Source organism: Spea bombifrons, chromosome 5, assembly GCF_027358695.1.
Source record: "Spea bombifrons isolate aSpeBom1 chromosome 5, aSpeBom1.2.pri, whole genome shotgun sequence".
Classification (NCBI taxonomy): domain Eukaryota; kingdom Metazoa; phylum Chordata; class Amphibia; order Anura; family Pelobatidae; genus Spea; species Spea bombifrons.
In genome coordinates, this window is record NC_071091.1 from 88,880,611 (window position 1) to 88,952,699 (window position 72,089).

Consider the following 72,089-nt stretch of genomic DNA (forward strand, 5'->3'; position numbering starts at 1 on the left):
TTTGTAATATAATAAAGTAAACATATACTTATATGATGTCTCATGGTTTTATTTTGTTGGATATGATGTCTGAAACAGCATTAAACATGTAGGATGTTGCGTTCTAGTGTATAATTATAATTACTATTTATTTATTGTTTTATATAGCCCCATCAAATTCCGTAGCGCTGTACAATGGGTAGACAGGACATAACAAGTAGCATGTAACATAACAAATTGACTTACAGAGACAACAGGTGAGGGGGGGCCTGGCTCAAATGAGCTTACCATCTAGAGGTGGGGCCATCTTTATAGTGGTGGAGTGGTTATGAACAGTGTGGGAGTGGATTTACACAATTAGGGAATGGAGAATGAATGTATTTGTGTATCTGTGTGATAATGTGAGTGTGTTTGGATAGAGGCCTGTGTAGATCTTTGATAAGAATGATATTCAGGAAGCAGTAAAGAGTGACTGAATATAAAGTGAAAAAAGGTATAAAAGATGGGAAGACATAAACCAAAGTTTTTACAGCTGGCTATCTATAACCCAGTGGTTGTCTCAAGGTACGCTAACAGCAGGATTTAGTGATTACCATATAGTATTTCAATTGGGCGATCCTTAAAATCTTGTAAGTTTGCAAGAGCAGGGCCCATTGTACTGACTGTTGTAACAGCGCTATGGAATCTGCTATATAAATAAGTGTATGGTTGTGTTTTTATCGTATAGTCATGACATGAAGATATTCTATGTGCTGATATTGTTATCTCTATAATGAAAGGAAACGAAGCAGGAGGGGGTTAAGTGGGGCCTAAGACTATGATGATAAGGAGCGTTTGGTACCAGTATGTTTGTCATAACATGAGGGGCGTGATCACCCCAGAGTCATAAACGAACAGGGTACCACAACAACAAAATATGAACTAATAAAATATCAGGCCAAAGTTTGCTGCCAAGTTTTACAACTAAGCTCATTAGGAGTGTAGGCAACTCCCCTCCGCACGTGACACCAAATGGGCATTTCCTAGAGACAAAGTAGGAAGATTTGTTATCAGTAGCTTGCTTTGAGTTAAATGGGCTAAAACAGCATTTCAAATCCAGAAAGAAACAACAGCTGCAGTTTGTAGGGTGGGTAGAAATAAAATCTACACAAATCCAGGTCATAAAACTATACTATCTATGAAGGACATAGATATAGGGTACACCTATTTTTAGCCAATAGCTGACTCTTTTCTTCCAGGACATCAATACAATATGCAGCTGTGCAATGTATGCAGTATGAAGGACCTAGCCTAGTGAACGTTTGTATTAGGTAGGGGCCAGATTGGCCCTTCTTGTAAGAAAAGCTTGCTAGGATTAGAAACAATAATGTTAGAGAAGAACCATTCAATAACTGTATAAAGTATAGTTTAAATTATATACTGTATAAAGTAAAGCTGCTCAAAGTTGGAACTGCAACTATTCTGCACATTTCTTATTTAATGAATATGCTGCTGGCTAGAGGAATGCACTAAAACCCCTATAGTCCTTATGCTCATGTAAGTGATGATAATTTTAATTAGAATATGGAAAATAAAAAGTCTGCTGCTATGTTTTACTTTTTGCAGTCAACACATTTGTCACATGGCAGGTTCTTAGTGGAGCGACAACATGCCTCCAGACATTGAGAATTGTATGCGTAACAGTATCAACTCTCTGGTTAATAGGGAGGTCTTGCGTTACAATGTACTTTTAAATTAATCTGCTGGGATTTTTGATTTTCCTTTTCACAAAGATTGTTCATCCAAGTCATTGCCAGGTGTAGGTGAAACATAGTAAATGGGATTTGTTACCATCATAAAAGCGGTAAGGTCCAATCCACAGAAGCATGTTTTTGTTGCTATGGAGATAAGACCACATTTCTACCTTTAAAACAGAAATTATATTTAACATACAAAATCCCTGTAATTGTTAACATTCGAATTGTATTTATAAATGGGAGAGCTATAGTGACACAATGTTATGCTCTTCAATAATCCCAAGTACCAAAAGTAACATGTTATACATTTAAGAACTTTGATCTTTTAACCCCCATAAGGACAAAGCTGTTTTTTTTTTTGTTTTGTTTTTGTACCCTTCATGAACCTGCCTGTTCTGAAATTTTTTCAGTGTTGCTGCTTAGCTGCAATTTTCCAGGACAAGAAGGGTTTTTGTTTATTTTGATCATATCTAATTTACTATATAAAGAGATACATATCTAGATATATACGGTATATAGTGAAAAAGTCACTATTTTTCTGGACTTTTATTGTTTAAATCTATTACTCATCTACAAACGCTAATGAACTGCTAAATGGATTCTAATCTTCATCCTGACTTCAGATGTACAAGTAGCATATTGCTATTTCAAAACCATTTTTTCCCCACACTGGTCATACAGCGCCCATATCCTATTTGGGACATCTTTGAACCAGGCCAATTTAATATACCCCTCAAACCATGCATTTTGGAAAACTAGATGCCCCATGGGTATTTTAAATGCTAGCATTTTAACTCTTTCAAATACCAGGATTTTTGGGAAGATACAGTGCTTATTTTAGAACTTGCTTGTAAAAATTAACTTTTTCTCAATAATAGCTTAAGCATTTTTAAAACAGGTGGCTGCTGCTATATTTTATATGGCACATGTTGCTCCAAGGGTGGTCACACAGGGTCCCTGCTGCAGTTTTCGATGTTGCTAAATGCTTTGATATCAAAGATGTCTTACTAAGCCAGACACATCAATTCCCGTTAAAGGACATGCATTTCCAGGACGTGCCTGGTCATCAAGAGGTTAAACATACAGTATTTCCAAAAGGGACTCCAACTCTGAGAACAAAAGCTCTTTACTTGTTTAAAAAAAAAAATGAACATTTACAGACTGGTCTGGAAACAAGATATCCAAGACAACATGTAAACCAAATCATTGCAGACAATGGTAACATCATAATCCCACCAGCTGTGGCATGTGTTTAAGGCTTCCATTAGTAAATATAAAAATTGTATATAAATTTTATTTGTATCCAAAAATATAAATGCTGTGTACAGTGAAACATATATCCAGGCTTCACAAACAGAATGAACATAAAAAGTATTCGTGATTAATGCCTAAATTCATTATTCAACTAAGCTTGGCCTATAGCACAATATCGTGATTTTTCTGCAAATCCATGTTATTTCAGGCAGATGTTTTCAAATGCTTTTATCCACTGGATTCCAGAAAAGTCAGTCTTCTTAAATACATGCACTTAAAATGAGAATTTAATATGTTAGGAACACTCTGTTGGCACTATGTGAATGAAACATTATACATGTCGCTGGCACTTTGAGGCTATTTGGAACAAATCTTAACCCTTTCCAGTGCCTCAGAGGCATACAATGTACTCGCACTAGCATAGAAAACGGTGGGTCTTTCTGGCAGGGGCGACAAAATATCCCTAGTCTGGCCTAATCCTATACGCACAGATTAGGTTTTATGCCATAATCTCAGTATTTAAGGCATGATCGATAAAGGCATGTCAAAATAGAACAGGGTTAAAAAATAAACTAAAAAAAAAACACGGTTGTTACACATGTGAAAATTGATTTTTTGTTTTATTATTTTGAATCAAATAAGAAAAAAAGTTGGCTTATAAAAACTGAAGTGAAAATACATTTATCACAGCATTTACATCTTTTAAACATTTGTTGTTGGCATACCAAAAGAGGAGGATGTTGGAACTGTACAACGGGATAGGGAGAATTACCAATACTTTAATGAAACTTAGCAAGTTGTTAAAGGACTTGACTTCTGCACTTATTTCATATAAACTCAATGAGATTACTGTAGAATGTTTCTATTAATGCATTTGGCTTTGGATCCATTGCTGTTGGGAGGCTTAGAAATATTTCAAAAGCCTATTTGGAAGTGATTTTTATTTTGTTTGTTTTTTTCCTCTCACCAGTGCATAAGCAGTATGAGTCCAGGACGTTACCTATGGTATGATCCTCCATTAGAACAGATAAACCAATGTGTTTTACTTTTAAATAAGATCCAGGTCTTTTTTGCATTTTGGTGAAGTCAGTCCTAGCATTAAACAAATGCTAAAAGTAATGAAAGAAGAAGGAAGGAAAAAAAAAACAAAAAAAAAAAACACACCCTGTACTGTTTAAAGGTTCGTGACATACTGTCAGATAGAAACACATTGCATTATTTGTTGTAACAGTAAGAAATCTAGTGCTGTGGGGCTCTGTACAGCAAAAGGCAACTTCTCTTTGGGGAAAAAGTACATTGGATGCAAAATGCTTTTTCTTCTCTTTCCTTTTTTTCTTTAAGATGATTTCTCTTTACGGTTTCGGGGGGAATCTGCTCCGTTAGATGTCAATGTTCCATTGACTCCATTCTCTGGAATTAGAAGTAAATACATTGAAAATATTCTCTAGATTAGAACTCCAGGGACTTTAGGAGTAAAAACTTTACTAGAGAAAAATAATCCTCCCTCCCCCAAAAGTCATCTTAAGAAATAAAAAAGTGATTTAATATGGGGGAATGAAATGGACAAAATGTCCAAAATAACCGTTTCCTTAATTCTGTAATTAAAGTGCAGTTGTCAGAGTACTGGATCAGTACTCATGCCAAAGAGTATCATGTTTATAATTCTCAGTTTAACACCAGGTTACAAATGGTATTCATTTAATGGCATAATCATCGTATTTTAATGATGTGCATGATGTTTTTATTGAACCAAGCCAAATGTAAAGTGTAACAAAGCTCACAATCGGTTATATTAAAGCAGGAACGTTAAACAAGGCATTGAACAGACACTCACCTTTCTCCTTTCGGGAGGATTTGGCTTTAGCGGAGACAGTTTTTCTCTTATGAGAGGAAGGCTTGGGGGATGAATGCTCTCTCCACCTTCTGAGTTGGAAATTAATGAACTTCCACATCATAAACGCCTGAGTTATGCAAATAGATGCCAGCACACTGATTCTGGCAAAGCAAATGAGAATGAAATTACACAATAAATTAGAATAGACTCTCATCAAGAGCTCATTTAAATTCATGAAACAAGGTTACATTCTAAAAGAAAAAAAAAGTAGCAAGATTTAAATTGCTAGAGTACAAAACCAAGTCTTATTTTAAGAACATCCATTTGGAAACCTAATTAGACTTACACTCGCAGTCTCAACTTTATTTGCCTTATTATCTTACTTAAAGGACTAAATAAACATGGGCGTACCTACAGTATTTGGCACCTGGGGCGGATCCTGTATGTGGCACCCCCCCAGTTTAAAATCTAAAGACATCCACAAATTAATGTTGGCAAGAATATTTATTTCAAAATTTGTAAACTGTATGCCAACTGGAAAAAAATCTGAAAAACCCAAACATTTAAATAAATAACATTTACTGAACAGATATAGTGCAGCGTAACCCCCATCACTATAAGCTGAGCCGGATATTGGCGTGGTAGGTCTCTGCCACCAAGCCAGCCAGCGCCTGTGCTACCTCTGCATAGACAACAGCGTGGGCCCTACTGCTGCTCGGCCGGCCCCCAGCCCACCAGGAAATCTCCCAGTTTCCACGTAGGCCAGTCCTTTTTAACCCCTTAACGACAATCCACGTACATGTACGGGGTTGCCGTGCAACGAGATAACGACAATGCCCGTACATGTATGGGCTGCCGTTAAATAGCTGCATCGCCGAGAATGCAGCATCCACGGAACCCTCACAACTGAGGCTGACCGTGGATCCGGGGAGGAAATCGATATCGAGGCATGTCAGTAACACTACCCCCCCTACCCCGATCGCCTTGTGATTGCTCCGAAGAGCAACCACAAGTGCCATCCTGTAAATGACGTTGCCGTCATTCACAGGATGGCATTAACAATAGATCTGAGTTCACAGAGGGTCTATCCAGCAGGTTGAATGTAGGTACTGCAACCTCCTGCAGGTTGAATGTAGGTACTGCATCCAACCATGCAAGGTCAATGGAGCCCAGCTCACTAATGAGTATAAAAAAAAAAAAATGTTCAAAAATGTTTAAAAAAAAAATAAAATAAATATGGTAACATGTAAAAAGCCCCACTGTCACCAAAAAAAAAAAATAAAATAAAAAATTTATAAGTCCTAAAATTCTTTATCTTTACAAAAATTCCAGCATGAAAAGAGTTAAAATATTGGCATTACAAATGCCCATAGAGTGTCTCGTATTAAAAAATGCATGAGTGGATGGGGTAAATTGAATTGGCCGGGTTCAAAGATGTCCCAAATATGGGACATGGGGGCAGTAGGACCAGTTGTCTAAATGCCATAAAATTACCTCCCAAATAACCCAACAAACCCATGCATCTGGGGCATCACTGCGCTCAGGAGATGTTACTGAACACATATTGGGGTGTTTGACACGGACATATACCAGGAGCGATAAATGTATACCTGAAGTACAACATGTGTGGAAAAAAATACAAAACAAATGTACTACCATAAAGTTTCACAAAGGCTGGTGGTAAAATTAGTGCATGGAAAGGGTGAAAATACCAGCACAAATACCTTGGGGTGTCTAGTTTTTAAAAATACATGACTTGATGGGGTAAATTGCATTGGCCGGCTTCAAAGATACCCGAAATGGCACATGGGGGGAAGAATTACCAGATTTGGAAAAAAAGGTTTTGAAATAGCAAAACGCTACCTGTACTTATTGCCCCATAACGTGCAGAAAAAAGCAAAAAAACATTGGGTATTTCTAAACTCAGGACAAATAGTAGAATCTATTTAGCAGGTTTTTTTAATTCGTTTTTGCAGATGAGTACAAGTTTTTTGTTTAAAAAGTGAGAAAAAGTAATTTTTTAACAAAAAATCCACATATTTTATCTTTTTTTTATAGTAAATTAGATATGATAAAATTAATGGTATCTAAAGAAAGCCCTGTTTGTCCTGAAAAAAACAATATATAATATGTGTGGGAGCACGAAATGAGAGAAGAAAATCACAGCTAAACAGCAACACTGAAAAACGTTAAAAGAGCCATTGTCCCCCAATATACTACGAGTAATAACCCCTATTGTCCTTAAGGGGTTAAACAGTTATGTTTGTTTGTTTTTACAAATTCCTTTCCCTAAAATACAGGTGTAATCTGGCAGTAGAAGTCAAGCTGGGTGGATAAAGGTCAGATCTGTAAGCGTAGTTTAAATTACACAAGAAAGGACGTACAGCTGAAGATTTTAAAGAATACCTGATGGCTAAAATGTTGAAATTCCCAGAACTTAAGTCTAAAGCCTGATTCTCTGCTCTTGCAAGGCCAAATCCAACCGTGAGCACAGACAGGATGAGAGTGAGAAGACGGCCCAGAACAAAAAGGACAGCCCACAGCGTGAACCTGCAAATAGAAAAGAAAAGTGTCAATAACCAGTACAAATATCAAACGCAAAGCTGCCACACGTTCGAAGTGCAGGCCAGATACACCACACAAAACAATGCTGGCACGCAAAATCTCAACCAGCATCAATCCATTTTAACCATGAGAAATATTATTTGTAATTATCTAATGCCCAAATAAGAACACACATGTAGCCTAAAATTACCAGATATGAGTAGGAAAAAAAAAAAAAAAAAAAAAAAAAAAAAAAAAAAAAATCACCATTTGCAACAAATATGTCTCCCTAACTTGACAGGTCTCGAATTAACTGCCGGTAAAGTACAAGGAGCGTCTGAGCACAGTAAAAAAAAAAAAAAAAAAAAAAAAAAAAAAAAACCCACTTACCCTTTCTGGTATCTTTCATTACTGAAGTAGAAAAGGCGTGACATGTGGAAAAGGAACTCCACGAAGTAATGGAGAACGAGCAACACAAGGCCCAACCGACTTAGACTGCAAGAGAATACGGGAAAAAGAAATTAACTGCAAAGCAAGTTAACTTAAAGCATACTTGAGCCATCACAGCCACTTTAACGCACATCATAGCAGGGTAGAACCGTTAAGCTTTTCTCCAGACTTCGCTCTAGGTTCTCACACCTCCTGGCTTACAGTAGATGTGTTCGGCCAAATGCGTTGCATTGGACACAAGTAAAGTTCTCCAACAAGTACAGAATAAATACAAAGTACTTTAATGTGCATTATTCATTGATGGGCTGTGTGGGACATTCTACTTTAAAAGGTGTTTTTGATCTATATCAAGGTACAAAACTGTCACACTGATAATTTTAGTGGTTTATTCAAAACGTTTTTTTTTGGTGGAGATGCACGATAAACAAATCCAAAAACAAATGTATTTTCTAAAATACTCACTTTAACACATAGGCACCCAAGATGTGAAAGAGGTAAAGGCCGATGTACACCAGCTGACGAGGAATATCTTCCTGCAGGAGAAAAATGTAATCTGTTAATAGCAATTTGTTTCAGGTCTGCCTAAGGGAGCAGACATTTGGCATAGACAGAGTTAATTGGACACACAAGATGTCACTCTTGTAAATCGCATACCCAAATTCACATGGACATTTATTTCCACGTGCCACCTGCATTATGCACGGCTTTTAGGAGGTCTAGGCGGAGGAACCCAGCGAACCAGAAAATGATATTATGGTTTTTAAGGAAATATTGTATTGTTCTACTGTTGCAGGTTTGTAAATTTTTTTAATCTGAGTCACTGTGCTATGGAGACACCTTTCAACACGAATCACCAATGTTGTAAGAATGTTGTGGGGGGGTCGCAAAGCTGTAACAAGTAGTTTGGCACAACTATGAAAGTAAAGAGTTTGAACGGGTATTTTGGTTCCTCTAATGTGTTATAGGATCTAACTAGCGAACAAGGCAATAGCACATGAAACATTTACCAATCCACAGTAAGATATTTGCCGAGCCTGGGAAAAGAAATCATATTTACTTTTTTGGTTTTCTGGAAATACAACTCTGGAAAAGCATGGAACCAATACGCCAGTTGGGAAATGTAGAAGAATTTCATCTGGAATCTGCAAAGGGATACAAAGATGTAGATATATGTAAAGTGAAGCACTTTAAGCTGTTTAATACACGTTTCCAAATGTATAGCTTGTAAAAAGAAAAGAAAAAAAGGTTTGTTGATTGCAACATGCTAGTAATAACCCTTATCCAATACAAATATTCCTTCCTTACCAAATACAGTTCTGGGTAGTGAAAGACATTTCTTACGGACAGAACTACATTAGCGGTACAGTAAAACATCCAGCAGAAAGTGAGGAAACTAACTTATACATCAAGTCAATCAAATTGAAAGCACGTGTTATTCTGTAAAGGAAAGCCCACCTGCCATTGAAAAATCCGGATGACCATTAGCCATACTGGACAGGGCACGGCACCAAATATATATATATATATATATATATATATATATATATATATATAAATATATACACACACACACTATTGATTTTGTTAGCATTGTATGCGTATATAGCCTCATACATACATGGAGAGGACCAGGTCATCCAGTTTGTGGATGGCAGGTCGACTACACTAATCCAACTACAGCGTGGATGTGAAGTAGAGTAACAGATTAATGAGGCATGATCAAAAACTCCTGGCAATCAACTGTCCTTTTAAACATACAAAGTTTGTAAGTGGGGACAGAACCAACAACAAAAAGTGGAAAACAATTACAATTCAAGGAAGGACAAATGATAGGAAAGAATTTGCAGACTTTGGGAGAAAGTTAACCGTTTAAATACTCACGGGAAATAAGTATGGGGATATCCTTTCCATAAGCTTGTAGGATCTGCAAAATAATTCTCCTGAAATAGAAATAAAGATATAGAGCTGTGATAAAGTACTAGTCACGGGAGCACCTGGAATGCCCAACGCACATTACACATGTTTACAAACAGTAAATTCGGTTTGTCATTTGAGGCATTTTAGAAGGATGTCAGTTGTTTTCTTTAATCATTGAATCAGAATCAAAACACTCTAATTAGTGATTGTGCAGGTAGTTATTTGCCTGAAAAAACCCATTAGAGTGCAGAGATGGTTGCTATAGCAACTCTTTACCAAAAAGGCCTTATTAAAGTAACAGAGTGGCCGATTTGGTACTTATAACTCTAGAGAGACAATCAACAATGTTTTCCTGCACATCAATTAGCTGTACAAAAAAAAAAGTGCATCTCAAAATACATAAAGAGGGTTAAGTGGAGAGTCCAACGTTAAAGAAACTGTTTTTATCAGGCTGGTTGACAGTAATAAAAACATTTAGTTGCCCATCTGCAGCACAGAAAGGACGTCAGGGAGAGGGGGCAAGCCGGTATACAGAATGCAGTGCTTAATCAGACGGGACAAACGCTGGCGGCAACTCCCATCAGCCAGCCTGCAGGTTGCCATATGTAGCCCCTTACTGGTCTAGCCCCCCCCCCAAGTTAAAATCAATTGCGATTGATTCTAATTTTGTACCCTACATAAAATAAAATCTGATAAGTAAAATAGTAAATTATTCACAGCAGTGCGACATATAAAGGATGCATGCGTTTAAAGGACACAGCCGCCATAATGTGCGATTTAACCCCTTCGTGACAAAGGCTGATTTTACTTTTTGTACCCTTCGTGACAATGGGCGGTTTAACATTTCTGCGCTGCTCGTGTTTAGCTGTAATTTTCTTCTTTCCCGTTTACTGAACCCACACAAGATATATTTTTTTTTCAGGACAACGGCTTTTTTTTAGATGACATTGTTTTGATTGTATCATATTATTTACTATTAAAAAAAAGTATAAAATATGGTGAAAAATTTAGAAAAAAAAAACTTAGTTAAAAAATCTTTTACTCAGCTATAAAAGGTAATGAAAAAACCTGCTAAATAGATTCTACTATTTGTCCTGAGTTTAGAAATACCAAATGTTTTTATGTTTTTTTGCTTTTTTCTACACGTTATGGGGCAATAAGTACAGGTAGCGTTTTGCTATTTCAAAGCCATTTTTCCAAATCTGGTAATTCTTCCTCCCATGTGCCATTTCAGGTATCTTTGAAGCCGGCCAATGCAATTTACCCCATCAAACCATGTATTTTTGAAAACGAGACACCCCAGGGTATTTCAAATGCTAGTATTTTAACTCTTTCCATGCACCATATCTACCACCAGTCTTTGTCAAACTTTGTGGTAGTTTTTTTTTTTTGCATTTGTTTTTTCACACACATTTTACTTCAGGTATGAATTAAAAGGTTCCGTTGTATGTCAAAACACCCCAATATTTGTTCAGCAACATCTCCTGAGTACAGCGATACCTCACATGAATGATTTTTCCTGGCTGTTTGGGGGCAAAAGGGCCACATTTGGGGCATGCGCATTTTTCAATGTTGAACTTTGGCATTTGGGGATCCACTGCCCATGCCCTATTTGGCACATCTTTGAGCCAAGCCATTTCAGTGTGCCCAATAAAACCATATATTTTTGAAAACTAGACACCCCAGGGTATTCCCCCCCCCCCACACCTACTTTATGTATGAATTTACAGCTCCTGGTGTATGCCGCTGTCACACGACACCCCAATATGTGTTCAGCAACATCTCCTGAGTACAGTGATACCCCACATGCATCGGTTTGTTATTTTGGGGGGAACTAAAAGGCCACATTTGGGACATGTGGAAATTAGATGTGTGGCCATCCTTCCCCCCCGTGTTAATTGGGACGTTGTTGAACCCTGCCATTCAATTTACCCCATCAAATCATACATTTTTTTTTTTTTTTTTTAAGTAGACACCCCATGGGCATTTAATATGCCAGTATTTTAACTCTTTCCATGCGAGAATTGTTTTAAGCTAATGTGCTAATTTTAGGACTTGCTCACAAAGATATTTTTTATACATTTTTTTTTATTTTTTATTTACATTTTCTTCAACTGATAGTGACATCAGTGGGAAATTATTTTTACATTTTACTTATTTATTTATTTTTAAATTTATTTTTACTAATCACACTGATTAGAAAGCTGGGCTCTATTGACTTGCATGGTTGGAGCCAGAGTTCTCTAGAGAGTCTAGCGAACTCTCATCTTTATTTATTTTTATTTTTTTACCGGGCAGCCGCCATCTTGCGGATGGCGAAGATCACAGCCCGCCCTGGGGTAAGTATTTGGTGTCGCTGAATGCCTCCTGATCGAGGCATTCCAGCGACACCATTTAAGTTTAGGAGGTGATCGTTGATCGCCTCCTAAACGCTTTTAAAACGGCGTCCGCCACCATACAATGTATGGCGGATGTTGACGCCCCAGGGAGGGCAACACCGTTTGGGTGCAGAAAGCGAACGTAGATCGCTTTCTGCACCCATTTCAAGTCATGACGGTCCTGACACATCAATTGTCACTAACCTGATGTTGGTGCATGACGTGCCAGAACCGGCAATTGTCATTAAGGGGTTAATGCATATGGCAGCTGAGTTTTCCTGTTTGCCTTACAGGCAAATGGAACTCTTGCTTAGGAATTTGCACGCGCGAGGTAGCTCCAGTGCTACCCACAGATTGCATCAGGATATTTTCCTGCCAGTGACCGGCTGCATCGAGCAGCTAAAACCGGTAGGAAACAATGTGCTAGTGTATTTATCGGGTCTTAATATATTTTTCTCATACTCCAAAACAAATATGCAATTAGACACAAGAAAGCTACGCACACTTGTCTTGCCCACGTCTGAATAGATCACTGCTTGAAAAGGATGGACAGCAGGATTTGAAGATCAAAATGAATCCTACAGCCAAGGAATTCTAAAAGGACTCCACACTTTACTTTCACCAAAAGCACACTTACCGACACAATGATACTGGCTCCCCATATGCAAGAGAAAAGGTAGAAAGCACTCAGCTGCCCAGACTCATTAAACTTGCTGTGCTTGGTCTTTGAAAAATGCATCCGCCTGTTAATTTTCTGTCGGGGAAAAAAAACCGGGATAAATGTAAAGAACACATGAACTTCAAGGAGCAGACCCTATCTACAGGCAATAATTGTACATTAATATAATGTAAGAACTAGATAAAGGTAGGGCAGCTCAATGTTTTAGGAGTGGACAGACTCATTGGGTTCTTTTAATGCAATCAGAGCAGGCCTTGTTATGTAAACCGGATAAGAACGAGCGTTTACACCTTTTAACATTGTTTAAAGGTTTGCTTAAAACAGCATTGTTATTAAAACGTGGTCTGCAGATAGCCCCGCTGCTGAGGGGTTGGCAGATGCTCTCATAGAATGCAGGGTCCCGGCACACGGAATACCCAGCAGCCATGACCGGCAATGGAGCCTTTACACACATGCGGTTTTCATTACGCTCTTCTTCCAAACTGTCTTAGACACAAGTGGGACCGCAAGAAGAATGAACTTGTCTGCAATTTACTGATTGTGATCATATGTAATGGAGAAAGTACGGTGCAGAGGGAATTTACACCTGTACGTAGAGATGACTTCACGTTTACAGATAATCAGCCTCAAATGCGACAAAATCAGATATTTTGTAGAAATGTTACCAGTGCAATTTACAGACAAAAAAAAGCTCTTCAAAATCCATCCTCTGACACATAATCCGAATTACAAAGTACCTGTACAGAGATTAATCTCAAGAGCAGACGTAGCGAATTACCAGAGATGAGATTACAAAACCCAATTTGCTAAAGCAATCTCGTGACGTAAATCAATGTAATGTTGATCAGAAGTCACTGTGCGTTATATATCAAGACTAAAGAGCAATTTGGTTGAAAATTAATAAAAGCGGTAACCACCATAACAGCAAATAAGATACTTCTGCTTTACTTTCAACAAACCTTATAAGTAATGGAGATCGGACAATAACGTCCGGTCTACTTACATCTAAGATGTATTCCTGGATAACTGCGTGCAGTATTATTGCTACAAGCATGTAAAAGAACACAGTTGCCAAGTCTTTCATGCCGTAGTGATACAAAGAAACGGGTTCCGCAAGTACACCTGAAAGATGGAGAGAATGAAATTACTTAAAAAGAATTAAAGAAAAGGGCAACACATCAGGATGTTGATATGACAATTCAACTGGATCTCTATCAAATATTCAATAAATAGTTGAATTTAACTGTTTGCTTCTGCTGGGGTCCACAAGCCCAAGTCCTTCAATGTGGACCAAGTCCTTCAATTTTGTAACAAACGTGAACACAAGTGACCATCACACCTGTGCGAACGTGTAAAAAGCAATCCTATCATTATTAATATGGGCAATCAGAACACAGAGGAGGGCAACAGGAGCAGCAAGGCTGCTGGTTTTGTGTCAAGTAAGTGCTTTTTTATTTTATATATATATATTCAGACTCCGCTGACTAAATGAGAAGAAGCGCTTGTTCTGCGGTAAACACAAGCTGCATCCTTAAATAGAACCAGGACAGCTGGTAAATCTTCTATTTGTGAGTTTTCCCTACATTATCAGACAATATGTTCAGCTTACAACTTGTTAGGTAAATGTCTTTCTATTATCAGTTAACCAACAAGTAATTACCAGCTGGGAACGTTTTGAACGCAGCTAGCCAGTCCCCAGCTGGATGTTTAACAAGCTATGTTCAAACGCTCTGGGGAACAGCGAGGAGAGGTGGTTGTTTGCCCAAACTCCTTTCAAGGTGACAGAACGCAAAAATGTGCAACTAAGTGATGGCAGTTCCCAAAAGCTAGCTAGACATCATGGAAGCTGCAGTAAAGAGCTGAAGAGACACAGCGCAGCATAAAACCCAATAAAAAAAAAAAGTAAAATAAAGTAAAAAATTCCAAACACCTGAGAGTTAGGTTAGACAGTAGCCCTTGTAACTAAAATGCAGTATTTAAAGGAAGCACTCAGTTATCGTATGCATGCGATGGCCCAGAGTGCCCCTGGAAACAGACATTTTGTAACAGCAAATACTATGATGGCTTTTAACCAAGAAAGTGCACATGATCCAGGGATGATCGACTGCCCCTGGAGTCATGAAGAGGTTTTTTCTCTCTTTAGAGGAAAATTAATCAGGGGTATCCTGGATTGTACGTGTCTTATTTTACCCTTACTACATATCTATGTGATCATTACACAGGTTTATCAGAGTACTATTTGAGGAACTACTTTTCAACAGAACCAAGGTATTAGAGGTCAATGTCTGTTTCAAATGCCACAAGGGATATGTTAGAAGAGATACACTACTTAAGCCAGATGATGATACTTACCCTCAACTGGAATGGTGACATTATACTGTAGAGTGACAAACATGACAGCTACTTTGGCCGTGATCTGCAAAAAAAAAAGAATGTTAGAATTATTATTGCTAATTTTAACGTGTAGAGTCTGATCTTCCCGTGGTTTATAACTAGGCTGAATATAAAGTTACACACGGTAACGCCTTGCGCAGAATATTCAGTCTCCCTTTATTTCATGATGCTTAGGAAGGTGTAATCTATACATACACTGCATAAAGAGTTTTTGCACAGATTTACTATTAAAGTAGCCAAAAGCGAGTGCATATTATAGCCGGAATTATATGAAGTTTACACAGCAACCGGCATGGATTGTCCTGCTCCTAGTAGCTTGCAATCTACAGTCATCACCTTATAGGGAAAATCCTATGAAGTCAAATTCATCAATGATCACCTCTTGAAAATGAAGCTACAGGTAGAGCCAAGTCACACTCAGACGTAGCCATGATTTAACCCTCGATTCAGTCTATCAGATCTGCGAGTGAAGGCCCTCAATCACAATTGGACTGCGTGAACTATAATAGAAATTTGAACCTGCGTTCATTTCTGCATATGGCCGCATTAACCTGGTCTTTCTTGGCCATATATTCCTGAAAGACCACTAGCGTGCTATTTTGCAGGAAAGTAGTTAATAAACCATATAACCTTTATGCTTGTATCCTATACAATGTGTGTAATCTTAAAGAAAGTAAATCAGCATAATAAAATAAAACACAGCGCTACAGACCGTTTCAGAGAGGGAAAAAAAAAAAAAAAAACTCCCGTTGAGTATGAGATGCTTGTGCTGAACTGAGCGCGGCTGCCACGTTAACATCACTCTGCAGCTCCAGGCAGACAGCCAGCACAGAGCGGCCCGCTGCAGCAGCTGTTACACGTATAATAGCGTGTTGCCGCAGGCCACCCAGTACTTCTGCGTGTAGTCAAAAGTCACACGGCTGCAGCTAGCCTAATACAACCGTATGCATGCCATTCCAAAGCCCCACGTGTGCGTACAAACACTTTATTAAATGGTGCACGCTGCCAGACACGGCGTACTACGAGGTAAGAGAAAACCACCCGACGGTACCTGGTAGTGTACATTCACAGCTTACCGGACACTTAACTGTGTCAGATGTGCCACTCCTCAAAATAACGCAATAAAGCCAAGAAAAGAGTTATACTGGATGGGAGTGATATGGCCAGAAGTTAAGTGATCCTAACATTAAAGCCTCGCTACATATCAATTTCTTGCATAAAAAGGCAAAAGGTGCAATACAGGTATCATCCATCACATATTCAGATTTATTCCTTTAACACTGGTTTGGATATGAACTGCAAAAACCAGAACCTCCCAGCAACCGAAAAAGCATTAGGAAGGCAAAGAGCCTTATTGCGTAACATTGTATAAAATAATATTAATAGCATAGCATTTGTAGCAATCACATTCGACTAAATTGGATCATTTTGTTGCCTTGCAGGTTGTAAAAACATTAAGAATAAAGCCTCCCTAGTGCCATGTAGGCTTCAGTGTAAATATAGTGAATAACTCTTTGCAAACAGGACGACTACGCTTAAGATTTGGTCAGATTTACTTTGGCATAATGTATCTAATGCCGGACCCGTTCAAAGCAAGCTGATACATATACATTATTGCTCCAGAGTCTTTGGGATATACTTCCATATACAAGAGGCATAAACAATATCACAGCCCCTGTACGTACTACTTAGTGGATTTTGAGAGCTGTCCCCAACACGCAGCCTTCAAGAAGAAAACCACAGGCGCAACAAGCCTGATTCCAACCTTTCCGAGCTGCCCAAGAGTACAACAGCCTTAGAAAGCTACTCAGAATTTATACTCGAGGAAAGTCCCCCAAAGATGAGCCACACCAAGAGTATACCCAAAGTTACCAGAGGACGCGGATGGTGTACAGAAAAAAGTTCCCTATTATTACTTGATTCATCTAATTGAGGAAGTCTGACAATGAACGTCCCAGACATTTGTGTAGCACATCTCACACACACACACATACATATATATATATATATACACACACACACACACAGAGGACATATGGTTACAGATGACTTCTTATGATCGCTTGGAATCATTGGAGTTTCGCTGTAAAGTATGTGTAATAACAGCCTGTCAGTCCCACCGATCACCCATTAATAAACAGAATACATTCACAGCACATATGGCTAACATACAGAAAAGGGGTGTGTGGCCTGCGATGGGCTGACTGCTGTGTTTGGAGTAACACGTAAGCACTAACTGTGCATGTGCTTCGGGATAACACATCATGAGTGAGGCTCCAGCTGATCCACACATGTAAACATTAGCACATACATGTCCTGCACGAACACATCACATGCGTGTCAGGGACCGGGGACACGGGAACAGTCGCATATCATGCTCTACCTCACACCCGCGACTTGTGGCCCCCTGGCCGGGTTTAAAACAAAAACCCTCGTGATCCTCGGCCTGTCTCCGGAAGCTAAAGCTCGGGAAACAGCCGGAGGATGTGGGCTTCCCGGCTACACAGGCAGAGTGCGGTACCGTATGGGTACAGGACAGGCCCCGCTCACCTCAAACATCAGCCCCAGCAGGAAAAGCATTGCCAGGCAGGAGACGATGTCCGCATGGTTCTGGATGATGAATTCATGGCTAAGCACCGGCGGGGTCTTGCTGCTTTTCTTGCGGATGCCCATGGTGACAGATGGCGCAGGCAGGGCCGCTTCTCTCTCGTACACACACACCAGGGACACTGGGGCTGTAACACACCGGGCTCTCTGCCTCCTCCTCCAGCCTGGGTGACGCTATACACTACCCCTGCTTACACCACGTCAGCACTACCAGGAGGAGCCTCGCGCACCCTTTACACGTGACCAGGAACGCGACTGCATAAGCCGCCATCTTTGCTGCTGTCAGAAGGTTGCCCGAACTCCGCTATAATATGCATTCATTCTGGTTGGCTGTTCCCTGCTTGAAACGCGCATGAGGGAACACGACGCTGCACTGGACCTGCTTTTTTGCCAGCGCTATTATCGTTCGTTACATATATTGCCAAAACCAAAGATGACTGCACGTAACGCATACGTCATCATCCAGTTCTAGTTCGATCCCTAGGCAGCACTCCTACCATAGACGCCTTATGCTACGTCATCAGGCAGTGTACGTGCCAACCACACTGGTCCAGTAAGGATGTGGGAAACAGTGGTTGGCTACGGTGGAGGTCACGTGACAGCTACGAACTGTTTTGCAGCTTGTATGGCACGGATAGGGCGGGGAATTAAATAAAGATGTTAGACGCGGTGCCACGGAGCGGCATTTATCTGCTTATAGTGAGATGTATGCAGAGCTATAGAAAACGTGCAGTATCTCCTTATATATCTATTATGAATAGGTGTATGCAAAGAAACACATTGTTTTCTCGAAACATAATGACGAGAATTCACTATAAAAGCCAAAAACCATTGTAACTGAAGGCCAAATATATACAAAAAAGATGGTAACCACTTAAATAGTCGTTAAAATCAAACTTAACTTTTAAAGTGACCACATAAAAAGTGGTGAAAATGCTTTGACTCTGGGAAGGCACACTCAGGATTCTCCAATTATTATCTTTCTTATTATTATCTTTCATTTAAAAAGCGCCAACAAGTTCTGCAGTGCTGTACAATTTAAACGGGGCAGTTAACACGCACATACGAAATATGGGATCATCCAGACACATCAGGAGTTGGGAATCAAGCCTTATGGTACTTTTATACAAAGTTTCTGGCAGGAATGGTGGGCATTTGAGGGCTGTGCTCATGAGCTTACAATCTAAGGGGGAACTAACGAAGACTAAAGGTAAGTACTCGGACTCATTGAAAATGTCTACTCAGCCTCTTTCTAAGTACAGAAAGAACTGGCTGGTGGTGTGCATACTGCACATGTGTAATGGCATATCATATCGTTAAAGCGCATATGATGGCCACACCTGGCAACCTCTGGGCTCCGGCTACCCTGAGCCTTCCCTTGGGGGATGCGGCCAGGACAGCAGCGGGAAACACCTCCACGACCTGGAGGATTCGGGTCTTGAATCGGAGAAGAGGTGTTCACCCAGCAATCTCCGGGTCAAACCCGGAGAGTTCCCAGGTATGATGATGGCATATGTTAATAGATGATCGTCAGTAGGTCTGTGCTGGTAACAGGTGAGAGAGGAACATGAGGAACAAGCTCACCAATGTGTAGGATTAGAAGATTGTGCTGCACATCGTGTAGTTACGAGCAGTTATCTGGTCTGAAGTTTCCATAAATCAAACAAATTATTGGCTACTGTAGATTTGATAGATTAAAAATACTTTTATCACATAGAATTTTGCAGCAGATAAGAACCATTCGTCCCGTCTAGTCGGCTTGTTCTTCCTGATGAGAACACTCAGACCTTAATCAGTCCTTGGTCTGGTCTTGGATTTTTTTTTTATTTTAAAATGCGATATAAAACATTCTGGCATATTTGGTGAAACCAAACATCCAACTTTCATTTTATTTTAAATAAATCCTTGGGGAGAAAAGCTGATATTTAACTTGGTCATATGAAAAAAAGACCTTCATTATCCTGCCAAAAATAACAGCGATGGAAGCCTGACTCAATAGTTATATTCTCGCAACTCCCAAGATAAACAGAATAATTAAACATTTGAATGCCTGATCGCTGCCCTGAAATAGTCATTGCTAATAAAACATAGTAATATCTTTTACATTATTTTATATATAATATATAGTAATAAAATATCATTTTTATTAAGAACGTCAAATCCTGGTATGGCAAAAAAGGAATTTTCACCTTGTGAACGCAACGGGAACAGTGAATTATTACACTAATGTATTGTAAAAATAAAGATGAGGCTGGTTCTCTTGCCACGTGGAGTACTTTGTGAGAAATACTCTGTAACGCTACCTGGTCCTCCTGTTTCCATGATCCATGGGTTTGTATGGCAACCCAACCACAAGGGCATTTAAATGGTATCTAAAACTTGGATGACACGCTGTTTAATGAGTCACCTTATGTTGACGGAGTCAGAATATGTTGATTTTTTGGGCAAGCTTTCCGTTGCTTTGACTTTCAGTGCCATTTACTGTTAAATACTTAACTAAGATACAGGAGAAAGTGCTATTTGCATTTGTAACCACTGCCAGGTAGTCAAGTTACCTTTGAAAAAATTAAATGTCATTTCAATCTTTTAGAATAAACAGCTAAAGTGAAGTGAGCGTTATTTCATGACATCATCAATAACTTCTTATAATCGGCTCAACTCCTCAAGGATCAAGATTTGTACACTTGAGGTTAAAAGTGATTTCAGCTACAGTTTTTTTCACCAAAGGGAGCGTTGGCAGGAGATTTGGGATATTAACCCTATCACTTTACTTTTCCATATGAAACACCAGCAAGGTTCTACATCATGGAGAGCCGAGGTGGCCCTGTATAATGCATACTTCAAAAGGGTAAGGAGATTCTTGGCAAATTAATTCTATATTGAACAGGACCAACCAAGCTGTTCCTGCAGCAGATCACCGAGGCTGCACCTTCATAACTTATTCAGTCAAGAGTCAACAAGACTCGTCAACTTTTTTTTTTTTTTTAAACCATATGCATATATAAACTATAATATTGTGTGGAAAAAAAAAACCCTGACGTTCGCTGAGCCAGTGCTGGAGCTAACTGGATTTAAGTATGTTGCATGCTGGGAGATGTGTTTTGAACGCATCTCTTGCGCGGAAAATAGCTGAAGAGAAGCAAAGGGGCAAATGCACACGGGACACGCATTTACAAGTGGGGCCTCTCCTTTCTCATATGCATTAAAGTGTCCCTTGAAAACATAATAATTTACTTGCCTCGAGTTTGGAAGCATCTCCTTGGCCAAGGGTTTTAGCCCATTTCAGCAATTACACTGTAAATATGAAAATATATCCTTCAAAATTTGATGGGCTGAGAGTGGAACTTTGTTTGAGGTCTCAAAATCCTAAATCTCCCAAAAACAGTATATATTTTGGATTGTTGATAATCCAAGGTATTTCAGTAGGACATTTCACACTTCTATGCAGCAATTATACTGCTAATTTCTGTCAAGCTTGGGATGTTTTGAAACACATTGCACCACATATCGTTGGTGAAATGGTAAATCTAATGTATACCCCAAACTTTACTACATCCTGCTCCAGTTTATATAAATTATAGTATGGTGTTTCCATTTGGAACCCTCAATTAAACCCCCCAGTAATTTACATGTGTTATTTTAGCCCAATCTATTAGATAAACTCCCAGACTCGTTATTATACTGCATGTAGTACAAAATTCAATGACTTGCTGTTAATCACCAGAAAAATATTCTGGCTAATGGAAGTCTATGGAGAACAGACTTCATCAGCATTGGCATAAAGAGTCAGCTCAATGTGATGTCTTTGCTGGGAGAGTCATCCCAAATATCTGATGAATGACAACAATGGCAGCCACTTGGCCTGCAGATATAGGTAGGTAAAGCTTACTGAAACAAAATGAGAAATTCAGGCTTCTGTATGTGTTAACCTACATTACTGTATACAGCACTATTTTATGAGCAACATACATGTTTTATTATTTGGGGAACGAAAAACAGTTTCTAATACTGCAAAAAATGTAGTAAGGAAGCTGAAACTGAAGTCTCTTGCTATACTAGATTTCGGCCAGCAGATGGCTTTTATTTTGGAAAGCTCCAGGGTCCAAGGTAGCTTCCTCCTTTATGCACAATGATGACCTAAGCACAGGGATCTTCCCCTTCAGAAGGGCTGAAAGGATTTTTTTTTGTTTTAATGCTCCCCTAATCAATGCTTTTCAACTTTACTATTAACTTTATTCATTCCTGTAATTAACTAGACCATAAAAAAGACACCAGAGTAATTTTGTTAACATTTAATAAGGGCATATCCCAGGATTTCTTCAATTACAAAGCTAAATGATTAATTGAAGTGAAAATTACAAATATAAATATTATTTAAAATACATGTAGTTGTATTACAGGTAGTAGTTATTTGCATATCCTTTATTCGTATAAAGTCATTTCATGAAGTCCCTTCGCATATGTTGAACAGAACTTTCTTCTTCACAACTTACTCTTCCATCGAATGGGCGAATGTTCTTCCACTACAAGAAAAAAAAAAAAAAAAAAAAAGGTTTTACTGCTGATCACTACACAAAAGTGATTATGACTGTGTGCCCCATTTTACATTGAATAACGAACCTTTTGAGCTGATCAATTCATGGATCTTGCGAAATACCTTTAATTCTACCACCTATACTACTAAAGTGCAATTGAAAAACATAACTAAGAACGGACTATCTTCCATAAACGTTGACAGGTTGGTGATGTAGTCCATAGGCAGCAGGAAGAAACCTGTAACTGCAAGAAAATGAAGAAGAAACTTACGTATTTTTCCTTCCTTCTTAAGCTTCTTTAAATGGTGAATAAGGTTAATCTCTGCGGCTTTATGTAAATTCTCTGGGGTATCCTGTGTGGAAAAACACCAGCATTTGTAGGTGCACTAAAAGATCTTCTTCATTAACAATGAAAATAATCCATCAATATACATGATACACTGCACTGTAAACACACACTAAAAAACATACCCCTCAAAAAGCAACATCCAAGAACAAATCTTAGGTGAACACTCATTGGTTTGAAATGTCAACTTGATCTTTTTTTTTTTTTTTAATGTGCTTACCTTGTACACTATTTTAACCAGTTCCATCGACGTCAGAGCTTTGCCAGGATTTTCTTGTAAAACCCGAAAGATCTGTTGTTCACGAGCCAGTCTATGTGAAATATATTCCTGAATTTTGGTTCTGGCTCCCTCAACTATAGGGCCGTGTCCTGTTAGGCAAAAAGACATTTTAGGAAGAAACACCTGGCTAAACTGGATTAAGTATGAAAAACACATGCTGAATGATCCAATTAATGTCTAAAAAGTATTAAATGTGCAAAAACTGCATATACAATATACCAATTTGTGTTAGGAAAACAGTTTTTAGGCCTAACGAACGAGATATACTTTTAATGGTACAGTATCTAGTCAATAGAGACTGTTCATTACAATCAATTGACGTGTGCAAATTGCTAGAAACTGCTCTTTATAAATACAGCCCGTTGTTTCTAAATGACCATGATGTCCTTCCTGAGAGCACCAACCTGGATAAATCTTGTCCGATTTAACATCCAACAACTTTTCCAGAGACTTCATATAATCATAAAGCTCCTCAAAGACAGCAGTTCCCTCTCCCAGTATGCAGTCTCCAGAGAAGATCGCATTTTCTTCTAGTAACTCCAAAGCCATATGGTCATCGGTGTGTCCTGGCGTGTACAGAACTCTACAAGGTTTCATAGAAGAGTTATCAAGCATGTGCAATGCCTTCTGAATTCAAAATACCTAGAACTGCTAATGGGTCTGGAAGATTTATCTCAGTATTATAATGCTGGCTGGCCGTGGAGTAATGGTAAACTGTCCTTGTGATATCTCAATAACAAAATAATGTCCTGCCTACTATTATATGTAGAGGACATGTATGTATAATTCATGAACAGCACGAGAAAATTATGTAAATGGAGGGAACCCTAGTAAGTAATTTACCACTCAATACAACACAGTTTCATGACTAGAATGTAAGCTCGCAAGAGCAGGGCCCTCTTCTCCTTTGCACCAGTTTGTTATTGTATGTGTTTATAAATTGTTCTTCTGACTGTAACAGCGCTGCGGAATCTGTCGGCGCTTTATAAATAAATGTAATGTATATTTAATAGTGCACCAGCAGATTCCACAGCGCTAGTACCTAAGACTTCAGCTTTAAAAAAATATTTGTCACCAGGTCCACAACTGACCAATCCTGCCAACACATTTGTTACATGTTATTAACATAACGCAGGGCTCGACAAATCCCAGGCGCCAGGTCGACAGAGAATTTTGTCCTGGCGCCTAGGTTTTGTCAGCCTCTAACATCCAGAAAAAATTGTGGATGTAAGAGGCTGAGTCACCACACGGGGGCGCTGCTGCTGTCTGCCCAGGAGTCTGGGCAGACAGCACAGCCACACAGAGTCCGCCCCCGAGCCTGAGATCACTCCCACGGAGTGAGCCTGTAGGCTGAAAACATGGTTGCTGGAAAACCAGCAATCGTGTTTTCAGCTGCCGCAGGCAGCTTCAGGGAAGGGGGTTGTGTGTTGATTGGGCCCCCACACAAGTGTGGGGACCTGACACAACACCCCCTGCTGCCTGATCGCTCCATGAGAGCGACAGTGCAGTGTTAACCCCTTCAATGCCGCCCCTTCAATGCCCCCCTACCCCGATCACCTTGTGATTGCTCCGAAGAGCAACCACAAGTGCCATCCTGTGAATGACGTTGCCGTCATTCACAGGATGGCATCAACAATTGAAATGAGTTCATAGAGGGTCTATCCAGACTCTCTTGTGAACTCTCGAGCTCCTCCTGCAGGTTGAATGCAGGTACTGCATCCAACCATGCAAGGTCAATGGAGCCCAGCTCACTAATGAGTGATTAGTAAAAAAAAAAAAAAAAAAAAAAAAAAAAATTTAAAAAAATTTTCAACAAATTTTTTACAAAAAATAAAAATAATATGGTAACATATAAAAATCCCCACTGTCACCAAAAAAAAAAAAAAAAAATTAATAAGCAAGTCCTAAAATTCTTTATCTTTACAAAAATTCCAGCATGGAAAGAGTTAAAATATTGGCATTACAAATGCCCATAGGGTGTCTCGTATTAAAAAATGCATGAGTGGATGGGATAAATTGAATTGGCCGAGTTCAAAGATGTCCCAGATATGGGACATGGGGCAGATGTCTAAATGGCCAAAAAATACACACCTCACAAAGGCGGCCTTTTACCTCCCAAATAACCCAACAAACCCATGCATGTGGGGTATCACTGCGCTCAGGAGATGTTACTGAACACATATTGGGGTGTTGTTTGACAGGGACATATACCAGGAGCGATAAATTTATACCTGAAGTACAACGTGTGTGAAAAAAATACAAAAAAATTTACTACCATAAAGTTTCACAAAGGCTGGTGGTAAAATTAGTGCATGGAAAGGGTTAAATTACCAGCATGTGAAATACCTTGGGGTGTCTAGTTTTTAAAAATATATGACTTGATGGGGTAAATTGCATTGGCCGGCTTCAAAGATACCCGAAATAGCACATGGGGGGAAGAATTACCAGATTTGGAAAAAAAGGTTTTGAAATAGCAAAACGCTACCTGTACTTATTGCCCCATAACGTGCAGAAAAAAGCAAAAAAACATAAAAACATTGGGTATTTCTAAACTCAGGACAAATAGTAGAATCTATTTAGCAGTTTTTTTCATTCGTTTTTGCAGATGAGTAAAAGTTTTTTGTTTAAAAAGTGAGAAAAAGTAATTTTTTAACAAAAAATCCCCATATTTTATCATTTTTTTAATAGTAAATTAGATGATATGATAAAATTAATGGTATCTAAAGAAAGCCCTGTTTGTCCTGAAAAAAACAATATATAATATGTGTGGGAGCACGAAATGAGAAAGAAGAAAATCACAGCTAAACAGGAACACCGAAAAATGTTAAAATAGCCATTGTCCCACAATATACTACGAGTAATAACCCCTAATGTCCTTAAGGGGTTAAAAAAATCCTGGCTCCTAACTTTTTTACCTGGCGCCTGGATTCACAACAAATTTGTCAAGCCCTGACATAACGCATCATCAGACGTGATCATCAGATCATGTATTCTTCTATGAGCTTTTCACTGCTTACTGTATAGTTAGCAAACTACTTTAAAATCATAAAGATACATAATACATAATTACTAGTGCTCAAAGACAGTAAAAAAAGTTAGTAAAAAAAATATATACTAACATAGAAAAAACAATTGTTATACAATTAAATTAAGGATCTCTTCAACACAGCAGGTACCACTACTAAACAATGACCCAATTTATTTCAGCACCATCCTGATGTTGTAGACGGCCATATCCATCATTCACATATTTCCCTATATTGTATTTTTTAACCCATATGTACTGCCTTAAAAAGCCCTATCATTTGACAGCCTTGACTACCCATGTCAGCAGGAGCCAGCAGCTACATAAGGAATGCCTGATCTCTACTGGAAGATGTCACTGCTGACGTCAACCTGGAAGGTCATTGAAGGACAGGATATCTTCTAGACAGACCCTGCTGGGATATCCCCCCTGGGACTGGAGGCAGTGACGATACATATATACACATTTATATGGTATGGCTAAGGGATATTGGGGCACTTTTTTGCATTTTCTTTCTTTTTTTGTAAACTTCCTATGAAGTGTATTTATTCATTTTAATTTTGCTTCTCACTCTCATCTCCCCTGCACTGTGATGAGCAAGCACGGCTCCATGGCCTTGTATTGCTGATCGCAATGTGTTTGATCAGCCAGTAAGAGGAGCAATCAAAAATCCCAGCAGAGGATGGACTCTCCTCCAAAGACCTTAAGGCGGACGTCAGCAATGATACCCACTGGAAGGAAATGCCCAATCATATTCATATCACTTCATATCGTAGCAGTGTACGGATGCTCACAATGCTGCCCTGTACGGTCATCTCCCATACAGCGAAATAGTTTTCTATTTCCAAGGCGAGTACAGAGTACCTAAGAGTTGCTCCTTCAGTTGATATAATATCACCATCTTTAAGGTAGTTGTACTTTTGATCACCTCCACCTATAACCTCTTCTTGGTGGGGACAGCGAGGAAGTTTACTGATGCTGAAGCCTGAATCTGCTAAGAACACATAACGTCAAATTTGTTTTAAATAAACATGAAAAGTTGTGTAATATTAAAAGAGAATAGCATCTTTTGTCATGCAGTCTTCTTTACAAAACACAGTTTGAGACAAAAGAAATACAAATATTCTTATAGCAGATATGTTATTTTAGAAAATAAATTTTCAGCAAATTTTTCTTTTTTAATGGGAAAAAAAACATAATTGGGTGAGTTTTGCAACTATATGATATTTGACCACAACACTGTTACTTTAATCAGTGACTGAACAGCACAGAGCATGAAGTTTTAAATTCTTGGTGGCATTTTGGCCATTCGGTGGTTATATACATAACTTCTAAACATGATGCCAGAAAGATGTATAGTACAGTGTGCATAGCTTTTGCCTTCCAGAGTGTAAAACAAATAATCTCTAGTGTCTATTTTAATAGAGTGACATTTGCCTGTAATCCACTCTAGGGTCTAATATGGTCAGTCATCACTTGGGATGACATTGCATGTAAACAAAATGTAACCCACTGAATCAAACTTACAATACTTATATATGCAGGGATACGTTACTGGGTAGGCCATGTACAAAGCAGGGCTGCCAAATGCTGAAACATGTAGTGCGTACAAATCGGGTTTCCATGGCCAAGCAGCTACACACAAGCCGAAGATCGCTATGTATAGTGTTAATGCTACAGCATTCAAAGACATTTAGACGATTGCTTCCAACATCGTGGCACCAGTTTGAGGACGGCCTTTTCCTCTTCCAGCATGACTGTGCCCCAGAGCACAAAGCAAGGTCCATAAAGGCATGGCTGGATGAGCTTGGTGTGGAGGAACTCAAGTGACCTGCACAGAGCCCATAACTTAACCCCACTGAACACCTTCGGGATGAACTTCATGCCAGATTGTGTGCCAGACCAAACAAACAAACGGTCCTTTGGCTGAATAGGCATACATTCCCACAGAAACACTCCAAATTCTTGTGGAAAGCCTTGCCAGAAGAGTGGAAGCTTTTATGGCTGCAAATGGGGGACCAATTTCATATTAAAATATCTAACAGCCCCCACCCACAGCATTCGCTGAGCCAGCAGTGGAGCTGACTGGAGGTAAGTATTATCACTTGCAAGGAGATGAGTTTGGCACTGAAAATAGCAGTGAGCTGGGTAAAGGGGTAAATGCATTTGGTGGTATTCTGCAGAACCCCCCATATATATTTGTAACACCATGGAAAAAGGGACCATGCAGTAATCATATGGATTAAGTGCATCATAATTCACATCTCTATTTGAGGACTGCATCTAAAAACATAATGCTTTATAACTTTATAAACAAAATGCAAGAAGTAGAACTACCTACCACCGACTACATCTCTACATACGTCAGCTATGCCTCCTGTATGGTCATGGTGCCAGTGAGTCACTACAATTTCTTGAATGGTTGTATTAAATTCAGACAGCGCTTGCTTCAAACAGCTGATGTATTCCGGTACTGCAGGCTCTCCTGTGTCTATAAGAATTCTCCTATTCAAGAAACAATGTATACATTTTGTTATGCAAAAATACACAAAACATTAATAAATACTTATATATACGGCAGTGATATATAACCCATACCTGTAATGGGGACAATGACCTATATTTCCTGATGTTTATTTAAAAAGGGACTTTTTCAAAGTAATTGTAGGTTATTTCTAAGATCCATACAAGCTGCATCGCAGCTTTTTTCCTCATACCTGTGCATCAATTTATAATTAAAAAAGTGTATGCATGGTTCTCTATATAACTCATTATAGAATCATGTGAAAAAACTATTTTAATTGGTACTTATTTTTCATACTGATTTGGGGAGATAATTTAATGAGCTGTAATAATATATACCTGAGAGAACTAATCATACAAATGTACGACGCTTGTTTTATGGTAATGTGTGAAACAGTTATCTCCACATCACTGTATCCCAAACCCAATAAAAGGGATTATAAGGGTCAGGCGCCTGAAGACCATGATCCCGTACATAAATGACAGAGTGCCAGCAGATCCTGCAGCAACGCTGAAGATTGGTCACCGACCGATCAGCAGCCTTTTCTCTTCCCCACTGTCTCATTATAGGCCAGTTTAAATATGGGCATCTGTTGACAGCACTGGTCTTTAAACATTTGCTTCTATGAGTAACTTTTCACTACAAACAGTATGAGAGAAGGTCGCCTCACAGTAATGGTGCCTGAAAGATTTTATAACTCCTTTCAGGCCCAATGGTTATTAGCTGGGCCCAAACATATGTTATGGGACTTTTGAACCTTGAGCTGATGGCTTTACACGGAGTACAAGTTCTTCCTCCGCGAGGCATCTTTGTCTGATCCAACAATAATAGCTTCACATACATATATATATATATATAACACATGTGTAGTGAGCAGCTGGCACGGTGGTTCCTGGCTAGGTAGTACAGTGTATACAGAAGCCGCAGAGGACCAATGCTCCATGTCAGATAGAGCCGATTTACCTGCGGCCGGTGCCCACTAGGTAGGTATTAGTGCCCTGCAGTGTCATGGGACCCGGATTACATCCTAACACACGGATAACCCGTGAGGACAACTGCTCGATACGCGGCAAAAGCGACAACGACATCATAACCTAAGCACTACAATTCACCTCCCACAACCAGCTCAGAAACAGGGTCGGGACGGTAACCAATCAAAGGTTATCGTCTATTTCCGCCCACGTAACCGTCTCAGTCCACCAATTACAGCAGCTCTTTGTTTTAGACGGTTGACGGCGTTCTTATAGCAGGAGTTCTACGCAATTTGAGTAACGGTGACCAATCAGAGTTATCATTTACTTCCGCCCACAGAACCGTCTCCGTCCACCAATTACAGCAGCTCTGTGGTTTAGACGGTCGACAGTGTTGCTTATAGCAGGAGTTCTACGCAATTTGAGTAACGGTAACAAATCAGAGGTTATCATCTACTTCCGCCCACAGAACAGTCCCCATCCACCAATTGTAGCTGCTCTGTGGTTTAGACGGTTGACTTTTTAGTGTTGCTTGTAGCAGGAATTCTACGCAGTTTGAGTCACGGACTAGGATTGGCGGGCTAGGATTAACGCTTTCACTTTACTTGCAGTTACTTTAGTTGGAGGATGTCTCCATTAAGAGAACGAGTCGAAAGCCGCATGAAAATGTGGGCGGGGCTTTAACATTTATGATACTTTTTTTTTATTCTGTCGGAGTGATTGTGGGTTCAGCTCCGTGACGCTGTCACTGCTGGGGGGTGAATGGGGAGTATGCATGTCGGTGAGCAGCTTTATAAGATACGCGTTCCCCCATGGATCCACGTCATACAGAGACACTTCTTTATTGATGTCTTGGAACACCTTTGGCTGTGCAGCACCTGGCACAGACCCTGCAGGCTAAATCTAACTTTTGCAACTATATCAGTTTTTATTCTTTCCAGTCATAGTTTTCCCAGTTAAAGCTAACTGTCTCACATACGCGCTGGCACACATTTTTACATACACTCTCACATTCGCACAAACTTGAGCACTCATGCTAACACACACACACACACATACACTGACTAACACTTATGGTAACCTGTACTCACTCACACTTGCACTTATGTATTCATGTATTCACGCACACACACATACACATATACATTCATGCTCACACACACATTCAGGCTTACACATAAACACATTCTTGCCCAGCGCTGCATCGCTATAGTAATAAAAGATAATAATAATAATATACACATTCATACTCACACACAAAAACGTTTACATACTTCCTCCCTTAGCCCCTCCGGCACGTTCCCTCCCTGGCAGCTTTCTGGCTGCTTGCAAGACTCACTTTTACCACATGGTCACAAATTGTGTTAATTTCGCAAAAAGGGCTGTTCTGGTCCAGGTCGGCCATTTATGAAAAGATTTGGACCGGCCCGGAGCGGCTTACCGCTGAGCACAGTAGAAAAGACAAGGAGATCCTGGACTATCAGAAAGACCAAAGTACATTAACTCATTGAGTGCAGGGTGTCTGAGCACATTTGTGGAAGGATGGGCCAATTTTCAGTTACTATTGTTATGTTATCAACATAGGCGGAGGGCCAACCCTACTAGAGTGCGGTGGCCAGGGTAACGTGACTTTTGTGTAGCCCCATTAATTTATAATGTCACATAACTGTGGTGAGAGAAAACACTGGGAAAATAAGAACTCAGTGTTTGCTAATGATGGCTTCCCAGCAACCAGGGGTGTTTGTAGGTTCTAAAGAAATCTGGGGTAAAGCCTGATAATAGCTGCGATGATCAGCATGGACACATTTTCTACTTACATTTTCCTGTCTGTCTGTGTTCATGTAATGGTACGTATTATTTAACAAATACGGTATTGTATTTTGCATGTAAAAATAAAGCTAGCTAACAGAATAAATATTCCCTCGACCCTATATACCTTTGTCCAGCTGCTTTTCAATTTACTTGCATGCTTGTGGCTATTTTCCCTCATATGAAAGCATTGACACTTGTATTATGGGCAGCCTGCAGGAGTACCCAGCTGGAAGGTTGTGTGTGTGTGTGTGTGTGTGTGTGTGTGTGTGTGTGTGTGTGTGTGTGTGTGTGTGTGTGTGTGTGTGTGTGTGTGTGGGCTTTAAAATAAAACCACCATACAAATTGGTTGTTCTAACACCTGCTCAGTCTGACATCATACTCCAACACACTCATCATAACACCATACATTTATATACGTACACTGTTTCTCTCCTTATTCCCTTCTAGACTCCAGTAACCCTAGGCTTACCCCTGATGCTCTAACACCATACACTCATACACACACACCCATGCTAAGACAGACACACTTAGTTTAAGGCAAACTGTTCATCATCAATACCCCCCCCCCAAAAAAAAAAACAGTACATAAATGTGGCTTGCCCACATTCTCAATGTAGATGACAATACATAATGTAACCCAGTTTAGGCACATAAGCATGTCCACAGGTATGCCAACCCACCTGCTTTTGAGTGCTACGACTCTGATCACCCTTGTCAACAATCTGGCAGAGGTAGTTGTGGTCTACCCAAGTTCATCTGTCCATGTGTTTTTAAATTAAAACAATAAATATACCTACATGGGAGAAAGGATAAGGCTTTTCTTACCAGCAAGCCAGCAGGCTGACCTCACAATAAATCATCTGGCAGCATTCCTGTGCTGGTTCATGTTGTTACTTTAGGGTCTATCTAAAGGATGTTTTTTTACAGCTGGACACCTTGAGGTGGCAGATTCAGCAAGGGGGGAGGGGTCCCATGCTATATTTCTTATTAAAACACTGGTGTATTGGGACATAATTGGTGTAGCTTTTTCATCCTTAGCAAATAGAAAATTTGATTATTTGATTATTGATTATTGATTATAAGATGACCCGATTATAAGACGACTCAAAATTTGGATATTAATTTATTTAAAAAAAAGCCTGATTATAGTAGGAAAACACTTTTACTAGTAAATATTAATTCACATGTAAACTATATTTTCATATTTAATAAAAACTATGATTGAGAAAAATTCATGTCTTGCTTTTATTTCCTTTTATTTGCCACCCTGCTCCCTAGTTATGCACATCTGCCCCCCATATGCAACTCTGCCCCCCAGATATGCCTTATACCCCCTATTTGCCACTCTGCCCCAAGATATGCCACTCTGCCCCCCAGACTTACTAATGCATCCCCAGACTGGTCCCCCGTGCTTCAGAGTCTTTGGTGTCTAGTGGACGTCTGCGTGATGTGCGTAGACAACCTCTGCTGCTACCCGACACTTCAGCCAGGGGCTTCTATAACCATGTCATGCTGGCACTCCGTCATAGAAGCCCCGGCAGAAGTGTCGGGCAACAGCAGAGGTTGTCTGCGCACACTGCGCAGACGTTCACCTGCTGCCAGAGAGGAAAATCCAGGTCCTCTGCAGGGCTGCGGGGATCTGGATCTAAGTCTAATAGTCAGACCTCTATTTGAGGTTGTATTATAGGACGACCTCGAATATAAGACAAGGGATATTTTTCAGAGCATTTGCTATTACAAAAAACCTTGTTGTATATTCGAGTAAATTCGGTGAACTACCCCAAAATCAATGTTATGTGCGCAACATTTATAGCTGAAAATAAAGAATTTTGACCTATAATCACCCTAACTAGCTCTAGTGCTGGCTCGTGTGAAAGTTTCAGTTTTCATTGGATTATCCAGATTGATAATCCTTATCAAACTACTTAGAAAGTACTTTAATATGCATTCTTCATTGGCTGGGCTGCATTTCGGGACTCACCTCCGGCACTCTTAAAGAGTTAACCCCATGTCACTTCCCCCTGTAGAAATACATCAGGCAAGGTTTTGCTAGTGCATACCTTTACGCTCCATGTGATTCATATCTCTGTTATCCTGTTAGTTCTTAACCTTTCTTCTAGCCTGTTACCAGAGAGACATGGGAGTGTAAAATGAAACCTCCTGTGTTTAGCTCTCCACTTCCTTTTACACTCTTAGAACACACATTTTTTTCTCTTCTGGGAAGTTGCAAGGTAAGGCTCCCGATCTCATAAATGTACAGATATATTTTTACTAGCACCTTTTACACACAAAATAGGTAGACGTGGAATAGCCCACTAGTAACATGTTAGTAAAAACTATTATTGTGAGAAAGATTTATACAGGATGGTTAGGTGTGTACACCTTACGTTCATACCAGGGTTTTTATACCAGTTTGCTTTACCGATCTCAGAAAATCTGGCCATTACTAACGTTTTAAAATTATTGTGATTGTCCATTAATATATTGTGACTTAACTGCCATACAGATAATGATTAAGGGATATAGACATGCAATGTTAAATGGTTTAACGTTGTTCTCTTAATTAATACTCCTGTGTCTGCAGCCCTCCAACAATTACTAGAATGTAGTTTTTATAACCTTTCATTGGGAAAATGAGATAGTCGTTAGTGGGGTCTTCATTAATTTGGTGGGGTTGCACATTTCATTAATAGTCTCACTAAGTTCAGCAGAATATTATATTAGCCTGAAATGCACCGAGATGGGCTAAAAGGTGACTATTAAATTCAGAAATATCTCATTTGGTCCTGCAAATCCTGCCAAAGTATATGAAAAAAATATACTGAGTTGAGCTCAAATAAAAGCCCTTAAGTGAATGGTACCTGGCAGAAGCAAAATGCCAGAGTGAGCACCCACCATCTGGCCCATCCAGTTTTTAACCCCTTAATGACAATGCCAGTACATGTACGGGCTCAAAATGCATTGTTTTCAATGGATTTAGGGAACGCCCATTGTCCTAAATGGGTTCAAATGCCAAAAACACAGTGTTTAATGCATGTAATTTTTTGTGTCTTGCAAATTGTTAACTAATTTCATTTCTCGCACATCTTTACAGTACCAAGTGTCACTATGAAGATCCAGCATGGTGGTGTCTGCCTTATTGAGCAAGTTGGTTTAAAGAAAACACGGCTTTACGTTTATATGCACATTATTCTGTTTTAAATGGATAATCCAAATCAACCATGGAATTGCCCAGATCAAGTAAACCAGTTACAAAATATTGTAATTTTTTGTTTTGCAGTTTGTACAAAATGAAAACTTAAAATAAAGGATGAGCTTTACAAAATGGAATTTTCTAATGACTGTATTTGGGATTTTTACCTTTCTGTTTGACATCGGAGCTGATATTTGGATTGCCATTAAATATTTTCAACAAGGACATCATCTTTTTAGTTTTTTAACAGTTTTTTTTATCCTTGTTTCGACGACAATAGTTCAGGTGTTTAGCTATACATGGTTTAAAGATGACTGTGAAGATAAGGGAAAAAGGAGGTTGAGATGGATCCTTCTTGTACATATATTTCTATCAGGGATCTTTCTAAGGTAAGTATATGATTCTATGCCTCATGCTCATGGTGTTCAACTTTGATGTATGCTAAATCCTTGTTCATGTTTTCTGGGTATGTATGTATGTTTGTATGTGAGCATTAATGTATGTGATATTTTAATATTTTTCTTGCTAGATGTGGTAGAATTACTTTTGTATTTTTCCTGTTAGTCGCACCAATCAGGTTAGAGCTGTGTCCAGTTGCAGTATCTCCCCTATTTATATCTGTAAATTTTGATGCAAAACATTATTTGTAAATATTTGACATTAACCCGAATTTCCCCCAAAACCTTATTTTTTTCAGCTTGTTTCTATCCTCATTACATGTAAACCCATGTTCTCCTATTCAGATACTGGTATTCACTGAAGTATGGATATCAAGCAACATTATCTGAAGCCAAACAACAAAATCCTTCCGACACCAAGAAGAAAGCAGTAGATGCCATGACAGATATGAGTATGCTGCGCTGTTTTAAGACCTACCTTGAGAGTGCTCCCCAACTTATTCTACAGTTGTTCATCCTGCTGGAACACGGGCAGATAAGTGTAATTCAGTGTATGTGGAAATATTTTTATACATATTTATTGGAAATTCCCTAGTTTTCGTCAAATGCTTCATACATAATCGTATGCTATTGTTGTATTATGTGCAGCATGACATTGATCAATATATATACAGTATACAGTGGCAAGAACATGAAATCTGATCTACATCTAAGTGTCAAATATAGACAAACACAATGTGCTTAAGCTAAAGAATGATAATTGTTCACGTCTTTATTGAACACACCCATTAAACATTCACATTGCTGGTAGAAAAAGGTTAGCAAACCTTCGGCAGCAATAACATGAAATGTGTGCTTCTGGTAGCCATGCCATGCAATTTTTAAAATATTTTGTTAGCACAAATTCACCAATATTCTTAAATACCTGCACTATTTCAGATAAATATCAGTTGTTTTCCGTATATGGAAGGTAGAAATCTAGTAGTAGCGAATACAACGCTGTCAAATGCAGGAAATACGCATACAATCATTTCCTCTCTTAGCTGCACCCCATCACTTACACCCTGTGTCACTAACCAGTGGTAACACACTCCCTTGTCATTCTTTCAAAATAGTCTAAGAAGACTTTTGTTTACTATAACTACCTCAGTCTTGCACTGTCATCGCTTTCCTACACACAAATCACATCAGCCCCTGTCTTGCCTGTCCTTTCCACCTCCTCTCTTAATTGTTGTTCTATCTAAATACTTACTTCATGGGCTTCAATGCTAAAGCTAAACGTATTTAAAATTGTCCAGTATTCTCCTCTCTTCCTACTCCCTGAATAACTTGCCATCTAACCTACAGTTCAAGTATGATATTGGTGAGTTAGGTGACCTTAAAAATCTTAACTTACCCATTTATATCCAAGCTGAGTCAGATCTATTTCTTTTTCCTATAATTCATCCAATGCTACTTTATCTCTGCCACTCTCTGCATTGGTGCCAATATCTTCTAGGGTCAAATATACATTATTCCCTTTAACTATTTTAACTATTGCCTTTAACAAAGCCTCATCAGTAATACTCCTGCCTATATCATCCCTCTTATCTGGATATATCTCGTCCTTTCTACTAGTGAATAACACGTTTGCCCTTTGCTCATCTCTTATCACATCTTTTTATTCCTCTTCATAATGAGTAAATCGTGTTACACCAAGCCTATAGAGTGCTATGTCTGACCCTGTCCTAGACTCCAAAAATACATACTCAGTGACACCTATGACCTATCGAATCCCTACTCCTCAGCAATATTGTCCTTTGTATTGGGAGCCATGCCATCCAAACCTTCTGTCTTAGTTTAACTATGTAATTTTTCATATAAATCTGATGGAACTACATCAATAAAAAAAGATACAGTGCCTTTACATGCAAAGAAATGCTACCTGTTTTGTATTACATACACAAAAAACCCTGCAAAAATAAAAGATGCTAATCCTAATTATGTTCATAAGACTCCAGATAAAATAAGTATAAAAATAATAAGTGCAAAATGAAGTTTCGAAAAAATAAACAAAAATAATCAAAATAAGATTAGATTCCTCCCGAAAAATGTATTTCATGCTGCTAACCATATACTTTTAATGATTGCTTAATAATGGTTGCCACACCAATAATGCTATATTCCATTTCAGATGCGTCTATCTTGGTGTCTGTGTCCAGTATCTCATGGTCTACAGTTGACTACCAGATGTCACTACGGAAATCTCTACCAGGAAAGAAAGCAATTAGCGTGGGTCTACCTGCAATCACTTTTGTACTGTACAAACTTTTCACATTAACCTCCTGGATATTAAGTATTGTCTTTCTTCTAGCCTGCAATCCCTACATTTTTATTATTGTTATTATCATCCTGGGGCTAGCAGGATTTTGCTGGATTTGGAAGCAACACACTGACTTCTGTACAACAAAAAGCATGGAAGTTCTGTATAGAATTGTAGTAGGATCTATACTTATTTTTACCTTCTTCAATGTTAAAGGGCAAAGAACTAGAGTTGCCGTTTCAGTGTATTATTTTGTGAGGGTGCTTACTACCATAGGGATTCTTATTTTATGCTTCTCCATCAAACCTCACTTTACTCAGACCTTTCTTTTTGCTATATTAAGTGTTTCTGTAGTTTTTACTTTGGGATTAGGAATAATTTCCTTAATCCTTTATTATGTGTGTTTTCATCCAACCCTTTGCAGCAAAGATCAGGATAGAATTGATGGTCCCACGGCGGAACTAGCAGGGAGAATTAGATCTTTTATAATTCTTTAGTATATTTTCTTGTATTTAGTCATGTTTCTGATGCATTTGGTGCACTGTATGAAATTATGATTTATTTATTCCTGAAAAAAATTCTACTTTGCCATCATTATGGGCCTTTCCAGAAGAAAAGGAATTATTAATTGAAACACACTTTAACCCACACAAACTGTTTTGGTTTATTTTAAATTACAGAATTCATAATGCCCATCACTGTCCAGTCTAGTGCCTAACAATATATATTGGTGAATTATGTGTGCACTTTCCCTAGCATTTCCTTGGATGGCATGGAGTGCAGCATCAATGTGTATGTGTGAGCATGGATGTGTGCGTGTAAATGTTTCTGTGTGACATGGATGAGCATGGATGTACATCGATCAGCCATAACATTATGACCACTGAGAATCTTGTTATCATAGCACCTGTCAGTGGGTGGAATATATTAGGCAGCAAGGGAACATTTCGCCGTCAAAGTTGATGTGCAAATGTAAGGATCTGAGGGCCAAATTTTGATGGCTAGACAACTGGGTCAGGGCATCTCCAAAACTGCAGCTCTTGTTGGGTATTCCCATGCTGCAGTGGTCAGTACATCTCAGAAGTGGTACAAGGAAGGAAAAGGGGTAAACCGACGACAGGGTCATGGATGACCAAGAATCATTGATGCATGTGGGCAGCGAAGGCTGGCCCGTGGCGTCAAATCCAACAGACAAGCTACTGTAGCTCAAATTGCTAAGAAAGTTAATGCTGGTTCTTATAAAAAGGTGTCAGAACACACAGTGCATCGCGGTTTTTTGCAAATGCTGACCCCAGTCCACTGTCGAAAGCGCCTACAATGGGCAGGTGAGCATAAGAACTGGATCATGGAGCAATGGAAGAAGCTGGTCTAATGAATCACATTTTCTTTTACATCACGTGGATGGCTTGGTACGTGTGCTTCAATTACCTGGAAAATACATGGCACCAGGATGCATCCATGGAGACCCCACCTCGCAATTTACAGGACTTAAAAGATCTGCTGCTAACGTCTTGCTGTATAGCACACCTTCAGAGGTCTAGTGGAGTCCATACCTCAATGAGTCAGGGCTGTTTTGTAAGTGAGTGTGAGCATGGATGTGTGTATTATCAAGGAGGTGTGTGTGCGTGAATGAATGAGTATATGTAAATGTTTGTGAGTATGAATATGACTGTGAATGTGTGTGTGAGCATGGTTGTGTAAGTTTGTGTACATGGATATTTAAAAATCAGGGCTCAGCAAACCGTGGGTGCCAGGTCACCATGATGACTTGAAACCACTTCCTGGTGCCCAAGGTTTTGCAGGACAAGGGTAAAACTACCATTGTGAATCTGCAACCTTATGCTTTCCTGCAGGGGGTGCTGTAAAGATGGGTGCCGTGAGGTGCACATAACGTGCATTACGTAACCCCGTCGGGCACCTCACGGAACCCGCTTCACAGCTGCCCCGGAGGACAGCGTAGAGTGCTGGATTCACAATGGCAGGTATCTATGAAGTGAGGGGGGGGGGTAGTGTATGTGTGTGAATACGAGTGTATACTGGAGTCAGTCTGTGAGTGTATGTGTGTGTATACTGTCAGAATCAGTATGTATATGTATAGTGCTGGAGTCAGTGTGTATACGTCTATACTGTAGCATCAGGGTCAGGGTGTATGTGTGTATATGTATAGTGTGCCGCACACTGGCAATAGTATTAGGCAGTGTGTGTATGTTGTTGGATAGTGTGTGCATGTGTATAAAAGTGTAGCGTTAGCATATGTTTTCGTTTTGCTCCAATTTCTCTCATTATTTCCATTCTGTAAAATCTCCTTCTATACCTATTTTCTCATTTCCTATTTTCAGTTTTATTTATGCTATATTCCCTCCCCCAGGGCCGGCCCGACAATGGAGCTGAGTGAGGCAGCCGCTCCAGCCGTCCCAAGCCCTTTTTTTTTTTTTAAAGCCGAGAAGAGAGAGAGAGGGGCGCCGAGTGGTTTTATCTCGCCAAGTTGTCAGTACCCGCTCGGCTCCCCTCTCTCTCTCCTCTGCTCAGTTTCGGTGCCGGCTTGTAATGTTGAGCGCCGGAAGATGACGTCATTTCCGGCGCTCAGCATTACAAGCCGGCAGGGAGACCCAGCAGGGAGACTCACTGCAGGACTGCTGAAAGGTAAGTACCGGGGGGGGGGAGGGTAGATAATGGGGGGGGAGGGTAGATCATGGGGGGGGCGGCATTTGAAACTTCGCCCCAGTCGGCATTTTGTCTTGGGCCGGCCCTGCCCTCCCCAATATATTTTTGTGAACTGTCTGTTCTTTGGTGTAGACAGAGTTCTCTGAGTGAAGCACATCTGCACAGGGTCTTACTATATCTGTCCACCGCTGATACCCATAAAATTCTCCTGTCTGACATAGATGCTGTGCTGCAAATGTACCGCATACCAAGGATGTATGATAGTGTGATACAACCTGGTGATATACAGTAATCTGCACCAAATGAACCATACCTGGGAACTCAATACACACTTTTATTGAAGCCCACCTAGCAAGTTACACAGTAATGTCTCCAACCCTAAAATTACCAATTGGCTGCATATATTTAATGACCATAAATTCTTAATTTCGTGGCTGTTCTAAACATGTTTACAAAAAAGCACAGCTAATGGCAGCAGCAGCTGGTTTTGTATTCACATTTACCACATTATGTGACCCTGCACTGCCAGCAAGGCAGCTTACACTACATATGAAAGGGCATCCTGACAGCCAGGTACCCGAAAGAGGTTCATTGATCATGGGGTTTGTTTTATGCCTGAGTGTGGTGTGTCTGGTTCATTGTTATGTGATGTATTGTGTTTGCATGTGTGTCACTATGTGGGGTTAGTGTGTGTTGGGTTTATGTCGTGAGTGGTGTTATGTGTGTCAGTATATGATGTTAAAGTGTCAGGGGCATAATTACCTTTAGTGCTGCTCTAGGCATGACCCAAGGCAGCGCTCACATCCACCCCGATTGCTGGGAAAATCATCATGAGAAAACACTGAACCCTTAAGTTTCCAGTGTTTTCTCTCACCGCAGTCACCAACGGGGGATCCTGAAAAAGTCAAGGTGCCCTGACCCCCACACCTTACCAGGGACAGCCCTGGCTCCGTGTGTGCATCATATATAGATATACAGATAGATAGACATATGCAGTTTAATGTATGACTTCTTCAATATTCTGCAAACACTGCTTCTACAGATAAGCTTCGAATTGCTTCAAAATCACTTTTTGATGTGTCCCCCCAGATTATACCTGTATTCATATAGGAGCAATAACTTTTTATTCTCAAGGATGACTGCAAATCACTCATGAAAGACATTATTTTGTTGGTAAGATTTTTACAATTGACTAAACATCTGCAGCAGCTTACTACACAGCATGGAACTAATGCTAAACTCAGATTTCTACGTATTGGTCATGTACTTAGTGATTTCCCATTTAAAAAATATACTCCAGCTGTTAGGGGTTTTTTTAAGCATTGTTTTAACATTGAACAGTTTTTAATAATTTTCTAAGGCTTTATATGCGCTGCAGCATATTCTGTCATAAATGTAGCGTGGCAGGTCTGGGGGTACATGGCCACTGTCGGGAGGATGTGACTACTGTGCCACATTACCATACACAGGTGATTAGATGATTGGGCCTCCCTGAGCATTGGCCCTGTTGGGGAGATCACATCTCTCCCATGTAAGTGGTACATTTTAGTTATGGAGGTCTGTGCCTACCCAGCAAAACTGCTGTAGTATCTCTTCCCCCACAGAGCATGTCCTTCTGAGATGGAGCTATGGGATATGGGATCATGTTACGATAGGAGTCTCTGTTCAATGTAAGTCTTGGGGCTGGTCAAAGGTTCAGGTTCTGTAGGTCACTACCATAAAGGCGAAACAGCCTGGCTACCACATTAGTGCTCAGACAGGAGGCTTTGAACTCAATCAATTTACATTAAAGGTTTCAGCTTTCACTATGAACAAGTCCTTAGAAGTATGGCCAGTCATGTATTCATGATGGGGGCTGCCCTAGGCCTGACCCAGCCACTGCCACCATTACTGCCATCCTCATTAATGGCATGTCCGATGCTCCGTCTCTTAAAGGTTCATGGGGTAAATAGCTATGCAGGTTATGCTGACTCAGCACAGTCCTCTATAGTGTAAATGGGCCGGTTGTGACCCCTCCACCTGACCTGCCATCCTAGACACAGAGTGTGATACAAGTGAGCTACAGTGCTTCTTCAAAGTTAGGACTACTTTGCACCTTTGGTGCTAACTTACTAATTTAGTATACATTTAACTCCAGAACCAAGTTTCCAACAAAAACTGCATGCTTGCTTCGGGTTGAGCTACTTTTGGAGGTTCACAGGGAACATTTGTGAGACTTGCCAGGGTCTTGGGATGCAAGAGATCACAGTGAGTTTCTCCTCCTAGAAAGGCTGAGGGCCATTTGTTCCTTCTGTCCCAGTATGCCTTAACATGTGTTAATCTTATTCTCAAATTGGATATTGTCATTTTTTTACTTTTTCCTCCCCCTATGGAATCTGCTGGAACTCTATAAATGTAACCTTCCATACTGCATAGTTAATTGATAGTTTGCATTTATTGTTCACAATGCAGTGTTTCCACAGGTTTTCATGCCACTTACCTCAGGAGGAGGTAGCCACAGGCCACCAAGATTTGTTTGCTTGTTAACTCAGATTGCCAAAAGCAAGAGACGTTGATTCAGCCGATTCATACAAAATGGAATTTGACTGTCCATAAAAACACACAGACTTTAACGCGATGTAACATTTTTATCAATTTATTTACAACTGGCACCAAAATTCCCATTTGTTCATGACAATTTAGAGAAATATTTAAAAAAGAGTCAGCGTAGAGATAACTCCTTTTCACGCCTCTGTTTATTTTTACCAAGGATTATTTTCCAGGTACAAGACATCAGTGAAGAACCGTCATAAACACATTTAGATCAAATCACATTACAAGTGTTCTGAAGGCAATTGCACATACATATACTATAGATTGTTCTTCAAGGCTTTTACATAAGGGCATATAATCGTTTTACCATTGATTATATGTCCAAAAGTATATCCTTGGTGGTCTGTTTATGTGAAATTAGTTTATCAAATGTAGTTCTGTCTCTTGCAATTTGAAGAATGGCTGGTGAGGAAGATGGCCAAAATCTAATTTGAAAGTGACTGATTGGTGGAGATAGTTTGTCAGTCAAATGGAAGGATTTTTTTAAGAATGTATAATCAAGACGTTAGAACGAAGTTTAAATCCAGTCCTGCATAGGAGAGACTGCTCCATGTATCTACCACTGTCTATGTAAAGTAAAACTCACTGTTGATATGTACCAAATAAATGCTGCAAATATTTCAAGTAAGAGGCCAAGTTTTAAATATTTGTATTTATTTGGTACACATCACCAATGATTAGCCTAGGTTAAATACCATGGAGAAGCAGACGAAGAAAGAAGAAATATAGACAGAGGCAATAGAAAGCAGAAAAGGAGACAGGGACATGGAAGCGGTCTGTGGAGAAAGTAGGGAGTGAGTGAGGGTGAGTGACACCTAGGCTTAGTTGGCGTGGATCTTCGTGGCGATTCAAGATCTGAATAAAAGACTACCTCAGTTATAAGACGAGGTTGTCTTTTCAGATGATTTTTTTTTTTTTTTAAATCAAGCAAATACGGTATTTCTGAGGACTTAAATGTAAACAAGGTAATGCAATAAGGTGTCAGAAAAAGCTGGGCTGCATAGCTAAAGGCATTTGTAGCCGAAAGAGAAAGGTATTTTTTTTAAACATCTCTGGTCAAGCCTCACCTAGAGCATTGTTTACATTTCTGGAGACCTCCAAAGATCAATATGTATAGCTTGGAGGAAAGAAGAGAGAGAAGCAATGTTAGAAGAAGTCATAATCTAAAACTACAAGGTCAGATGTTTAGCTATAAAGTAGTTTTACTTTATAGAGAGAGTGGTAGATAAATGGAACAGTCTCCCACAAGAAATAGTAGAGGCTCATACAGTGAATGAATGTAATCATGCATGGGATAGACATAAAGCTACCCTGAATCTAAGACGAGAACAAGGACTGATTTAGGTCTGAGTCTTTATATCAGAAAAAATGGACAGACTCGAGGGGAATTCTTGGGTGTTCAATCTGACATGAGTTTCACTTATTTTCTTACACTGGAGACAGTAGCCTCAATTTTTTTATGAAAAAGTAAAAGGTACAGCTGCTTCTGCAAAATAAAAAACATTATTTCAAGTGGACATTTTTAGTTGTTATGAAAGAAAGGTGCTTTTTAAAGTCTAATAATTTAGAAATAGTAAAGACAAAAGATACATACAAAAATCTATTTATATTATCCTGCTCTCTATGATCTACCAGTTTAATAAGCATTCTGTGATAATGTTTTGAGAAGAGGTATAGAAACGTACAATGGTAGACGTAAATATTATTATAATAATAATTATTATTCTTTATTTCTAAAGCGCTGACAGATTCCACAGCGCTGTACAAGGTGAAAAGGTTACAGATAACGACAGGTACAATACAACAATTGACATACAGATACAAGAGGAATGAGGGGCCCTGTTCCCGCAGGAACTTACAATCTATATTTACATCATATAAATATATGATGATGTTCCTCTGACATCACTATGCTAGTGTGATCTCAATTTACAATCTCTGTATCTTGTTTTGGCTGTCTGCATTTTACTATTAAATGAGCCAGTCCAGCTTCAATGTATAATATGCCTGAAGAAGAGCCTCAAAAGTTTGCAATTCAGGTATCATCTCTACCACATAGTGGGAATAAGTCTGTCTATGATAAAAGCCGACCAGGAGGGGGCAGTATAATTGCACAGATCTTTTTACAAAACAAAGGCTCTATACAAAGCAAAGTCAGATCTTGGTGAATTCACATGCCATTTTACTGAAACCTGATAATAGTCTCTTACCAGGAGCCTTCTTAATATCTCTGCTATTATGTCATCTCTAAATTTTATCTGACTGTGTTTAAACTCAGCATTTTATATACAAGTACTTTAGTGTCTTAAAGGTCAGACGTTTCTACCAGAATGTCCCATGCTAGAGTATTTCATGATTTGGCTCTTTAACAAAGGAGTATCTTTGTTTTACAGTTACAAATGCATTCCTAAATCAGTTTCTGGGCACTGTCTATGTGAATCCATTGCATTAGGTTTATCAATATCTCTTAATAGAATCTTCTAATATGTTACGGATGATACATTTATTGGCTAACTTAAGTATAATGGATTGCAAGCTTTCGAGACCATCAAAGTATCTTCAAAAAGCAGTACCTTTAGAATATTGCTTTGCATGACTGACTCCCCACCTTCTAACTTTGCGTCCCCTTATGTGTGATTCCTGGACATGTAACTTGGTTTTACAATTCCATGTTGGACTGTGAAAACGGAATGCAGTTATCCCACTGACCAGCCAAAGGCTTACCATTGGCCCTGTAGTGTGTGGATTTATTGAATTATATTGGATGGCACCCTGTGTAACTTTGTTGCCCTTGGGCCCCACATGACCTTGATCTGCATAGTTTAATGAATAAACCCTTATAAAATGTCCACTCGCATAAGAAAAGAAATATACTGTATTATGCAAATCATGTAAAGTTATAATGGAAGATTGGGGTTTATATTTCTGAAATGTCTTTATCAAGGTCCACTGACCACCACGTCCATGGTCCTCAGCATTGCCCGCTTCTTTGTGCTTCTTCAAAAGAGCTTGGACAGAACATCTGGAAACCCAAGTCTGCCGTGAAATTTCTTCCTGGGTGAAAGCTTGCTTAAAATGCAGTAAAATTGTGTTGTGTCTTGTTGCTGTGCTCAGTCTTGCCATAATCTGTGATTCTTGACATTAAACCATCTTCAGCAACCTCAACTTGTTAGTGAGTATAGCTGTTCCTCACCCAGTTTTATTCCTCCTACGCAGCTCTTTCTGGTTTAGTTAATGATTGTTTTAAACTACATATTACATTGATGAGCACCTGTTTGATATAATTGTTTAATCATACGCCTAACTATATGCCTACAAGATCCCTGACTTTATCCAAGTGTACCTTGATGCTGTTTTGAAGGCAAAGGGTGGTCACAGCAAATATTGATTTGATTTAGATTTTTCTTTTGTTCTCTCACTTTGCATTTTGTTAAATAATAAAAATACACTATTAGGCTAGGTTTCCACTTGGGTTTTTGTCCGGCGTTTTTTTCTTGATGAAAAACGCCAGGAAAACTGCCAAGAAAACTGCCACTGCATTTACCTGCGTTTTGGCGTTTTTTCTGCAGTTTTTTCTGGCGTTTTAGCCTTTCTGTGGAAATTGCTTTTTTTGACCTTAGGCAGTTTTTCCAGCCTTTACAAGTTAGAAGTTTCACCCAGCTAAAAGGGATTAGGATAAATGGCAAGTATCTGCCCTCTCCTGATGTCATTTACTTGGTAGACCCTTTTGTCTCTTTTCTGTGGTTTGTAAGGCATGCTTTATTCCGAATGTCTGCTCCTCTGGGAAGATTGGCCCCAAATGATGGTGCAAATTGTTTGCTGTTGCTTTTGGCACGCAGGATCCGGTCGCGTATATTTGTTTGTAATGGCATGTTTGTTCCAAATGGTGTAAAATTCAATATGAACCAGTCCAGGACTTTGTTTTGTGTGAAACTGTTTGTTTTCAGCCTATTTCTCGTAGGACACACAGATACTGGGACCATCCTCTGCATTGTAACTGTGGAAAAAACGCCATAAAAAACGCCAAGGCAATAAACCCACATGGCTTTTTCATGGCGTTTTTTCTCTCCCATAGACTTCTATTGGAGAAAAAAAGCCAAGATTTCTTGCAAAAAACGCCAGAGTGTCAACATGCTGCAGTTTTGAAAAACTGCCACAGAGCCCAAAAAAGCAGAAAAACGCCAAAGAGGACTGAAAAAACGGCAGACAGAAAAACGCCAAGTGGAAATTGCATTTTGCGATTTCCTATTGAATTACAGCTAACATCTGGCTGCAGCCGTTTTTCACAAAAAAACGCCAGGTGGCGCTATTGGCGTTTTTATAGGCGTTTTTAGCAAAAAAAAAACCCAAATGGAAACCAAGCCTTAACCTGTTTATTTTTGAAAGCATTCCTACTTTACAGCATTTTTTCACACTTGCCTAAAACTTGTCCGTAGCTCAGGGAAAGGAACCGTATGTGGAAGTGGCCACAAACTGCGGTCACCCATTGATAGTGACCAGGATAGATGGTCCAGTAGCCAGTACCAGTGAGCAGGGTGCAGGACACAGAAAACCAGCTGTAGGTTACACGTTGTTCAGAGACAGTTGAGAAGTAGCAGGCAGTGTTTAGAGCTGGAGGAATAATTCAAAAGCCGAGGGCCAGGTGAACCACATCACAGAAGCATGAGGGTAATCTGAAAGGCATGGCCAAGTCAAGCCAGGGGGTCAGCAACTTAGGTCAAGCAGCAAAGGGGCAAATTAGAAGCAAAAGTCCAATAAGAAAGCCAAAAGCGCAACCAAATAGGGTCACACTGCAGGGGAAGGCAAGTTCATGACACACGCAGGTTCACACTGGTGCTGGCACACAATACAACTGAGCACCTGTCCAAAAGGTGTTCTGGGTTTAAATAGGCTAGCACTTGACTCTGGGCATGCTCTTTCTGGAATTGGGTGGTGGTGCCCCATGGGTGAGTGCGAGATGAGACCCCATAATACGGTGGGCAGTGTGATGCTGCCTTTCATAGAAAGCACCTGGAGACCCAGACCCGAGGCAACCTCCACCCTTTCCTTCTAATTTGGTTAAATCCTGACTTTATTATTTTTCTTGGTATCATTTCATTGTAGTGCCGTTACAGTAATCTATATCTCTTTATATTTCATGGAAGTAAAGATAAAGTAAGTCCGCTGTTATATATTTTGCTTACATCTTAAATCACAGCATCTTAAATCACGTTTTTTTGTGACACAATTGTATGGCGATCAGTTTACAGCGTGGAAGGGCAACTTTTTAAATCAAAACACAAATCATACACAAAAACAGCCATTTAAGGCATAACAGGTGGTCAAAGTTGGTCTTCAATGGCTCAAACGGTGCTTTTCTCAGGCTCTCCTCCCTTGGACACACACATTGTTAGACATATCCATGTGAATGAAAGGACCCCCTGTGCTGACGGGCAGGTTGTGGAAACCTGCACTATGGATGAGATCCCAGGTGGAACGTACAAAATTAATTCATTAAGTATTGCTTTATTTCCTCTTGTACATTTCACCCATTTTCCTAAACTGTATTTTCCTGGTCAACGCATTATATATGGAAGAAAACACAAAGGTTACTTTAATCTTTGGGAAATTGTTTTTATTTATTGAGGATTCTAAATATATTTGAAAATGAATGTTATTTCGGTTTAGACAGATATTAGGTTTCTTGGACCATCAGCAGCCCTACGGGTCAGCTTCCAGAAAGTACTTAAAACTCACCTTATTTCCTTGACATATCTTTCTAACTCCTTTATGTCTACATTTCCTATGCAGTTTTATATAATGTAGGTTTGTATTTTATAATATTTCTTTATATATAAATATTAATGTAAAATCAAAAAGTAGGGCTAAGACATGGCTGCTCTAAAGGAACACACATAAAAAGTTAAGCACATACAAATTCACAAGTAATTTAGTCACCATATAGATATAGCTGTGTATTTCAATTACAACACTTGAAATACCTTTTCCATGGGTTTTATTTGAGGTTTTATGTCACAGAACTGGAAAGTACCCCAATGCAAGTTAGGATCTGACTTGTATCAGTTCTTAACAACATTCTGAAACTGCCCACCAAATGATCCGCCTGGACTTGCAGAGTCCAACAGTACTGCCTGCTGAATGCCAACTCCTTTCTAATTCTTCTTTTTTAAGAAACGTAACTTAATTGAAGTTAGAGTGTTTATTGTCGTATTGCTGCTGGGTGTCTGGATATGATGTCATATTGTGGCGCTCTGGTATCTGCAATCAGGGTATGTGACAAGAGCATTTGTAATAGAACATGGCTCTAGTATATATAGTTCTCTTTGAAGTAAACCCTTTGTAGAAAAATATAAAAAACAGAATTACAAATGAATAAAGGCATCTCTCTACTGTAATACAGATAATCAATATATATATATATTCAATCTATAAGCAAATGAGCTTGAGGAGTTAATAAACAAAATGTAAAGGAAAGGAAAGCGATTTTAAGCAAAATAAAAAAAAACATACACTGTTGTAATACATTTTAAACGTGCACCACGGCTTTTGCCTAAAACTAGTCCCCTGGAGAAATATTTCCAATTTTTACCTTGTTAACACTTAATTAACATAACTGATTACAGCCGGAAATCCTTCTAACCACAGGAAAACCTTTAAGGAGATATGTCTTGCATTAAAGTTATGCCTGCTGGGTGACCTATAGGTCTGACCTTGGGGAGCCCTATGAAAGGTTCCAGGATATACTTACATATTGCTCAATCTATAGCTCAATGATTTTGAGACTTTTCTGAAGAAAAGGTAATGTGACTGAAAGGTATTATAATACTGCTATTGCAATTTCCATTATGTCCCTTAAATGCCTAGTGATTCTCTTGTTAACAAAATATTCAGGTTAAAATATTCAAACTTATATAAGGGAATACTCAGAGCAAAAACCTAGGCAAGTTTACTATCTAAAAACATCCTTTGTACAGACTTGACAACACCAAATTTCCAAGAGTTAATCAAAGACCAGCCATATAAACATGTACTGTCAAATTTTTTAGTTTGTTTTTGACTCATTTGTTTTTGAGCAATGAATTTGGTTCCCTGACTGGTTGGTTTTGGCTGAACTTGAACTCGGGGCAATTTGGTGGCAGGTCCGGTAAAGTCCTCTCCCTGTTCCTCCGTTTGGGAGAGAGGACGTCATGGCAAGCATTGCAATATTGCCCCGAATTGAAATTAGGGCAAAATAACAGCTTCTCCCCTTCTCGAAATGGGGGAGAAGATATCAGTCTCGCACCTTCTAGATGTCACAGAAAGGGCAGTCATTTTGCCCTAATTTGAAATCAGGGGAATATGGTGACGCTGGCCATGAAAGTGCATCACCGGATATTTCCCTAAGTTCAAGTTCGGGCAAAATGACGGTGCTTCCTGTGACATTTAGAAAGCGTGAAAGTGAACAAGATAGTGAGAGAGTGAGTAAAAGTGTGAGTGAATGTGGGCTCTCGAATTTTGGACAATAAAATTGGAGTTAAATTTGCAATTTGTACGAATCCAAATACACAAGTCAACTGTATATTCTACCTTCAATGTGACTACATAATAAGAATCTATACATTCACACACAATACATATAATAAAAAACTGAATAAGATCTACTTTACGCATTTCTAATACACTGCTTTATTTGGTTCACACCTCAAAGGCGTCCCCCTTTGTCACACAAATCCATCCACATACCTGTGTTTGCTGGGTATGGGTGTATCTATAGTTCCAAAAGTCACAATAGTGTATAGACACAGCAGAATATATATACAGCGTAAATATAATTATCTGTTTTAACTTTAAACTTTAAATGTCACTCAGTTACAAATGACTATCCATTGGTCACATAGTCACATAAAATAATGCATCCTTCTTTGGCCATTTCAAATTTTGACGATCATTTTGAGACTTATTGTTTCATTGCAGAAATATGCATCTTTATGATATTATGTTGCAGTTAATACAATATTTGTAAACATGAGCATAGTTAATAGTATCTCTCCAAGTGTGAGTGCCAGGAGCTCCACAGCGTACGCTATCTTGACCTCATTGCCTTTCGCATGGTTGTGCAACCACCTAACCTTTTGCTAATCCCTAGGTTCTTTCCGAGGGACTTTCATCAGTCCGTATGTTCAGCTTTCAATTTATCAAACTGAGATAATCCATGCTATAAAACAAAGCTCATCATTTGCTTTTTTAAATAGGACAAGCCTGTAGGAATATATGTCGTCAATATATTGGATTGTTTATGAAACAGGGGTCATTGCTAATATGGAAAAGGGTCCTATGAAAGCAAAAATGTTACCTTTTGAGAGATATGCCTACATAAATCACTTGTATCATTCCATATCTGAGCTTGTCAATCTTAATGAGCTAAAAATAATGCATTAGCGATAGTTTTGTGTACGTGTTATTGTAGGTGTGCATTATAACATAAAATGTATTTTCTCACCTTATTGACCACTGTCACTAGTCATTATAAGCATGACAACATACCATATCGAATACAATCTATTCAAATGTATCATTCATAATCTGTTTCCTGTTAGAAGAAGTGTTCTAACTTTATGTTAATTAAGTTTATTTCCCCAAATGTAAGGCTATGACCTATCATACAGAAAGCCTATATCTAAGGAAATATAGTGTACCAGTCTGAATATGTGAGAGGAATCGGAATGTTGCGTTTTTTGTAATTGTAGTTTAACGGGGTATAAAACAACTTTTACCAAGTTTACTATTAAATACAGCAACACGAGAGTTTAATAATCTCTAAGTTTGTGGACAGCTGAGAATCCACGAGGTGTAAAATGCAATACGTTTTGGGGGCAGCTGTCAGCGTGGATTTTTTAACATGAAGGTGTCAGCTGCTTATTTAGTAATTACAGCTATTACTTCACATGTCTAATGTCTTATCCTGTCTTGTCCTGGATGATAGCACATACAAAACGATGTAATAATTCTCATTTTAAATAAAAAAGCATACATTTTACGATGTAGTATGTAAGTGGCTTTTACGACAAGGAGGAAAACTACTGAAGTTCAGATGCATGCTACACAAGATAAATATTAAAAGTTTTGTTGGTTACCAAGAAGTGAATAAGTGGGACTGCGATTGCATGAGATTTTTATTAGGTTGAAATGCAATGCAGTCCCACTGATTCAGCTCTTTGGTAAGCAATATAGCCATGTAAAATTAGATAGGAGTCGCCAAACGTGGGGTACTTTGACGTAGAGGCGGGTTAAGCACTATATGGCCATATAGTGTGACCGAATGCCCAATATTTATGCCATAGATGGGTGTTTTTGGAATGGTCATCTCTGGGTATGCACTGAATTCTTGCTTTGCTTTGTGTACTTATTGGTCATTATTATTCTGCAGCAACCCTGGAATCTGAATGTGTATTCTACTTATATCAGTACAATCCCACTGATTCAACAACTTGGTAAGCAATGAAGCCGTGAAAAATTAGATAGGACTCTGCAAACTGGGGTACTTTGGCGTAGTGATGGGCTAGGCAAAATATGGCCATATAGTTGTAACGTGGTCGGGACCTGTTGCTGGCATGGTGGTCCCAAACACAGTGTACTCCCCTGGATGCACAGTCACAGCCGTCCACATGTCCCTAACAGCTTGAGATGCCTGCAGCTGCACCAGACTAAGTTTGGCAAAGGTGAAAGCGGATTAATAGGATTGTAGCATAAATTTATAGTGCAAGAAATCAGACATAGTATGAGACTTACGCTAACTAGGTTCAGTAGTGCGGGAGCAACATCAAAGGTGTTGGTTAGTGTCACGTGCCAGGGTTGAAAACATGAGGTTTGTGAAGCTCAAGTAATAGTTGGGTCTACATCCTCAAGAGCAGATGTGCGGGTGGAGTTAGAGAGAGAGATATCAACACTAGGGTATGACATGTTTGAGATTGGGAAGAGGAGAGGGCAAATGCAATGTATTTTAGGGTGAATTTATTTTAATCTATTGTGGATATTACAAGAAAACATGACCTAGCACGGAATTTATCTATTTGTCTGGGAACACATAGTTTCTCTATTTTTACTCCAAAAATAAAGGGTGAAATAATGTTGACAAAACTATTATACTGGCGGAACAATCTGTCTGGAATGAACATGTTTTTGCACATGAACATTTTAATTCCCATTTGTCTTTTAAAACGGAATAAGGAAATTATGTTCAACAAAAGAGAAAATTAAGCCTTTGTGATCAATTGGTTTCACTCAAGCATCAAAACAGGTGAATCACAATGAAATAACCTAGATAAAAGGAGAGGTTTTATATTTCTTTCTATAATAATCTTTTCAGAAAACCCAAAATTGGAAAAGCAGCCAACTGCATCAAGATCTACATGTAAGAAAATGTGATGTCATTAGAACCTTGCCATCTACTGTGAAAAAATCTGAGTACTGAGAAAGTTTCCCCACCATTCGCATAAAGTAAAAAGTTAGTATGGTGTTTTCTACGGATAAGTATTGCAGTATATACTGTATTTATATATATATATATATATATATTTATTATATATATATATATTAACAAAAGTTTAATAACAAAAGTTATGGCGGGTAAAGGTGATGGAAAACCCATCCACCTAAAATTAAGGGGTAGTAGAAGCATTCTTAAACACTAATCCATATCTACCAGACAAGCCAGAAGGCTTGTTTTTCCCCCCAGAAATATATATATATATACTCACTGGCCACTTTATTATGTACACCTGTTCAATTGCTTGTTAACACAAATAGCTAATCAGCCATCAATCACATGGCAGAAACTCAGTGCATTTAGGCATGTAGACGTGGTCAAGACAACTTGCTGAAATTCAAACCGAGCATCAGAATGGGAAAGAAAGGGGATTTAAGGGACTTTGAACATGGCATGGTTGTTGGTGCCAGACGGGCTGGTCCACGTATTTCAGAAACTGCTGATCTACTGGGATTTTCACGCACAACCATCTCTAGGGTTTACAGAGAATGGTCCAAAAAAGAGAAAAAATCCAGTGAGCAGCAGTTGTGTGGACTGGTTCGAGATGACAGAAAGGCAACAGTAACTCAAATAACCACTCGTTACAACCAAGGTATGCAGAATACCATCTCTGAACACACAACATGTCAAACCTTGAAGCATATGGACTACAGCAGCAGAAGACCACTCCGGGTGCCACTCCTTTCAGCTAACAATGGGAAACCAAGGTTATAATTCGCAGAGGCTCACAAAATTGTACAATGGAAGACACTGGAAGACCGTTGCTTGGTCTGATTAGTCTCGATTCCAACTGCAACATTCAGATAGCAGGGTAAGACTTTGACGTAAACAACATGAAAACATGGATCCATCCTGCCTTGTATCAACGAACTTGTGGTGGTGGTGTAATGGTGTGGGGGAAATTTTCTTGGCACACTTTGGGCCCCTTAGTACCAATTCAGCATCGTGTAAACGCGGCAGCCTGCCTGAGTATTGTTGCTGACCATGTCCATCTTTTTATGACCACAGTGTGCCCATCTTCTGATGGCTACTGCCAACGGGTTAGTGCACCATGTCAAAAAGCTCACATCATCTCAAACTGGTACCCCTCTTGCTGCCCCCAAAATGGACTTTCAGCCACAATAAAATCATGAATGTCCTTGTTGAACAGACCTAACCCTATATCTGGCAAATGAATCCCGTCTGTAAAGGTCGCTACAGCTAGGATGGATATGGGGTAGGATACTCGCCATACATTTCTAGGTATAATGTCTGCCCAAACTAATGTAAACTCTCAGCAGTAGCTTTTTGGCCTAGCTCTGTAATCAGATTATTATATCGACTGATTACCAGATGTAAAATAACGAGATCGTGGTTACCTCAGCACCTCTCTGCATGTCCTAACATGCGTGGCAGGTCTTTCTGCGTCATTCCTCTTATCCTGAGCCAGTGAATATTATTTTCTTCCAGTGGGATTCCCAGCTACATCGGCCCTGGCTCTTGCAAAACCCTGCTCGTTCATTTGCGCAACGTATTGCAGCAGTGTGTCTCAGGTGAATGGCGTTGACTGAGATGCAGCAAGCACAAAATTTACCTACCTGCTCCATTTCTGTGTGTTTTTCTGCAAGCATTTTTCGAGTCCCTTTGATGAGCTGATCTAAGCGTCCGTTACCAACTCCAAAGGTTTTAGGGGCGTCAGATATGGTATTGTCTACTCCTGGCACGTGCTTAAAACCATACATAATAATAACAGATGCGTAATGAGCCTGATGACTGGTTATTAATAACATGCATGATGCTCACATTATCTGTCCAGAACAGACTTGTTGGCCAAGCTAGCCCACCCAATTTCAAGTGCTACAATAATGGAGAACAGTTTGATGAGTATCACATTTTTTGTGAGGCCTAGCTGGTGCTATTTGGCTGTCCATATCTGCATTGGTAAACAATTGTAAGTCTGTGCTGGACACTTCCTTATCTTCCCACAATCTGACTCAGTTAAAGTTAGACAGGAAGCGGTCCCAGACTGCCAGGTCTTGTTTTAGCTGCTTGGTTAGCCTTATCTTAAAAAGGCTCTTTGTCACCCTTGCCATGGATCTCTCCGATCTTCAGTTGAATATCCTCCCCATAGAGATCACCTTACAGGCAAAAGTCAATTGGAGTGAAGTGAAATTTAATTTTTACACATCGCTTGTTAACAAGCAGCCTGGCTTTCTCTACCTTGTCTGCTGGTAACCTGCATTCTCTTTGTTCTCTGTCTATTTCAATTCCCCAAAAAGACAATCTACGAAATGGAAACACTGTTTTCTCAGCTTCCACAGGAACACCTAACTGAGCCAATAAATCCAGTAAGGTAGATAACAGTAAAACACAATCCTGCCCACCTGGAGGACCTATAACCAGGAAATCATCAAGCTAATGGGCTATTGATGCTAAGCCTGACCTGCGTTGCAGTGCCCAATGCAAGAATGTACTAAATGACTCAAAGAATGCACACGAAATGGTGCAACCCATCGGAAAACATTTGTCAACATAAAGCTTTCCATACTATAAGTAGGTCAGTTGGGGAGATCAAATATCTCACCTGTAACAGGCCCACTGTACAGTGGGACATCGGGGATATGATTGACCAAGAGTACAATCTCCCCCCTCCCTCTTTTTTTTGTAGCAGGGGAACTGCCACATCCCTAGACCTGCTACCTTAGGCCTAGTCGGCCTCAGCCTGGATACATCACTGGTGGCGTCTTAAAAACGGTAGAAGATTTTAGACATTCACTAATGATCCTTTCCATCACCCTGAAAATGGAAGTGATGGCAGTCATGTTATATGAGACCTTGATTCGTGCTTGGATTTAAAAGCACATAAGCAATATAGCAGCAAAGGCTTACAGATGTGTTCGCGGCAGCCAGCTAGGGCAGGGATGTTTCCAATGTTGCACATGGATCAGCATACGATTAAGATATCACAGAAGAGATCATGAGAGCTTACTGACAGATGGCTCAATTGTTCGCACCTGTTTCCCCTTTTGTATTACGAGCGTCTGGAATTAATCATTCGAGCTTGTGTAAGACACATTTCACCTTTCCACACCATGGCGTGCTATTGCAACATCTTTTCTTGTGAATTGTACAGCCCAAACTCTATCTTTAGGAAGAGGTCAGTAAGGGAAAGTCATCTGCCAAGCGCTTGCTTTAATTCATGGCTTTCATTTGTCTTCTAAATGATTGTTAATATTAACCAGTGGACTTCCTATCTGGATTACCGCCATGTATAGGTTCAGCTGTTTTAAATACAGTTATAAAGTCATTAAAGCGTCAGTTGGTTTTCATTCACGTTGTTGATTTACTTTTGACTTGCTTCTACAAAAATAGACAAGCTTGCATTATGTATTTCTTGAGTACCATGTGTGACCCAGCTGTGGAGAGAGGTCACCATTAGTGTCCTTTATTTCATGAGCTTATGCCATATGACTCATCAGGAAGTTAGCCTATTGACTCCATTAGAGCTGCACACTTTATCATTAAATAATTGTTGTGTCTCTTTCCATGTATGTCAAATAACAAAAGTCTTCATCCAGCTTTCTTAGACCAGTTTCCTAAAAACACTTTGTACCTAGAGAATTACATACTGCCTCAAAAATGCTTCCATGAACTAGGGTGTACTGTGCTGTTGTTAAGGTGTTTATGTGTCTTGACAGATATATATTAAATGTATGTCTTTGTTTATCCAGAATACTTTGTTATTCTTCCATGGCAGCCAGTAGGTGCCATGGGCGCCGGCTAACTTTCGTGTTCGTTTGCATGGGGAAAAATCTTCATATTCCACGAATATTCATCCATTCCTGTGTTCGGTTCGGGCAAATATTCATGTACATTCTTCGTGTTGATGAGTGACCAATAGAGTCGCTCGTACAGACCTTTGACTCCTGACAGCGAAACTTGGCCTGAGGAGGTTCCAGGAGTTTAAGGTCGGTGCGAGCCACTCTACTGGTCGCCAGCAGGGAGCTCCTCTGACAGCTCCTCTGACCAATAGAGTCGCTCGTACAAACTTTTAACTCCTGACCGCGAACTTGGCTTGGGGAGACCATTGGTCTCCCTGTTCCAGGGTTTAAAGGTCCAAACAACTCTGTTGGTCGCCGGCAGGGACCTCCTTCATTGTTTGATGCCAGCAAAAATAGAGTCATTCACACAGACCTTTAACTCCTTGTGCGATCCTACAGATTTCCGCTCCCGTTAACCCCTGCAATGCTGCATAGATAAGGTAGGCTAGATGGGGAAGGGACCAGGGAGATTAGTTGGAGAGATTAATGAAGACGAACGCGAAGATTCTTCGTGTTGTGTGTCTTCGTCTTCATGTACGTTTAGCCGCCGCCATGTTTGTTTCTTCGGTATTCGGGCTGAACAACGAAAACACACCCTTCGTGTTCGTTTTCATGTTCGCCCGAATACGAATGTCAAAGTCTAGTTAACTGCTGCTCAATTTTCAAACAAATATATGGTACGAAGCATTATGTCTGCCTCCAATAGTGTTTTGTGCCTTATGACAGACTTAGGGTTGTCTGCTTTAGATTGGGGTCAGAATATTCGGGGTCTGTTCACTAAAGGGAGAGTTGACAGGAGAACTTACAGCTTTATCTCATCTCCTTGCTATGAAGACCCAACACCAGTGAGCTTCTGCTGGAGGAAGAGCTTGGCTGGTCCTGTATAATGTATTGTTCAATCAGTGAAGGTACGTAAAAGTCTCTTAACACATTGAATTATGCATTATAAAGGGCCATCTCAGAACGTCTTGTCGGTCAAACTAATGATGGTCCTTCAAAATGAATAGTGAAGTTAAAAAACCACAACATTTCTGCAAATTAGCTTGATAACTCTAAGCTACAAACTTTAATAAAGGAGGCAGACTCTACTAAATAAAGAAAAGCAAATCAGATGTTTATATCTATTTATATTTTGCCCATCCACCGCATTGTTGGAAAGGAGGTAACGTAATGAAAGGTCTACTGCATTTTTAGAGAGTTGGTGGGAGAGGAATGGGAAATTAAAATGGAATTGAAAATGCAGATAATGGAAGAGAAATAGTATGGTGTGCTTATGATACTTGTCTTAGACTCTTAGGGGTGGTTGGTTCTCATGGGCAGAGGAAATTTGTTTTGCAATAATGAATGGCTTTATATAATATAAGTGAAATATGTATCCTTGCCTGTTCTTGACATTCATCATCACATGTTCATCTACATGTGTTGATTACCTGGTTTTCTGTACATACTGTGCATTCACGTCAGTGATTCCTGGAAAACTGCGGTCTGCAAGTGCAAATACCAGAATTTATGAAATTGCATTGTAGTATCTTCTATCACATTCCATTAAAATGATAATTTCTTGCTAGCTTGATATAACATTTTAGCAATCTTTCTAATGCTTTCTAATGCTCAAGAGCCGAAATTATTTAAACGGTGAACATATTCATAGGTCTTATGAGGTCTTGCTGGATCGTTAAGCAAAACCTCCCTGCTCTTTGGAGAATTTTTATGCCAATCCAACGAAAAATAATCAAACCAAAATATCTTTTTTTCTAACTCTAATTCTGCAGCACAAGTTCCAGTGCATACATTATGAGGTATATTCTGCATTGTAATACTGTTCTGCTCTTTACTGCAGATAAATACACATTCTCAGGTTGTGGCTTGCTTTTGTTTGCGTTGTGGTTTGCACATTGGTACATCAGGTGATCCAGCCAAAACACTTTCAGAAACATGAATCATGTGTTTGTCCGAGGCTCACATAGAGAGAAGTGTATGTTGATATCTGTTTATTAGCATATCCTTATGGGGTATTGGGAAAAATCAAGAGCACCCAAACATCCAGATATAGTATTTGGTTAAGTTTCTGGCATTGACGTCCAGCCCAGAACTCAGTTTATATCAAACACTTCCTTGTGTTTTTTAAAATGTTGGTTAAAAAAGATGAAGACTTAGAGAGTAATGTTAGTGTAGACCAAGCTTTATGTTTATGAGGATAGACCGACCATTCTGACCACTAATTTATATTTTGCTTTCTCATAACTCTGAGCTTACCACAGTGACCTTACTTATTACAGTAAATCCCACCCGGCTGTCGTGAGATGCTCCTGCTGGACTATGAAGGGAGAGTTTGTGAATTAATCATGTGCTATCTATAAAAAGAAAGGTGAGACGCTTTACATTTTAAGGTAAATCTATATATCTACTTGGGGGGGTTGTATATATATATATATATATATATATGTATATATATATATATATTAAAGCAATTGGTGGGACAGTTCTGTTGAATATAACAGAGAACATTGCCTAATCACTGGGTAGCTCATAAGTACTTTGTTAGTCTTCAGAAACAATTTACATGGCTGATGGGTCGTTCGGTTCATGTGGGTGGGAGAAAAAGAGTAGAGAATGAAGAAAGAAAGGATATGATAGAAGAAAAGAGAGAGAGAGAGAGAGAGAGAGAGAGAGAGGAGAAAGAAAAGAGAAAATTGAGTGAGAAGGAAGAGAGAGGGTATATAGAAACAAAAGGGAGAGAGAAAAGAGAGAGATTGGTGAAGACACAAAAGAGAGAGACATTGTGTATAAATAATGTTTAACTGCTTGGTGACCAGTGCATATTAACAGTCATTCTCCGGAGAGGTGATGCTAAACATTGTTTAGTTATCAAACAAGGGGTAACTAGTGGGTACTTATTCATTCTTCACAGGGCAGTAACGTTCATGAGTCGAGAGGGAAAGCTGTACCAGGTGTTGCAAGTTGACAGCCCGAGCCACCCTTTTGTTTCTACTAGTGAATATGATGTGATGGGACCACCGGCCCTGCCTCAGGCTCCAAAAGCCCTAGTTATGGCTCTGAGCCTTCCTCTCATGCATCTTCCTCTCATGCATAATCTTCCTTTTCTCCTTTTTTATTCCTTTCTTTTTTTTTAAATATCTTTATTAAATTTTTAAGACATTAAAACTACGAACAAACAAAGAAAAAATAAAATAAATACATTTATACAATCACACTAAAACTTTCTTGATGCCTCTACTGTGATTATCATCACTTACTATTAAGGTCACGTGTCCTTCCAACTGTTTATCCCTTTTCTCTTGTAGCCTTTAAAATTGAACACAGCTTAAAACAAATGTTAAGCTTCTCACATTTAGCTTGGTTATTTTGGCATAGCCAATGGTCTGCATCCTTTCTGATGGCCATTGGCAACAGTCATTGAACATAAGTACAGAGCTTTACAATCTTGCAACATCAATAACCTTGCCAGAGAACAAAATATCTTAACAGACAATCTATTCGGTAGAACTGGGTATATCAGCAACTTACACTAAAACATCTAGATCTGCTAATGTCATTAATTTCCACTTATTTATTATCAATTACAACAGTCTAAAATGTTCAGTGATAAAGCCTAGTCATTTACTAATTTGACAGTTAACGTATTAAGACCAGTCAACTACTGCATATGCTCCTCAACTCGTTCCCAGTGGTAATTCTTTTACATAATTGCCTCATTCTCGTTTGCATGAGTTTATCAGATTTTGTTTTTCTCTTCCAACTATGAGACTACGTAAGACTCTGTGAGCCGCTATTGTTCTGAACTCAGAAATGGTAGAATAGTCTCATGAAAGATTAATGACTTCCTGTGAGCCTCTTGTACCTGCAATTACCAAAATATGCACTGAAAACGAAGGAAGGATGTCAGCGTTTCTGGGCCAGGTATTCATTGGCAAGGAACAATTCACCTAGTCCCAGCTCGATTTTACGAGCCAGTGAGACATCTGTGGTTAACTAATACATCACACTTTATTTTTCATCAGTATCAGAGTTATCACTGGGGTACTCTATCACAACTACAGAATTTAACCAAGAAACATCAGTTCCATGACTCACCATTTTACATGTGGCTTGTTGCTGACATACTGATCACTGAAACACGCTTTCCCACTGCTCACCCTGACATGTTACACCTTTTAATTCCCATCTAGAATTCCTCTTTTTATTGTTCTTTCTGATTGATTTTGTACAGTGTGCCCTAGAGTCAACTGCACATAGAGTCCCAAGGTCTATGGGAAACCTTAGAGTATCTGTGTTCTTAAAACTCATCATCTATCACTCAACACATTTTTGATCTAGCCACTGACACAGACAGGGCTGTAAAAACAATCTCCCTTATCTCTAAAAAATATCAGGACCGTTTTAAGGAAATTATTTTTTATACATTACTATCTCTTATTTTGTAAGTAACCAGGTAATTTTATGGTTATTTTAATTTACCATGTAGAGGATTGTGCATTTTTATGATACTATAGCTAATGTGCATTCAAATTGTTTTAGCTGAATGGCATTCACCATAATATTTCGGTTACATTTTGTGAAGAACTCATTGAAGTAGGATTTAAAACAAAACATAAAGGGCTAATGGAATGCTTTGTTTTAATTAGCATGAAAGGGTCACAAGAGAATCAAAGTTATCCCTTTACTTATAACATTGCTACTGTATATCACTGGGTGATACCTATATCAGAAGACTGAGCAAGCTTCTAAAAACTTTAAACTACGGTTCCCATGTTTTTAGGAAACATCCATTATTATTTCACTGGAACATATTATATATAAAAAAACTAGATATTATCGGCAGTGTAAATACGCACTAAATAAACATTTTAAAAATAATTAGATTAATGGGATATAGTGGCTGTCTCAAGGCTAAAATGTGCTGACCCACATTAATTGAGCTTTCTAGTATCCTAAGCAAATGAACCTTAGCAGATCAGTCATTTTGGAGAATTGGGGAAGACATCACTGCAGCTACGCCATTTTGATGGAAGTTCTTGCAGGGTTACGGTTAATGTCCGCAGAGAGGCGAACAAAGAATCAATATAGCGGATTGAGGATTGAAGATACAAAAGAAGGGAGAAGATAGAAGACGATGTGGAAGAAGCAGAAGTGGTCGGCAGAGACGGTAGGGAAACATTCAGAGAGATTGAGACAGAGAGTGAACGATAATGCAAGTGTAAGAGAGTGTTATTGAATGTGGACCCACGAATTTCGGCCGAAAATTCTAATCTTTGCAGGTGATCTGGCCTCTTTTTCAGGGCTAACTTTATTTGCTTAAAGGGATGATCTATGGGCACGTGTGTAAGGGAAGTAAATGTGTATATGCGTATTAATGGGCAGGTGTGTGTAAAGGCAGTGTGTATGGGCAGGTGTGTGTAAAGGCAGTGTGTATGGGCAGGTGTGTGTAATGGCAGTTTATGTGAATATGTGGGTTTATGGGCATGTTCGTGTAAAGGCAGCATGTATGGGCAGTCGTGTATAAGGGCAGTATATGTGTATGTGTGTGTTTATGGGCAGGTATGTGTAAGGGCAGTGTAAATAACCTCTGTAAAAAATAGTTGGGGGGCACAATTTCCCATTCTTGCCTCGGGCACAAAAGGAGCTAGCTACAGCGCTGACTAAACTAGTCATGTCAGACCACTGATGTTATCTCAGTATAAATTTTCTTTTTTTCCCATGTTAACTGTAACACTTTAGAAATTTGCTTCTAAGGAATGGTACAGTTGGAACAATTATGAACAAAACTGAATTGAAAGTGTAAAATAATGTATTTTATAATATAGAAATTTTGGATGTTATTTAATCTAGGTAATACAGGTTACAACAAAATGATTTCTGTAATCCATTATTAATGAATATTATATACATTTATCAGACTTTCCCAGTTTTTTTATAAACTCTGTTTTATCAGAGAAGCCAATGAAAAGGATATGGTCAATGTATTTTTGGTGTACATGCATCCTGCCTGTTCTTGTTGGAAGATGGAGTCCTCCGTATGTCTCCAGCAATCCCTGTTAAAACTCTGCTGTGTGTATGTGGTTTGAATGCTGCCTTCCTTAACCTTTTGTCTTTGCTACTTGGACAATGAACCTGAGCCACCTGCAATGACCTCTTTGTTAGAAATATTATCTATGACCTGGTGCTCCTGATCTCTGCTGTTTCACGTAGAGAGAACATTAATTGAACAGTCTAATATATTCAGCAAATAAACCTTTAGCAAGTCTGTCATTGTCATTTTTTCCTCTAAAAGTTCAGTCATATAAAAACAAAATAGAAGCTTTGAGGAAAGGTTTCAGTTCCTATGTCAACAACCTACCAAGTCCTTATTTTTTGTCACATGACTAAAAAAGAAGGACTCCAAAATTATGGATGAAGATAGTATTAAATTATTGAAGAATTATTTCTGGGAATTAATTTATCCAGCAGTAGTATGAATGATGCTTACAATTGTGCATTTTAGTCATAAATGTTAGCAGAACAGCACCTTTAAATGTAGTTTCCCGGTGTTTGGTTTTGTGTGCCATTCTCGTCCTTACTTAGGCAGCTTAAATGGCAGTACACAGATTTAGGTACACAGTTTACTGATTGCATGAATTTTATATTATATGGCTGTCTGTAACAGGCTGGGACAGTTCTAGCCAAAAAGTTAACGTATGTTAAACCTCATACAGATGGGCTATGATTGGGTTTTTTTTTTAGCCAGCTTTTCAATGCTTTTGTGGGGTTAGGCTACACAATTGCTGACTTCTAGAGGGACTATTATTCTACACTATGGAGCATTTGGATTGCTGCTAGTGAAGAAACCATCCATGGTACAAGTTTTTGGTTCTAGTTAAGTACACTTTTTTCAACATTCTTATCTATGAACTTTCCATATTACCGGACCTTCTCACCCTTTCTACAGATGGCCATGTCTTTAAAATTGTCCATTGTTATATTAACTACTGTGAATATTGGGTTTAAAAGCATAACATGTTTCACAAGCAATGTTTTTGAGCCCCATTTCAATTTTGGTAATTTGAGCAAATCTTGATGCCTAACATTTTTGTTTTTTAGCTGTTGTTTTTTTGTTCTGCCATCCTAAGGGCATTTGGGAAGGTGTCCGACATGACCCTGAGTCCATCATTCTGTGTCTGTGGTTACTTTGTTTTTCTAAAATTAATGTTTTTTTCTGGCTGTGCTCCAGAGGACCAGAGTTCACAGTACACAGCTGGATAGGTTAGCCCTTTTCAGAGCTTTGTATTTCAGCTGGACAGGTGGCATTCTAGTTCAGTCTTATCATTGCTTAAAAGAAAGGTTAGTGAAGGTCACATAAACTAATTATGGAGACTTTACCCACAGGTGTCACCGGATCTTAACAGATATTTCACCATTTTTCATCCTTAATAGCTAAAACACCTTTAGAGTTTGGAAAGAGGATTCAATTAGTAACACATAAAAGACATATAATTTAATTTACAAGGTTTGGTATATTTATGTTGTTTTAATATTATATATTTTATATATATACCGTATTGGCTCGAATATAGGCCGCACTTTTTTCCCCCACTTTAAGTTTTTAAAGTGGGGGTGCGGCCTATATTCGGGCTCTAGCGCCCGACGCCCGGGACATGCAGTCCCGGGCGCCGGGCAGGCAGCGGGTTAAGATACAGATCCCCCGCAGCGGTGCAGGGGACCTGCATCCTTCTCCCCGATACGCTCAGACAGCCTCCCCTGCCAGCACTTCCCACGGGGGAGGGGGGGTGCCGGCACGGGAGGTTATCTAAGCGTTTTACCTCTGCCCACCCCCGACTTACCGGAGCAGACTCCCGGGTGTCTTGCGGGGCCGGCGGGAGACATTTACGCAATACGCGCATGCAACTTCCGGTACCGGAAGTTGCATACGCGTATTGCGTAGATGTCCCTCGCCGGCCCCGCAAGACACCCGGGAGTCTGCTCCGGTAAGTCGAGGAGGGGGGGCAGAGGAGGACAGCGACAGCGGCAGCGTATCGCGGGGAGGGAGGACAGCGGCAGCGTATCGCGGGGAGGGAGGACAGCGGCAGCGTATCGCGGGGAGGGAGGACAGCGGCAGCGGATCTCGGGGAGGGAGAACAGCGGCAGCGGATCTCGGGGAGGGAGAACAGCGGCAGCGGATCTCGGGGAGGGAGGGAGGACAGTGGCAGTGTATCTCGGGGAGGGAGGACAGCGGCAGCGGATCTCGGGGAGGGAGGACAGCGGCAGCGTATCGCGGGCAGGGAGGACAGCGGCAGCATATCTCGGGGAGGGAGGACAGCGGCAGCGGATCTCGGGGAGGGAGGACAGCGGCAGGGTATCGCGGGGAGGGAGGACAGCGGCAGCATATCTCGGGGAGGGAGGACAGTGGCAGCATATCTCGGGGAGGGAGGACAGCGGCAGCGTATCGCGGGCAGGGAGGACAGCGGCAGCGTATCGCGGGGAGGGAGGACAGCGGCAGCGTATCGCGGGGAGGGAGGACAGTGGCAGCGTATCGCGGGGAGGGAGGACAGCGGCAGCATATCGGGGGGGGGGACAGAGTGGCAGCATGTTTTTTTTTGGTGCTTTTTTAAAGAAAAAAAACTTTTTCTTTAAAAAAGCACCAAACTTTTAGGGTGCGGCCTATATACGGGGGCGGCCTATATCCGAGCCAATACGGTATATATTTTGTATATTATATATAATATATATATTATATTGTGTATATATATATATATATATATATATATATAATATATATATATATATATACACCCACTATGGTTAAGTGTATGAATTCTTTAAATAAATGTTTAAATAAATGTTAAACTATGTTCTAATGAACATATATAGAATTTAATAAGGGCTGCAATATTGCCATTTAATCATGTGCCAAAAACTAAAGAATTTTAGCTAATAAAACTTAACATTTAATCATAATTTACAAATAAAAACATATAAAGAATAACCCAAAGTCCTAAGCAGTCCCTAATTAAATACAAGTGTTTAGTTACAACTACTAGGCAAATATTAGGCAGGGTACACAGATTCAGATTCACAGAGTCCTACACATTAGGCATTGTGCCTGCGTAACTAGCGAAGACACAAAATAGAAATAGGACCTACTCTAACAATTCTGTCCTGCCTGCAAAATCTAGATTACAAAAGTGAAGATATGCTGAGGTGCATTTCTCCTTAGCAATAACTACAGTCTTGTTACACAATGAGAATCTGAATCAGAATTGGAACAATGAGGAACCCTCTCAGAAGTGGCCGTCCTACCAAAATTCTTCCAAAAGCACATCAACGACTCATCCAGGAGGTCACAAAAGAACCCAGACTAACAGGTAAAGAACTGTAGACCTCATTTGCCTCAGTTATGGTCAGTGTTCACAATTCCACAATAAGAAAAAAGACTTCCAATGGGCACCCAGTTGCAAGGCAAAAACCACTGCTGACCAAAAAGAACACAAATCTCACATTTGGCAAAAAAACAACATAATTGTACGGTGGTGGTAGTGTGATAGTCTGGGGCTGCTTCAGGCCTGGGCAACTTGCTGTAATTGATGGAACCATTAAGTCTGCTCTCTACTAGAAGATCCTTAAGGGCCATCAGTCAGTGACCCAAAGCTCAAGTACAGTTGGGTTATGCAGCAGAGTAGCCTAGTTGGTACATAGTGACAAGGTAACACCATATCAATATATGGTTTGTTGATATGTAGTGACAAAGTGACACCATATGTTGTGTCGCAAAAATAATTTATATGCAAATGAGGGAACCAATGTAACCATGCATAAGGAATCAAAAACTGAAATGCAGTGTGTTTCTCAGTCTGTATTCATATACAGTGGCAAGAAAAAGTAAGTGAACCCTTTGGAATTACCAGCATTTATGTATAAATTTGTCTTAAAATGTGGTCTTCATCTAAATTACAATATTGAACAAACACCATCTATTTTAACTAATAACACACAAATTATTGTATTGTTATTATCCATATTAAGTACATCATTCAAATATTCACAGTGTGGGTTACAAAAAGTATGTGAACTAATGAATTCAACAAGAACTAATTGGAGTCTAATCAATGAAACTGGATTGGAGGTGTGTTTTAGAGCTAATTTGACTTATAAAAAACACTCAAACACCTATAGTTTGCTATTCACAAGATGTATCTGCTCATGTGAACCATGCCTCGCAAAAATAAATCTCAGTAGAAGCATGAAGCTGGAGGGGTTACAAAGAAATTTCAAAGAGTTTACATATTCCTCAGTCCACAGTTAGACAATTTGTTTATAAATGGAAGCAATTTAGCTACTCTCTTTCTCTAGAAGTGGGTGCCCAAACAAGATATCTCCAAGGGCACAACGAAGAATACTCAAGGCAGTAAAACAGCTTGCCATCATTGAGAGGTCAATTAATTCCCAAGTTTATCAAGATATCATACAGGATAATGTCAGGATGGCCGTCTGCCAGCTGAAGCTCAGTAGAAGTTGGGGGATGCAGTAGGACAATAACCCTAATGTAATAAATGTACATTTTTGCTTAAAAAAAAAAGAAAGTCCGCCTTTTGGAGTGTCCCAGTCAGAGCACAGACCTTAACCCATTAGAGATGTGGAGGAATGACCTCTAGGGAGCCATTCACACCAGACATTCTAAGAATAAGGCTGAGCTTAAGGAAGAATGGTCTAGCATTCCTAGAATGCTGTGTAGGTCTTATCCGCAACTAAAGGAAGAGCTTGTTTGAGGCTATTGATGCTAAAGCAGGTTGATCATTTATTAAATAAAGGGTTCACTTACTTTTTCTACCACCACTGTGAATGTTTAATGGTTATGTTCAATAAATAAATATACAAAATATAATTGTTTGTGTGTTATGAGCTTAAGCACAATGTGTTTGTCTATACTTGTGTGGATCACACTTTCTGAACAATTAATGCAGAAAACCAGGTAATTGCGAAGGGTTCATTTACCACTTGCCACTGTATGTGTATTTCATTTTGTTTGTATTATATTTTGTATTGCATTTCACATTTGTTTTGTAAATCCCAATCCTTAATGCCCATTACTATTAGCACACATTTCTAACGTAAGCATCACAGAAAGTAGCAATCAATTCTAGAATTCAAGTTTTAATGCTTCCTTCTTCAGGGCAAATAGAATGCCCAAATCACTTTACCAATCACCTGCTTTTATCTTTTCAGTTGGATCATATGTAGCACACGGTGCTTTCTACCCAAAATATAAATAAAACGGGAATAGGTAGAAATAGCAGAAGCTTTCTAAAGTAAATACCACCATTGCATTATACATGTGCCTAGACTTCCCTCAATTTGTTCCAAATTAATTTTAATTACACTACTTCTTTAGTTCTTAGTTTTTGAGCTATCCATTAACTGTCCAGGTGATTGTTTTGCATCTATGCTATGTTTTATTACATTGACGTCTTTCAGCATAGGATTTAACATCTTGACCTCAACATTAAATGCATTAATCCTAATTTTAATCCTCCTACCTTGACTCTCTGCTGTATTAAATCAGCCCAGGTTAATTCTGAATTACATGTCTCCCACCCAGTATGAATAGGTGCACTGTTGGATTCTACCCCCCTACACCCCGAACTGACCACCCACTTTTATGAGAATCTGCAGTGAATTAAGAAATCTGTCATTGCAGAAAGATGTTGGGCTGAAAGTATAGGGCATGGCATTCATCCCAAACAATACACTGTCTTTGTCTACTATCTCCTAAGCTAACCTAAAATAACTTAACCTCCTGGTCAATGCTATCTTTATTCTTTTCAGAAGGAATGCTGGTTGGCCAGCGTTATTAAGAAATTTCTGCACAATGTTTAGTGACTGTGCAATAAAGCCACGGTTCTATTAAAAAGCCATCTGTGTAATTAATAGTACATTTGTTCTCAATCTCTTCTCAATTTGTCCATTAGTAGTAGAAGAGTTCAGGACAAAGGGTAATGCGGTTCACTTCAGTTTTACAAGAATTCTCCAGGAAGTTGAAAACACATGATAATTTTCCACAAAAATGAAAACTTTTTTTTTTTCTTAAAGTAGGCTAAGAAAGAACAGTATCCTTAACATGCCCTTTTTTCATAGACTGTTTTTTAAAGGGAAACGTGTAACAATGACCTTAATCACCTTTCATTGTTAGGTGTATAATAAAAGAAAAAATGTGTCATAAAATTTCAGCAAATGGAAAAGTTTGCTTTTAACGCTCAACATCAAAACATTTCAGAGTGACTTTTATTTGCCAACCTGGTTGTGTGAGGTGTTGCTAGCTGTGTCTGTCCTCACTTTAAAGTACGCTAACGACCCGAGGCTGCATGCTTTCCCAAATAATATACACTTGAAAGTAAGCTGTGTGGCAAAAATCAAAGATCTAACATATATTGTTTCAGAGGGGGTTCAGATTGCAGCTTGTGAGGTAAAGGTTCATTTTAGTGTATGCTGCACTAAACAGGTAGGAGGTAATACTTGAAAATACAGGAACTATTATATATATGTATATATATATGTATAAATATATCTATCTATAGTTATATACATGAAGTACCTGGCATACAGGGATCAGGTATTGTGATATAACAGGAACTCCCCACCACCACTCTAAATGTCCCTTTTCCAATAAAAGAAATTAAAAATGAAATACAAACTCAAAAACTAACAGAAATATGTGTGAATATTTTTTTTTTTACAATGAGAAACTCCCATTATGGAGTGATGAGGGTAATGGTTATAGCCCATAAAAGCCAGACTTTGACGGGGTTAGGCCTCTGACCCTAAAACCCTGTGCCACCGCGGCCCCTCATACAGCCTGCCTGTGCCACCACTGCCCTTAAAACAACCTGCCTGTGCCACCCCTGCCCCTGAAACAGCCAGCCTGTGCCACCGCTGCCCTTTAAACAACCTGCCTGTGCCTCCTCTGCCCCTAAAACAGCCTGCCCGAGCCAACGCTGCCCTTAAAACAGTCTGCCTGTGCCACCCCTGCCAACTCTTCCCCTGAAGAAGCCTGCTTGCAGGGCCGGCCCGACAATGGAGCCGAGTGGGGCAAGCCCTTTTTTTTTTTTTTTTAAAGCCGAGAAGAGAGAGAGAGAGAGGGCGCCGAGTGGTTACAAGGTCTCTGTAACAGCTAATAACTTACCTGCAGCTGCTACAGCCATAGCAGCCTCCCGCAGACACTGCCGGACGAGACCCTCACGCATGCGCACGCCACAACTAAGATAGCCGGACATTTTCTCTGTTTATTTATGCTACTAGTTTGTAGGTGGTGTTATCTGCCTGGGGCTATTTGAGGGCTCCTTAGCTGTCCACTCACTGCCTGTCAAAGAGTTTCATGCTTTGTTTCTCTGGGCTCAGTTGCGGTTTTGTGTTTGCTCCAGTTCTGACTCCGGCTTTGTACCACGGTTATCCTGACTTCTCCAACCCTTGACTTCGGCTTCGTCTCTCGGCTATCCTGACTTCTCCAATCCTTGACCTTGGCTTTGTCTCACGTTTATCCGAACTTCTCCAGTACCATTTCGCCTGCCTCTGGTTCGAGCACGGGTTCTGCACTGTGGATCCTCGGCTACTGACCCTGACTATCTTCGGCCGTTACAGTCTCGGTGCCGGTTTGTAATGTTGAGCGCCGGAAGATGACGTCATTTCCGGCGCTCAGCATTACAAGCTGGCACCGAGACAGAGCAGGGAGACTCACCGCAGGACTGCTGAAAGTTAATTCCGGGGGGGCGAGAGGAAGGGTAGATAATGGGGGGGTGGCAGGGAGAGGAAGGGTAGATAATGGGGGGGATAATTTTGTCTTGGGCCGGCCCTGCCTGCTTGTGTCACCTCTGCCCCTGAAGCAGCCTGCCTGCGCAACCTCTGTCGCTGAAGCAGCCTGCCTGTGCCACCTCTCCCCCTCTAAACAGCCTGCCTGTCCCATTTCTGCCTCTAAACACTCACTCACTTCATACATTCATTCATTCACTCTCCAGCACCCCTTACCTCTCTTGCACATTTCACTGGTCCGGGGGATGGCCGATCCTCACTGGTGAAGCGCAGACGTCTATGCGCCCGACAGCTGTGCACTGTGTGAGGAAACTCTTTCCCCACCCAGGTTCCTGCTCCCCCTTGGCAGGGATAGAGTTTCCTCACACAGTGCACTGGTGCCACAGAAGTGAGCTGCAGGCCTGCCTTAGGCAGCCGCCGCGGCACCCCCCTGATGAGTGGAACCCTGGGGCGGACCGCGGACCGCCCCCCCCCCCTTTAGTGAGCCTTGGCTCCCCATGACCCTGTTGCAGGATAACCCCTTTTCTTTCCTTGGACCACTTTTGATAAGTACACCGAGAACACCTCACAAGAGCTACAGTTTTGGAGATGCTCTGACCCAGTCGTCTAGCCATCACAGTTTGGCCCTTGTCAAAGTCGCTCAGATCATAATGCTTGCTAATTCCACCGACTGACAGGTGCCATAATAACAAGATTATCAGTGTTATTCACTTCACCTGTCAGTGGTTTTAATGTTATGGCTGATCGGTGTATATACTGTATGTAATTACATAACTATTTGTTTTGAAATGTGTGGGAAGAAAGGAAAATAATTAGACTTGGGCAACTGAATATTCGCCTGTTCCCGTGCTCGTTTTGGGCGAATATTCATATACCTTCTTCGTAGTTGTTTTTCTCTTTTTTTCCTGTTTCTAGCCTATCTTAGAATGAATGGGAAAGGTCAGCTGCTCTTCATTGGTTGATGCAAGACAAGCCCCCTGTCGGCGACCAATAGAGTCACTCTTACAGACCTTTAAATCCTGGCGCCAAAGCCAGGTTTTCCGCTTAGTGATTCCCTGCCCAGGGAGAAGGGACCAGGGAGATTTGCTAGGAGATATTTAGGGATTTTGTCTTAACTAATAGGCTAGCCTAGTATATATATATATATATATATATATATATATATATATATATATATAAAACACAAGCACAAAGAAACAAAGATTTTTAGTTTGTTTTTTATTCGGTTTGAAGAACGAAAATGCATTTTCTCCCAAATACGGATGTCTAAAAATAATTAAGTTTTGGGGATTTTGTATTTTTACATGCAATCGAATGCTTTATTTTCCGTCTAATAGGTAACTATAAGTAACTTAATTTGTCCTAAAACTATATAGGTTTCCCTAGGCAATGTGTAAACTGTTTATATTACCTAAAATTAACTGCATCAAAACTATGTACATTGTCCCATCACCCCGGCAAGCAAAAGATTGAAGTGAAGTGCAATATATTTGGACTTTAATGTTATTTCTCACTCTCTATAAAAACAATGTAAAGTAATAATGTAATGTTACAAT

General features: G+C 39.7%; 3 protein-coding genes across 4 annotated transcripts; 1 reads left to right on the forward strand and 2 right to left on the reverse strand.

The window, feature by feature from the left end:
* Window positions 1-4,137: 4,137 nt before the first annotated feature.
* Window positions 4,138-17,943, reverse strand: TRAM1 (translocation associated membrane protein 1). The gene is made up of 11 exons (XM_053466218.1): window positions 17,716-17,943; window positions 15,124-15,187; window positions 13,775-13,893; window positions 12,730-12,846; window positions 9,679-9,737; window positions 8,855-8,939; window positions 8,260-8,330; window positions 7,738-7,842; window positions 7,210-7,353; window positions 4,804-4,964; window positions 4,138-4,379 (listed from the first exon to the last, which is right to left on the reverse strand). The coding sequence occupies exons 1-11, from the start codon at window positions 17,836-17,838 to the stop codon at window positions 4,306-4,308; spliced, it is 1,122 nt and encodes a 373-aa protein (XP_053322193.1). The 5' UTR covers window positions 17,839-17,943; the 3' UTR covers window positions 4,138-4,305.
* Window positions 17,944-22,049: 4,106 nt separating this feature from the next.
* LACTB2 (lactamase beta 2) lies at window positions 22,050-29,652 on the reverse strand. 2 transcript variants are annotated; one of them, XM_053467417.1, is made up of 7 exons: window positions 29,446-29,652; window positions 28,300-28,463; window positions 26,823-26,949; window positions 23,338-23,516; window positions 22,874-23,022; window positions 22,579-22,660; window positions 22,050-22,295 (listed from the first exon to the last, which is right to left on the reverse strand). In XM_053467417.1, exons 1-7 carry the CDS (start codon window positions 29,571-29,573, stop codon window positions 22,255-22,257), a joined length of 870 nt encoding a protein of 289 aa, XP_053323392.1. In that variant the 5' UTR covers window positions 29,574-29,652; the 3' UTR covers window positions 22,050-22,254. The 2 variants fall into 2 exon arrangements, with proteins under 2 accessions (XP_053323392.1, XP_053323391.1); XM_053467416.1 differs by having other exon boundaries at window positions 26,823-26,952.
* Window positions 29,653-33,396: 3,744 nt separating this feature from the next.
* On the forward strand, window positions 33,397-37,804 carry XKR9 (XK related 9). Its single transcript, XM_053467039.1, has 4 exons — window positions 33,397-33,496; window positions 34,360-34,847; window positions 35,202-35,407; window positions 37,030-37,804. Exons 2-4 carry the CDS (start codon window positions 34,576-34,578, stop codon window positions 37,653-37,655), a joined length of 1,104 nt encoding a protein of 367 aa, XP_053323014.1. The 5' UTR covers window positions 33,397-33,496; window positions 34,360-34,575; the 3' UTR covers window positions 37,656-37,804.
* The last annotated feature ends 34,285 nt before the right edge of the window (window positions 37,805-72,089 follow it).

Coding starts and splice junctions, on each gene's coding strand:
- TRAM1 (XM_053466218.1), bottom strand. CDS start 17,838: ATGGGCATCCGCAAGAAAAGCAGCAAGACCCCGCCGGTGCTTAGCCAT. Junction 12,847..13,774: donor TCCAGGAATACATCTTAGAT/GTAAGTAGACCG, acceptor TTTCCCCGACAG/AAAATTAACAGGCGGATGCA. Junction 8,940..9,678: donor TATCCCCATACTTATTTCCC/GTGAGTATTTAA, acceptor ATCCCTTTGCAG/ATTCCAGATGAAATTCTTCT.
- LACTB2 (XM_053467416.1), bottom strand. CDS start 29,573: ATGATGTCGTTGTCGCTTTTGCCGCGTATCGAGCAGTTGTCCTCACGG. Junction 28,464..29,445: donor CTAGTGGGCACCGGCCGCAG/GTAAATCGGCTC, acceptor TTTCTTGAATAG/GAGAATTCTTATAGACACAG. Junction 22,661..22,873: donor TGGTTAAAATAGTGTACAAG/GTAAGCACATTA, acceptor TTTTCCACACAG/GATACCCCAGAGAATTTACA.
- XKR9 (XM_053467039.1), top strand. CDS start 34,576: ATGAGCTTTACAAAATGGAATTTTCTAATGACTGTATTTGGGATTTTT. Junction 34,848..35,201: donor CTATCAGGGATCTTTCTAAG/GTAAGTATATGA, acceptor TCTCCTATTCAG/ATACTGGTATTCACTGAAGT. Junction 35,408..37,029: donor GCAGATAAGTGTAATTCAGT/GTATGTGGAAAT, acceptor ATTCCATTTCAG/ATGCGTCTATCTTGGTGTCT.